The 72,089-nt window shown below is 44.9% G+C and overlaps 1 long non-coding RNA gene across 3 annotated transcripts; it reads left to right on the forward strand.

Moving 5' to 3' along the window:
- The first annotated feature begins 8,561 nt into the window (after positions 1 to 8,561).
- LOC141074219 (uncharacterized) lies at positions 8,562 to 39,925 on the forward strand. 3 transcript variants are annotated; one of them, XR_012227159.1, is made up of 3 exons: positions 8,562 to 8,874; positions 9,104 to 9,254; positions 39,508 to 39,925. It is a non-coding gene; the product is annotated as an uncharacterized lncRNA (long non-coding RNA). The 3 variants fall into 3 exon arrangements; XR_012227160.1 differs by lacking the exon at positions 39,508 to 39,925 and adding an exon at positions 36,676 to 36,821; XR_012227158.1 differs by lacking the exon at positions 39,508 to 39,925 and adding an exon at positions 9,897 to 10,146.
- Positions 39,926 to 72,089: the final 32,164 nt, after the last annotated feature.

Here is a 72,089-nt window from a genome sequence, read left to right on the forward strand (position 1 = left end):
ATGTATTTAGATAGAAAATCCAATATGCTTCGCGTGTTAGAAGACGTTTTTTCAGATCTCCACCTCTTATATGTGGTGTTATTCTCTCAATGCCCATGACATGAAAAAATTCAGTACTTCTTTGATGTTCATTAATGAAGTGTCTGGATGCAGATGAGATGGAGGGATTGATACTGGAAGGAGATAAGATGTCAGTTATATGTTCAGATATGCGAGTCTTGAGCATGCGAGATGTGCAGCCCACATATCTCAAGTTGCATTTGGAGCAAGCAATCACATATACTACATTTTTACTATTGCAATTGATATATTGTTTTATTTTATGTTCATTACACTTAGTACCATCAAAAAAGGAATGAGCATTATTAGAATGTGCACATGTTCTGCATCTGGATGTACCGCAGCGGTAAAAACCGCAGCAGTGTAGCCATGTCCGAGATCCAGTTTTAGAGCTAAAAAAGCTAGGAGACACCATGTCTGATAAGGTGTTGGCTTTTTTAGCAACCACTCTGCAGCCGTTAGATAAAATGCTAGACAAGACCTCATCTTCAAACAGAATAGGTAAATGTTTCAAGAGGAGTGCTTTAATGGTGTTAAACTGAGAACTATATTGGATAGAGAAAACCATCTTATCTGGATTTTTATCATTATTATATACCTTTGGCAATAACAAATCATGTCTTTTTTTCTTTTGTACAATTTTCTTTGCTCTATCAAGACACCAATTAGAGTAACCCCTCTTGCTCAGCTTGTTGCAGCATGACTCAATTTCTCCTTTCAGGGCATTGTCATCACTGCAATTTCTAGTGATTCTAGTAAGCTCCCCCACTGGTATAGATTTAATAGTGTGCCCGGGATGGCTACTAGATGCATGTAAGATGGTGTTACCAGAAAGTGGCTTGCAGAATGTAGCAGTGCTGATGACAGCACCTGCAATACCTTTTAGTTTAAGATCCAGAAACGAAATTACATGTGGATCCGTCATAAATGTAAATTTGAGATTGAAATCATTAAAGTTGAAATATTCTATTAATTCTGGTATGGCAGATACATCACCACTCCAAATAAGGAGTGTATCATCATTGAATCTGCCATACCAAAAAATACTAGACAAAAATGGATTATTATCAGAATACAAAATTACCTCCTCCGAGTGCGACATAACAAGATTAGCCACCGATGGCGAATGTTTGCCGCCCATTGATACTCCTTTGCATTGTAGAAAAAAATCTCCATCAAAAAAGAAATAATTGTGAAGCATTAGGAAATAAATAACCTGCATGATATAATCACACAATTCATTAGTATAGTTACTATATTTATGCAGGTGAAATTCCAATGCTCTGATTGCAACATCTTGAGGAATAGAGGTGTAAAGAGCAGTAACGTCACAGCTAATCCACTGAAAATCACTATTCCAAACTACATTAGAAAATTGATGCAATACGTCTTTTGAGTCCCTCAGGAACCCCGGCACTCGTGTATCCAGAGGCTGTAGCAAAGAATCTACCCACTGGCTGAGGTGTTCCGTGAGAGACCCAATGCCTGAAACAATTGGGCGCATAGGGGGTGGTGATATATTTTTGTGAACCTTAGGAAGCCCATAGATTGTAGGAATAGTTGGAGAATCAATTTTTAAAAAATCTACCTGAGCCTTTGTCAGAACACCCAATGCTGCCCCCTCTTCAATTAGTTTGAAAATTTTTCTTTGAAAATCCTTTGTAGGATCATGAGGCAATTTTCTATATGTAGAACTGTCACTCAGTAGAACATTCATTTGGTCTCTATATTGCGCAGTGTCCATGATCACAATCAAGCCGCCCTTGTCTGCACTTTTGACTGTTATTTCAGTAGTTTTCTTAATTTCATCAATAGCTTTTCGTTGTTTGTAGCTCAAGTTGTTATTTTGTTGTTGAATTTTGATTGAAGCATCCAATTTTCTAAGTTCACGCTCCATAACGCTCTGAAACTTGTCCATGCATTCTGCTCTGGATTGGATGGGATAAAAACTCAGATTTTTTTATGCATAAATTTTCTGCTTGAAAAACATCCTTAGACACAATATTAGTAGAGTCTAGTTCATTCAAATTTTTCAATGCCATTTGCTCAGAAAAATTAAGACCATTATATTCATTTTGTGCAGGGATTTTCATAGCAATAGAGTCAGATTCGTGTGCAAAAAAATGCTTTTTAACGGTTAGATTTCGTACAAATTTATTTATGTCCAAAAGTGTATTAAAAAGGTTGAAATGTTGATCTGGTGCAAAACTTAATCCCAATGTCAATACCTGAAGTTGTTCCGTTGTAAGATTGTAGCCAGAGATGTTTAAAATATTAGAAAAATCATTTTGAGAGGTTGAAGCTATTTTTTGTTGTTGCGGGTTGTCATCCGTGTATTTATTGCGGTGCTTCCGGCCCCCCCGCCTTTTGCGTTTTTTGAAAAATACCTTTTAGGTTTTCTATAGTAAGAAGAATTATTACTCATGCCATTCATGCTGGTGTCACTCTGAATATCATTTGAGCTAACATCAGTGGATTCCACATCTGAGGAGCTAAAAGAAACCCGTCGTTCAGGTGTGTTAGAAAAAACATAACTGCGTTTTAAAATTGACCTGGGAGTTTTTTGAGGTTTCTGCCATCTTCCCCATTCATAAACTTGATTCATCTGATAATCATCCAAGTCACTCTGGAACTTATTCCGCTTACGTTTTATAATAATTTCTTCCAACTTGGAGATAGATTTTTTTTTTTATGTTGGCAAGTTCTTCCTCAAACTTAGCATTATTATTCAACTCCAACTTTGACTTAATTTGGTCAATTTCAGTTTGAAAATCCTTTAGCTTGGTGGACTCATATTTCATGATTAATTGCATGAGCTGTATAGAGCAATTGCTGAGAATCAGATTCCATTCTTTGATAAAGTCTTGGGAGTACACAGTAGTTGGAACCTTTTTTATGCGTAAACCCCTTGGAATCATATTTTTATGGACATAGTTCTCAAGGGTTGTATAGTCCCACCATACTTTGGTTTCATTAATCATTGTTTTCTCTAACTTGCTAATATCTGTCACAAATGGATCAGATTCCAAGCAACCTGCAAATGTGGATCCATCTGAAGTAAATAATTGAGCCGCTTTGCGCACTCTTTCTGGACTTGTATTCATTATGATTTATTCAAAAAATAGGACTTTAACACATACACAATGCCTTATAGCTATTAATTATTATAGAACATTCCTTAAAAATATAGCTATTGGTGTGCACGGCCAAAAAACTGTAAACATTCAAAAAGAGAAAAAAAGCCAGCTCACCTGAAGGCATGTGTAGTGGATAGCCCGGACCACGTGCAGTCTTCACGCAGTAACCAAGGAAAAAGAAAAAAGGTCCAGCTTTTTTTTTTTTTTTTTTTTTTTTTTTTTTCTTTCTCCCTTCACACCATGTGTTTGTAATTTACTGGGTGTAAAGAGTATATATTGCAGTAACACCCAAGGGAAGTAGTTTTGAGAAATGACAAGCTATTGTTCGAAACGCGTAATCTACTACTTGTTACTCATGTGAACACACCATTTTTTGCTCTGTTTTGGACTTGTTTTTAACAATAAATTGGACTTGAATTTGCAAAGCTGGACCTTTTTTCTTTTTCCTTGGTTACTGCGTGAAGACTGCACGTGGTCCGGGCTATCCACTACACATGCCTTCAGGTGAGCTGGCTTTTTTTCTCTTTTTGAATGTTATAGCATGGTACCAGGAACTGATAGAAGCTGCAATCAATGCCTGTTTGTTGCTCAGTCGCTTACTAGAAACCAATCGCTTTAATGTTCACCACAGATTTTCGATAGGGTTCAACTCAGGACTGTTTCCTGGCCATGAAAGCACAGAAATTTGTTTGCTTTCAAACCATTTTAGACATTGCCTTGCAGTGTGACATGGTGCTCCATTCTGTTGAAAAATAATTTTGGTCACGAACTGATGGGATGAGCTTTGGTTCAAGGACATCATGAATATATTTTGAAGCATTTACAGTTCCCTGAAGGACCTGTATTCTCCCAATTCCATGCCAGGACATACAGCCCCATATCATAACACTCTCAGGATGTTCCATTATAGCTATCGTACACTCTGGAAGACAGTCTTCCTTTGGCCTTCTCCAAACATAACGCACTCCGTCACTACCAAAAATTGATATTCTCGTTTCATCGCTCCAGATTACTTTCTTCCAGTTTTCAGTTGTCCAGCTAAGATGTTCTTTGGCCCAGGAAATTCTCTTACTTCTCTCTTTAAGATTTAGAAATAGCTTTATCCTTGGTGTTTGTGCTTTCAGACCGGCATCAAGTAATCGGTGACGTACTGTTCTATCCTACAACGAAACTCCTCCATCTTGCAAGAACTGCTTGAGTTCCTTGGCTGATGCTCTTCTGTTTTCCAAGGCCAGTCTAACAATTCTTCTGCCTGTTCTTGGAATTGTTTCCTTTTTCATTCCCCCTCCAGTCTTAGTTTTGATGCTGCAACTATCATCAAAACGTGAATACAGCTTTTGCACTCCAGAAGCAGTGACTCCACCACCAATCTTCCTAGCAATTTCTCTGAAACTCTATCCCTCCTTCCTCAAAGCAATAGCTGTAGCTCTCTTTTTTGGAGACCAATCAGACCTCTTTGTGGCTGGCATGATTAAAATCTAAAAAAAAAAAAAAAATCATTCATGAGTTTGTGAGCTCAAAATAGACATTTATAATTATTCAGTTAAAAAATTAAATTCAAATATTAATAAAATACAAGAAATAAAAATTCTCAATAGTTTGTAAAGAAATTAAAGCCTGTAGGACCTATACTGAAAGGATCGAGTGACAACTGTAGCTTTAAGACACTATTTTTTAATTTAAGGCGGGCATAAAGAAAAGTTAATATAAAATTAAAAAAATAATAATTTTACTCACAGAGAACGAAGTCCAGTATTTCTTGTAAAAATTATAAAAACTACCAACAAAATATTAAAAAAAAGTCGGCCGATATCTTTAGTAACAGATTGCATGCCTGGGCTATAAATAAAATTAAGTAATCAAGCAATTAAGATCGCCGAAAGTTCCGGAAATCTCAAAATTTATTAAAAACTTCAAGCGTATCCACAATTTTGGCCACTAGTGTACAATGAGCATAGGCAGAAAGTTGCCAATCAATGGAGGGGCAGGGTTGGACTACCTGTCAGCAGACCAAGTAGTCCTCTCATGTTTTAAAAATCAGTGATTTTACAATAACTACTCTAAGAAGCCAAGTGACACATCACTGGAATTGGTGTTTCTGCACCTATGTTTTGCTGGTCTTAGATTAGGTAGCAGAAACTTAGTAACAGATTTCCTTTAAACACTTCTATGAAACCATCCACTCAATATCCAGCATCTCAACCACAATATCATAGTCTATACCATTAATCATGGCGATGATGACTCCCAGAAAAATTTGCACAGCTTACTTTTGATAGTAGGAACATGTGTGAATACAGCACACATTTTGAGATAGCTTACACAACTGTCTACCAGGCCCGGATTGGCCATTTACCCAACCGGGCATTTTCCCGCTGGGCCGCCATTTTCAAAAGGTGATGGGCCGCTGGCGGCGGCGGCGGATCGGCCTCTTTTTTTCCTGCCGCCGGCCCTTTAAATTTTCTGGCAAGGCGGCAGGCAGCGGGGGTTAAACACGTGACGCGACGTGGTGACGCTGACAAGGACCCGCCCCCGGACCGCAGCAGGAGCAGAGGAAACCTGGCGGCCATTTGTAATGAGGCAGCGGCACCGCTTGGCGTGGGTGGCGGGCGTCTGGACTGGGCGAGTCGGAGTCGCCCTGGGGCTGGGGCCGGGCTGCCTGGCGCTGGTGGCGGGCCCATGATGATGTGAGTGAGTGACTCTGTTGATAAAAAAAATACTGCCCTGGGCTGGCGCTGGGCCGCCTGACCCTGGCCCTGCTGTCTGTCACTGTGTCAGCTATAGACCCTGCCTGATTAAACAGTGTGTGCGGTCACACCTCACGGTCCCCTGCAGAGAAGCATAAGGCTGCTGAGTGCTGAGCCCAATCTGCCCCCTGGCAGGACACGGCAGCTTCCCCGACAGGACACGGTGACGGCAGCCCCCCCGACAGGAAACGGCGGCCCCCCAAAAGGACACGTCAGCGCAGCCCCCCTGATTGGACACAGCAGCCCCCCGACAGGACACGGCAGCTTCCCTGACTGGACACGGCAGCCCCTCCCGACAGGACACGGCAGCCCCCCCGACAGGAAACGGCGGCCCCCCAAAAGGACACGTCAGCGCAGCCCCCCTGATTGGACACAGCAGCCCCCCGACAGGACACGGCAGCCCACCTGTCTGGACACGGCAGCCCCTCCCGACAGGACACGGCAGCCCCCCGACAGGACACGGCAGCCCCCCCGACAGGACACGGCAGCCCCTCCCGACAGGACACTGCAGCCCCCCTGACAGGACACGGCGGCCCCCCAAAAGGACACGGCAGTGCAGCCCCCCCGACAGGACACGGCAGCCCCCCGACAGGACACGGCAGCTTCCCTGACTGGACACGGCAGTCCCCCCCTGTCTGGACACGGCAGCCCCTCCCGACAAGACACGGCAGCCCCCCAAAAGGTCACGGCAGCCCCACCCCAACAGGACACGGCAGGGGGCAGATGGGGCACAGCAGCCTCATGTGTCCCTACAGGGCAGGGGGTCTCTAGGACGCTGCTCATCAGGATTTATAGCTGAGGAATAGGTTCACCTCCCAGAGATGTCATGTACAGAAGCACACTAATAGATATATATATAACTGAGGCCGGCCTCCAGCATGAGATATATACGGCATATACAGGGCAGGACTGGGGGGCCGCCATCTGCCTGCGCTGATGTGTATGTATATACAAGGTCTGGGGGGATGTAGATGCTGGGTCTGGTGTGTATTCACAGGTGCTGGTGGATATACGTTGTTGGGGCTGATGTGTATACAGGTCCTGTATATACAACAGTCCCAGCACCTGTATATACCTAGCCCCAGCAATGTATCTCCACCAGCACTTGTGTATACACCAGCCCGCCCCTGTATATACACCAGACTCCAGCACCTGTATATATCAGCCCCAGCACCTCCATATACATATGAAATAAAAATCCTTTATTATAAATGAAACAAAACACTTTTTTTTATTTAAAAACTAGCTGAAGAGCTCGGCGTTGCCTGAGCATAGTAACCAACTCTGGTTAGTTATAACAAATTATAATGATTATATTGCTCATAAAAACATTTCACATCATATATTCAACACTACAGATTTGTAACACAAATTAACTAATTGATTACCCAAGTATTGATAGTATTTTATTTTCAACTCATTCAAGATTTTTGTTTTTTCCTTTCGGTGCAAAGATGAACAGATTTTTGGCAGTTCCGACTCTTGAACAGATCACGTAAAGTTGACCATGAGCAAAAAGCATGGAGATTGCAAGTCGATCCCTACTACTTTAAAGGACTGTCCCTGAGCCTTGTTAATAGACATTGCAAATAGCAGTTGAACTGGAAACTGGAGGTATTTAAAATCAAAAAAACTAATCAGATGGAATGAGTGGAATTCTTGGCATGAAAATGTCCTCTCTTTTGCCACATCCTGTTTCTGAGCTGTGTACCTAATCCTATCCTGTGTGATACTGACTGCTGAGCTGTGTAACTAACCCTATCCTGTGTGATAATGTCTGCTGAACTGTGTACCTAATCCTATCCTGTGTAATACTGACTGCTGAGCTGTATATCTAATCCTATCCTGTGTGATACTGACTGCTGGGCCGTGTATCTAATCCTATCCTGTGTGATACTGGGCTGTGGGCTCCCCCTGCAGTCTGTGTCAGAGGGTGGTCTGTGTTGGCACGGTAATAAATTATGTTATTTCCAGCTTTACAGAAGGACAATAACACCATAGAAATGACATGAATAGGCAAAATTGTTTGGTGAATTGGAACGCGCAAAGTTAAAATTTCGCCTTGCAACATAGGACACTCTCGGGCTCCAGACGTGTGACTGGAAAATTTTGTGGCTGTAGCTGCGACGGTGCAGATGCCAATCCCGGACATACACACATACACACACACATACATACAAACATACACACACATTGAGCTTTATATATTAGATAACAAGCACAGTTATACTCACCTAATGCCTAATTCCACCAAAGCCCTCGTTCTCCTGAAATAAAACAAAAAATAAAAAACAACAATATACTATACCTGTCCATTGTTCTGTCATACGCCTTAATCCATGTCTGGGGGCGAAAGGTCTAGCAGACATCTTAATTGGGGTTTCCCCTTACAAAACTAAAAAGTGTCAGTGGGGTCACAGCACATACTATAGGTACAGTCACAGAAGACTGAATCTCCCACATATTAAAGGCAGTGAGAGGGACTTGTATTGTAGCACTTACAAAGTAATTTTCCCCTATTGAACCCCCTTTGTGTTCTCACTCACTATGGTAACCCATTAATGGCCACCATAAAGCAACACATTTTTCCCACAAACACAGGATACTCTCTCACAGTGAATTCCTTTACAGTACCCTCCACATACACAGCATGATTCCCATTCAATGCCCACACACAGTGATGCCCACACACAGTCCCCACCCATACACACACACATTAAGATCTCCAGTGACCCCAACACTGTATGATGGTCCCTACACTGTTCCCCAACACAGAATAATGGCACCCAAAGTAATCCCTTCCACATACAGTGGTGGTGGAAGTGTGCGTCAATTAAAGTCATTTAATTTTTTTTCGTTTTAATTAGATGTGTACACCAAAATCCGAAGGGTCAAAAAGCAGGAAAGAGAGCACTATACTACATGTGAAGGTGAGTGAAAGGTCTCCTGCAGTATTATTTTGCATAAACGAATGAAAAAATTTGGATTGTGATACAATTTCAAAATGGATGCATCATCAAATGTTTTCAAAAGTGGACATGGATTCATGAGTATTTGAGTGGTGATGCACATTTTGTTATTGTATTTGTTTTGTATTGTTTTTATATTTTTATTTACTACTTTTTAGTAAAGTGCACCTGTCACCTCTTTTTGCCGCAGCAAGATAAGAAAAATAAGTTTGGGGGGGCGGTCCGATGCAGTCCGGTCCGATGGGTGTCGCAGCTCCAGGTCCGGCGCCTCCCGTCTTGCGATGTCGCCATCCTGCTTGGTTCGTGTCTACCCGGCATCGCGCTCCTGCACAGGTGTCTGAGTGAGTATAATAAAACTTATTTGTCTTATCTTGCAGGTCGGATGGGGGGGCTTATCTACAGCATTATAGTATACTGTATATCAGCCCTGAAAGGCGGTGGCCGCATCTTATAGCGGCCAGAACAGCTGACAGGTTCCCTTTAACAGTTAAAATTATACAAACAGCATTTATTTGTTAGTCGCTTAGCACCACTAATTTCACAGCACTTTACAGACATTATCTTTACTATCCCAATTGGGGCTCACAATACAATTTCCCTATCAGTATGTATTTGAAATGTGTTAGAACCCTGAAGAAACACAGACAAACCTAGGATGCACTGCAAAAGTAAAGCTTGTGAACAGGGCCAAAGTAAAGCTTGTGAACAGGGCCTAAGTGAGACATTTTACTTATACATCATATAGAATTCTCTCCAGATTTATGCATGGCATGCCTATAGGAGCTCAGAGATGTTCACTGTCAACATGACATAGGTATATTTTATGATCTTAGGTTAAGTAATAAATACATCAAATATTATACCATGAGTTATTACTATTAAGCAGCATCATTTCACAAATAACCTAACAAAAATATAGCTTAGACTTTTTGTAGAGTTACAACTTGGGTTACACTACACAAAGCAATTTCATTAATTCACAGATTGGTGTTATTGATGCAAAATGGATACAACCACAGCCAAAAAAAGGAAAGGTGGTGCAGAGAAGGTCAGGGAAAAAAAGAGGAGGAGTCTGGAAGCTGATGCAGCAAAATGTGCAAAGTTATCAGACTTGTTCTCCCGCACAACTGTTCTAGCCACAACACTTACAACAGCTAATATTCCTCAGACAGTGACGGAAGACGAAATAACATCTGAATCGGTACCTGCATTTGACCCTTCTTCAAGTGATACTGAAGCTGAGGTTGTTACATTAACTACTGTTGTACCAGGAGATGCCTGTTCATCGTGTACTGGATCGGAGCCAGAGCCAGTCACATCCGTATCCAGTATTGTACCTGTGGCTTCAATTTCTCAATCTGTTCCATCATGTTCTATTGAGTTTTCACCATCAGATAGTGCTTCTTTCAGTGTAGAAACCACCTCTGGAGAAAGCATCAACTACTTTGCACGCCCTTCATCAGGCCAACTGTCTTTATTTTTCAAAAATCACCCACAACAAGATACCGAAGAAGATCCTAACTTCCAAAAAGTCTTCTTACGCAAAGATGGATCAAACAGAAGATGGCTGACATACAATATTAAGAACAAATCATTATTTTGTACTGTCTGTCTCGCATTTTCAAAGCCTTCTACAACTGGTCCATTTATAGATGGGTTGAAAGATCGAAGGCACGTTTATCAAAGATTAGAGGAACATGAGAAAAGTAATAGTCACAGAGGTTGTGCTGAAGCATATTTTCTAAAGGCAACCAGTGCAGATATTGGAAGCCGCCTTCTTCATAATCAAATGTCAATTCGCCGAGAGCAAGTTCGAAAAAGAAGACAAGTACTTCATAGGGTAATAGACATAATAAAGGTGATTGGAAAATGTGGACTCAGCTACAGAGGGGACAAAGCTGAAGCAGCATATACAGTATGTTAAAGAATGTGACTTTAGGTCATGGGAATTTTTTGGAACTAGTTCTACTGTTAAGCAAGTATGATGTTTGTCTGCAAGAGCATGTAAGTTAATGCATTGAAAAAAGCCAACAGCAGCATTCCAAAGGTGCTAGAGGCAGAGGATCACTATTAACATTGCTGTCAAAAAACACTGTGAATGGAATCCTTGATGCCATCAAGCAACTTATTCAAACTACTATTGAAAAAGAAGTAAGGGACGCTGGAATTTTCTCCATCCAGATTGACACATCACAAGATATAACTTCACGAGAACAGATGAGCTTTATAATCCGTTATGTCACTAACCAAATCCATGAAAGGCTGCTTGCAATAGTAGACTGCAAGTTAACCACCGGTGAAGCAATACACCAGCTTCTAATGAACGTTCTCACTTTATGCCACATAGACGTTACAAAATGCATTGGCAATTCCACTGACGGTGCAGCTAATATGCAAGGGACTTACAAAGGCTTTTCAACTTGGTTAACAACTGTCTCTCCTGGCCAAATACATGTGTGGTGTTATTCGCATATCCTAAACCTAGTTTTGTCAGAGAGCACCAAGACAACTTTGCAAAGTGCATCATTATTTATGCTTCTCAACGATGTAGCAACGTTCATTAAAGATTCATATGTTCGAATGGATTTGTGGGAGAATGTAAGCCAGGACCCACTCCATCGTAGGCTTTCAACAGTAGCTGAAACACGTTGGTGGTCAAAAGATGTTGCTTTGAAAAAGGTTTTTGGATCCTTTGACAAGCCAGATTCTGCTTTATATGTCGGTCTCATTGTCATGCTTAGAATTTTCTATTCTTCAAGCAAGCATAACGCTGATGCTCGTGCAAAAGCTAAAGGATACTGTGACTGCCTGCTTAGATACGAAACAATCATTACAGCCCAAATTTTTTTACGCATATTTGAACTCACCTCTCCATTATCTAAGTATTTGCAAACATCTGGCATGGATATTTTAACAGGTTATTGGATGGTGATGGACGTGCAGGAGAGTCTAAAAAGTTATGTTCGATCATTTGATGAGGTCAAAGAAGCTGCAAATAATTTTGTAAAATGGGCAAATGACCAACTTCAAGAAAAATATGGAGAATTTAGCTTTGAAATTGAAAATTCTTTGCCTGAGAAAAGAATTAGAAGAAGAAAACTAATGGCAGGTGAAGTAGCCCAAGATGAGGTACATGCAAATGCAGAAATCGCATACAAGGTGAAAGTTCATAATGTCATCTTGGATGCTGTCACACAAAGCATGGAACAACGTTTCACCGCAAATGGGACAATATATGCAGACCTTGCCTGCCTTGATCCGCGAAACTTTAATTCCATAAGAGAAAATGGATTAAATAGCCCTACTTTGGATGAGACAAGCAAACGCTTGATTAAATTTGATGACAGAGCAACACCTGAGAATCTTCGCAGTGAGCTGCGCAGCCTGACTTTGCACTGGGAGAAATTGAAAAGATCGCCCTTAGAAGAATATAATATTAGAGTGGCAACAGACACAAGCCAAGACGAGACCATTGATGATACAGAACTAGTGACGAAAAGCTGTTCGTCATGCAAGAACTGTTCTTTGTGTGTCTATCAATTACTACAGCGCTATAATCTACTTACTGATGCTTACAATATAATTGGACAGGCATACAAATTTCTTCTAAGTCTCTCCATTACACAAGTTGCTTGTGAACGAAGCTTCTCTACATTAAAATTTATAAAAAACAGATTAAGAAACCGCATGAATCAAAGTCACCTAGAATCTTTCATGTTAATGGCTACTGAAAAGGACATACTGATGAAACTTGATGGAGATGATATTATTGACAAAGTGGCTGAAAAAAGCAACCTATTGTCAAGAAGCCTTAGATAATTAAAACGGCATCCCCATTCCTTTTTGGTTTGTTATATTAGAAAACAAACTGCAATAGCTGTAGGAGGTTTTCTTTTTTACATTAATATGTACTGTAAATTTAGAAATGAAGTTTACTGGAAAGGTACAGCATAGCCATAGGTTTATAATTGGGGAGCAAGGGTCCTTTAATACCGTTCTGAAGTGGTGACCTGCCGGCTGCTCCAGTGTGACATTCAGCGCCAGAGCCAGAGGTCACAAATCAATGCATATCCGAGTGCCTCATTCTGCCTGAGTAGCATTGGGAGCTTGTGACGTGACTTGTTCTGACTTCCAACCAGTCAGACGTTACAATCACAAGATCGCAACGCGGGACCGGAGCAGTGCTGAAAAACAAGCCGCAGGAGAGTGACTAGTCTAAGAACATGGACAGAGGACTTAAATTTAAAGCAGCAAACACAGTGCTGAAAAAAAAAGTTAAAGTTTTGTTAGCTGGGAATGGCAACTTTCTGGGCATTATGGTGTATTAAACTGTATTACAGTCAGAACACTGATGCAATAAGTGTCCAGAGATGTTTTAAGTTATGTGGTTTACAAGGAACGTGACTAAATAATTTTGAGTGTTTACGACTAAGCATTGCACTTTTGTTTTTAAAGGGGTTGACCACTAGTAGATAACCCCTTCTCAATTACTATATTCCACCATGTAATATAATAACAGCCTGAACTCATCTCTGGTGTTGGCAACATTCCAATCGGCAACATCGGCACTGGGTCTCCTGGGGCTTGCAACAAACTTTTGTCACATAAGCCCTGCAACCAGTCAGCAGCTGATAATGGGCAAATGAACTCTTACTTTCTAACGTAACTGATATTCAGAGAGGGCAGCAGCAGCAGTTCTCACTTCTTCTGGATGTCAGTTTACTCTAAAGTAGGTAAGTGTGAAGCAGCCTATTAACTGCAAGGCTCATGCGACATAATGTCATGCAAGCCCCAGGAGACTCAGTAGCGATGTTGCTGGAACAACAGCACCAGAGAGGAGTGTAGACTGTTATTATTTTACATGGTGAGATATAATAATTGAGAAAGGGTTGTCTGAGTATTGGATAACCCTTGAAAGTACAGTGCCTTGCGAAAGTATTCTGCCCTCTGGAACTTTTCAACCTTTTCCCACATATCATGCTTCAAACATAAAGATGCCAAATGTAAATTTGTGGTGAAGAATCAACAACAAGTGGGACACAATTGTGAAGTTGAACAAAATTTATTGGCTATTTTAAATTTTTGTGGAGATTCAAAAACTGAAAAGTGGCGCGTGCAATATTATTCGGCTCTTTTAACTTAATACTTTGTTGCTCCACCTTTTGCTGCGATTACAGCTGCAGGTCGCTTGGGGTATGTCTCTATCAGTTTTGTACATGGAGAGACTGAAATTCTTGCCCATTCTTCCTTGGCAACCAGCTGGAGCTCAGTGAGGTTTGATGGAGATCGTTTGTGAACAGCAGTTTTCAGCTCTTTCCACAGATTCTCGATTGGATTCAGGTCTGGACTGTGACTTGGCCATTCTAACACCTGGATACGTTTATTTGTGAACCATTCCATTGTAGATTTTGCTTTGTTTGGGATCATTGTCTTGTTGGAAGACAAATCTCCGTCCCAGTCTCAGGTCTTTTGCAGACTCCAACAGGTTTTCTTCAAGAATGGTCCTGTATTTGGCTCCATCCGGCATCTTCCCATCAATTTTAACCATTCTCCCTGTCCCTGCTGAAGAAAAGCAGGCCTAAATCATGATGCTGCCACCACCATGTTTGACAGTGGGGATGGTGTGTTCAGGGTGATGAGCTGTGTTGCTTTTATGCCAAACATATCGTTTGGCTTTGTTGTCAAATGTTCGATTTTGGTTTCATCTGACCAGAGCACCTTCTTCCACATATTTTGTGTGTCTCCCAGGTGGCTTGTTGCAAACTTTAAATTACATTTTTTATGGATATCTTTGAGAAATGGCTTTCTTCTTGCCACTCTTCCATAAAGGTCAGATTTGTGCAGTGTACGACTGATTGTTGTCCTGTGGACAGACTGTCCCACCTCAGCTGTAGATCTCTGCAGTTCATCCAGAGTGATCATGGGCCTCTTGGCTGCATCTCTGATCAGTCTTCTCCTAGTTTGAGATGAAAGTTTAGAGGGATTGCCAAGTCTTGGTAGATTTGCAGTGGTATGATAGTCCTTCCATTTCAATAGGATCACTTGCAGAGTGCTCCTTGGGATGTTTAAAGTTTTGAAAATCATTTTGTATCCAAATCCGGCTTTAAACTTCTCCACAACAGTATTACGGTTACGGACCTGCCTATTGTGTTCCTTGGTCTTCATCATGCTCTCTGTGCTTCAAACAGAACCCTGAGACTATCACAGAGCAGCTGCATTTATATGGAGACTTGATTACACACAGGTGGACTATATTTATCATCATTAGTCATTTAGGACAACATTGGATCATTCAGAGATCCACAATGAACTTCTGGAGTGAGTTTGCTGCACTGAAAGTAAAGGGGACGAATAATATTGCACGCCCCACTTTTCAGTTTTTGCATTTCCACAAAAATTTAAAATAAGCAATAAATTTCATTCAACTTCACAATTGTGTCCAACTTGTTGTTGATTTTTCACCAAAAATTTACATTTGGTATCTTTATGTTTGAAGCATGATATGTGGGAAAAGGTTGAAAAGTTCCAGGGGGCCGAATACTTTTGCAAGGCACTGTATATTGCAATTTTCTTATGTTATTTATCTTTTCTGACATGCTGCATTTTTATGAATTATGAATGTTTTATTCATCTTGTGAATTAATAACGTAAAATACCTCAATCAGCAGACCAAAGTTTGCTCAAAGATTGCACAGATTTTTTTGGTTAATGTTTTTCATTGTCTCAATGTTTTGAGATTGTATTTTCACTATATATTTAATTTTTGTAGTGGAAATACTATAACTTAATAAAAAAAAAATTTGTTCTTATCATGACTTCTTCCTGTTAAGTTTATTACACGTGTGTTATGATGGGAAGTTCCAGCTACAGTACTAAACTATTTGATGTACATGTATGTTTTCCACCACTTGTTTTTCCGCAATGCTAATATAATTACAAATGGTAGCTTTGTGGTTGATTCAAGTAAGAGCAATCCACCTTTATAGAAAGGCAATATGAAGCAGAATTACCACACGCAAACCTGCAACCAAAAAAAGCGTTGTGAATCTATCCTGTGGGACCATACTTTAAAGACGTCTGTTCTATGTAAAACATGTTTCTGTGGATCTGTAGAATTCCCAGATATTTCTGATTTAACAAACTGTAGAGAAAAGGTTGTATTGAAGATACCCTCCCATTTAAAAAAAAAAAAAAATGTATGTGTGTGTATGTGTATATATATATATATATATATATATATATATATATATATATATTATAATATTATTATAGCACGTGGGCTGCTTTGGTTGGTGTGCCAGGGCTGATTTTCAGTCCCAGTCCGGCCCTGCTGTCTACCATCATGGATCAGTTGCATAACAGTGTACCCTTCTCTCTACAGCTCCGAAAACTAAACCATGCCTGTATTGGTTTTAAGATGCCATGCATCTTAGATAGTTGCTGGATGACAGATATTTCTCCAAATTGTGAACTTTTGGATATATGCAAGACTTGGATATCCTGCTGTAAGATCCATTTTGAGAAAACCCTAGTTTTCTCACACTTTGGAGATCATTTTGTTCTAAAAAGGTCTAATAATACTCTGATTTCATTTTTTCTTTAACACATTCATGACCTCCAGTCCCAGAGGAAGCAAACTAGCCTCATCACATGATGGATTCTTCACCATATTTCACAGTAGTTAGGGTGTCCTGTGTATACTACAGGCTTCATTTCATCATCTATGAACATAACACTGGCATGCATTGCTAAAAAGCTCCAATGAATAGCAAGGACTTTTGAGTTGGCTTCTATAGATCTCTTGTCTTTTCCATAATGATCAAGTACCAGGGAATAAAACTGACCAGTATTTAAATGACTGACCACACCACAGTACACCGAGCATCCATACTTGAGTAAGGGGAGAGCAGTAACTCATGTAATAGGAATATACTGTGAAGAATTTGTGGATGGATACTGCGATATAGTGGCCAGAGACAGTCAATGTAGGAACCTGTAGGAGTACTTGAACAGGTTGTACAGGAGGAAAGCAGAGCCTGGATGCACATGGAATCTGATGGCACCTGAAGATAAACTGATCAAATTTGCAGAGCTAGGAGGGATAGCTAACACTAGGGAAGATAGCGAAAGGGGATTCAGAAGAAGCTAGATAAGCTTGAACAATGGGCAGCGACTAATATAATGTTATTTAACAGGGAGAAATGCAAAATTCTACATCTGGGCAAGAAAAACAAAAATTACATCTACAGAATGGAAGGAATAGAACTAAGCAACAGGACATGTGAAAAAAAACTTGGGTACACTAATAGATCACAGACTGCGCATGAGTCAACAGTGTGATGCAGCAGCAAAAATAGGCAAACACAGTTCTAGGATGTATTAAGAGAAGCATAGAGTCTAGATCACATGAAGTAATTATCCCCTTCTTCTCCTCCTTGGTCAGACCTCATCTGGAATACTGTGTCAAGTTTTGGTCACCACATATTAAAAAAGACATTGAAAAACTAGAGCAAGTTCAGAAAAGAGCTACCAGTATGGTGAGCCGACCTCAAAGTATGTCCTATGAGGAATGGTTAAAGGATCTGGGAATGTTTAGCTTGCAAAAAAGAAGGCTAGGAGGAGACTTAATAGTTGCCTACAAATATCTGAAGGGATGTCAAAGTGTAGAGGGATCATCATTATACTCATTTGCGCATGGAAGCATGAGAAATAATGGAATGAAACTGAAAGGGAGAAGATACATATTAGATATTAGAAAAAAACTTTGACAGTGAGGGTGATCAAGGAGTAGAACAGACTACCATGAAAGGTAGTGAGTTCTCCTTCAATGGAAGCCTTCAAACAGAGGCTGGACAGACATCTGTCTGAGATGGTTTAGTGAATCCTGCATTGAGCAGGTGGTCGGACACTATGAACCTTTAGGTCCCTTTTATCTCAAACATTCTATGATTCTATGGCCTGCTGTGATGCAGGAGGAAAATATAAAAAGCCACAAAGGCCAGGGCAGTTGGGGAGTCGTTGACTTGTAACAAGTCACCACCTGCGGGAGCGAGGCCAGTACTGGTTTATAACCAATCCTTATGAGGACATTTTGAGGAAGACAAGATCATCATTGTATGCAGATGAAGCAAGGGGTGAAGAGTTTTACTGAGCATAGGAAGTTTCGAATGTCGAAGTGAAGATAACAGAAAGCAGAAGCCCAATTGCATGAATGGAGATTCAATCATGTGAACAGAGGCACAATTGGATGAACGGCGACCCAACCATGTGAGCAGAGAGGAATAAGAGTTATTCCCCCGGGGACTGAAGCCCAAGAGAGAAGTTCCTTGACAAAAATAACTGTCTGCGGACAGTAGTGTGAAACCAGGCCAAGACTTGTTACCTAGCAGGAGTGAGTATTGGTGGACTCCTGTTGGGGCCTGAGGCAACGGCTGCCACTGGAAGCTACACAGGATTGGCGAAGGCCCATACGGACTTGAGATGGGCACTGTTAGCTGACAGGTCCTTGGATACTTTATGTATGTGTTGGTACACCAGGTGCCTCCTGTTGCTTACTAGATCTCTTTGTATTTGCATCTTTCTACCTTGACTGCCTTTACTCCACAGTCTCCAACACTGAGTATATTTACATTGGGAATTGACCAAATTGGAGACTCTGTCATCAGTGCTTAGACTTTGCTCCATTACTGGGACCTCTTGCCACTTTTCTGCCTTGTGAAGCTCTGTACCATTCTTGTTCCTGCTTTGCTCCATGTTTCACACACACGCTATAACCATCCTTGAGCACTGGTAACTTTTAGATCGATCTTGGAAACATCCCCTTTTTGACTGGTTTCAAATTAGTGTTTTTTAGCGCATCGTGCGCGTCCATGCGCATGCGCCATGCGCCCCTATGTTTAACATGGGGGTGCATGGTCTAGCGTTTGTATGCGTTTTCGTGCGCATGCGTTTTTTTGAAGTGTGCGCCTAGGCGCGCCGGACGCAACCTGTTGCATTTTTGGTCCGTCCAACCTGTGTCAAAAAAACTGATGCGCACGCTTCTGCACGGAATGCACCAAAAAAATCACATTACAGTCTATGGGAACGCAGGCGTGCGCATGTGTTTAAAATCGCATGCGTTTTAAGAGTTAACATACCTAGAAACTGGTTAAAACGCATGCGCCTAAAAAAGCAAACGCTTGCAAAACACATGATGTGTTTTTTGCATGCGTTTCTATTGCGCACGAAGCGCAGCGCTAAAAAACGCTAATGTGAAAGTAGTCTAACATCAATATTTGTAAGACAAAACCAGGAGTGGGTGATAAATACAGAAGTGGTGACGTGTTTCTATTATACTTTTCTGCTGATTTTTCCACTTCTCGGTTTGGCTTACAAATGCTGATACAAAATACTGACCAACTACTGAATGTGTGAACATGGCCTTAGTCTTACTCACAGATAGCAGATTGTTTGAATCAGGAGTTGCAGTATTTCGATTGATGCGTTTTTTAATAATTGATGTTTTTATGTTCAGTTAGTAATAATAAATCTGTAACTGCAACCACTGGAGATTTCTTGGAAAAAATGTTTTAAAGATAAAATCTGACTGCGCTGTACGCTTTTTTTTTTTTAGGTAGAAAACCAGGCTAGATATATTGTTTTTCTAAAACTAATAAGTGAAATAACTTATGAACTTCCAAATACTAGTAACAATAGCAACGCAGTGTGTTAGCCGCAGTGTACTTTGGATGTGAGCCCATAAGTATTCTCCAGGGTCATAAAACTTTTTAGATAAAATATGAAGCTAAGCTGAATCACTTTAAAAGAGGAGCTATCACTGGATCTTTTTTATTTAATGTGAGCGTCTCGTACAATTTCCGCTGCACCGTTTATTCTGGAACAGTTTTTCTTTTTCTTCTGTTCCAGAATCTGTGAGGCAGCGACAATTAGAAGAGTTACTCATTTTACTTGAAAAAAAAAAAACAAAAAAGAAAACAGAGACCGATCCTCTTTAAGAAGTTGGAGAGATCTTTTGGTGGTTATAATTTTTTTTTGTTAATTTTAATTTTACAAGTAAAGTCTGGCACTAAGTGATACTGACTAGAAGTGTAGATACGAAGTTGCTGAGTTATTAGTCTTAAAAGTCCCTTTGTCACTTAGGGCTTTTTTTTATACATACAAAGTTGCTCATAAAGGTATGTTTCCACGGTCAGTTTTTGCAGTGCTTTGGACGCAGCTCCGTCCAAAGTGCTGCCGGCTTTTGTACGCGCGGTAATTCCTCATGTGCTCATTGAACCATGTCTAATCACCACATCCTATCCACAGGACTGTGATATTTATCTTGCAGAGACTGAGCATCTCCGCAAGATAAATAGACATGCTGCAGTCTAGAAAGACGCACCGCATGTTCGGTTACGCAGGGAAGCCGCGGGTGTCCCTGCACGCCTAGTGGAGATGTGATTTCATAAAATCCCCTCCTTTATGCTGTAACATCTGACCGCTGTGGGTTGGACGCTGCGACTGTACGCAGCGTCCAATCCGCATCGTTTACTGACTGAGGAAAGATACCCTAAGGGCTCATACTCACTTGCAATAGACTCGCACAATTCTCGTGCGAGTCTCTCGCATGAAAACCCGGGCACTGCCACCAGCACTGGGACTGGAGGGTGCGGCTGCATAGAAATACATGCATCAGCACGCTCCAGTTCCAGTGCCGGCGGCTGTGCCAGGTTCTCATGCGAGAGACTCACGAGAATCGTGCGAGTCTATTGCAAGTGAGTATGAGCCCTTAGGCCGGGGTCACACTGGCGAGGAATACGGCCGAGTGAGAGGCGCTAAAAGCATGCATTACACACGGACAAATAATTCTCTATGGGGTCCCTCGCACCAGGCGTATATTTCTCATCCGTATTCTACGCTCCGTGCCAATCGCAGCATGCTGCGATTGTCAGCGTACTACGGCCGTAGTACGCCAATGCAAGTCTATGGGTCTTCAAAAAATACGGATTACACACGGACCAGACGTGTGACCTGCGAGCAATACGCAGGTCTTTTGGCTGGTGACAGGAAATGGTCCAATCCATCATCAGGAAGCCTAGACATGCAAATGAGCTCAAAAAGCGTTCCAGACATCCAGGAAGTACGCCTCCACGGAGTACAGCAGCAGCATGGCGTCCACTTACATAAATGTGGAGATGTTAATAGTCCTGGTGCAGGAGAGTCCCGAAATCTGGGACCAACGCCATGCCAATTATTCAAACCGGGCAAGAAAGGAGGCGTCATGGAGGCGCATCTGTCGCCAGATGTACCATGACTTTGGTAACTGACCACAAGAGGAGCAGCATAAAATTCGTAAGTACAAGCCAAAACATGAGTAACCTTAGCGCACAACAAAAAAGGAATATAGAATCAGCACCCACCTTCCTGTGCATGTACTTTTTGCCTCATGAGACCGTTAGATTTGGATGTGATACGTTGATTCACACAGCCATAATTTGGGTTTAGGCCACAAGCTCCTCATCCTCCTAGACAAACCAATAATTAAGTGTAGCTAAAGAGACCCTGTGTATCTTCCCAATTAGATATGCCACCATGGGTAGAAAGCACACCCCAGAAGGCCCCATGCCTAGACTACGGGTAGAAAATGTGACCTATCAAATATGTGAATTTGACAATATTTCCTGTCACATTGCAGTGGAAGATGTGATGAAACGCTGGCGAAGCATCCGGGACCAATACCACCGGGAAAGCCAGCAGCGGTCCAGGAGTTGGGATGCGGGACACGTAAAATGAAAATATATCTATTACGACCGGCTCTCCTTCCTCGCCCCAATTCTGGATCTGAGACCGTAAGTAGATTCCTCACACCACATTATACAGATACTTTACAGGGCCAAAAATATTGATGTATTTTTGCCTCTGTTCTATTTCATAACAGAACTCACTCCAACCTTACGGATCGAGGAACGGGCTCAGAGACAGAGCCCATAATTGATCCTGTAGGGGATAAGGTGGCTGGCCCATCTTCTCCCCCTACAAGAAGCATGGCAGAAGATGAGTCATCACAGGAGAACCCATTGGCTGCCCAACAAACAACACCACCAGGACGGTCTGCTGCTGCCCCATCACCCATCCTGGAAGAGCCGGGCAACTTGAGCAGCAGCCCAACTGGCCAGATCAGGGGATCCCCACAGGCTGCTGTTACATCCCGGCGAGGCCGAAGAAGGCGCCAGGTCACTGTTCAAGAGAGCTGGACCAATGTGGACACAGGGGTGCTAAATTATTTATCTCGAGTCACTACAGATGATGGGGAGGAGGCCTACTCACGTAGCCTGACCCTTTATCTCCGTGCCCTTACCCGTGAAGTCAGGCTCTGCATTAGGGGATGTTTTCAGATCCTGCTTGATGCAAGCACCCCCCCCAATACCCCATATGAGCTTTTCGAATATCTGGAGAGGTGGCAGCTTTCCCCCAGAAATCTAATGCGCATGAGACCATCCACACAGATGCTTGCTCAAGCACGGTCCGAACATCCTCTAATACGTGGGCCTACACCTCACCCCCTTCCTACCCCTACCCAACCTTCCCAACACCAGCAACAGATTTCTGGCTCTAGCCAACCCCACCAATATGGCCACTTAGTCCCACCCAGTGTTGGAGGCTGGTCCCAACCTGGTTGGGGACGACATGGCTATATTGGTGAGTATGAGACACGGGCCGACCCGCCCCAACAAGATGCCCCTCAGCAGTATTACTATGGCCACTACCCCCAACAATCACAGGAGGAAGGTCAGTACCAACAGCATGGGCAACAGTATGCACCCACACAGGGCGATGTTGCTCAAAGTAGTCAGCAGCAACCACAGGCTGCTCCTCCGCCATCTCCTTCCCCAACATTCCACAATTTATAAGTGGCTTAAAACATGGAATTAGTAAACCCATACTGTACATGACTGTTCTTAATTGGTCTGATGGGAGGAGATGTCCAGTGTGTTTGAACTGGTGGTTAAAATCCCAAGGCAAAGTCAAAAAGAGGTTTTATCCAGCAGCAACATGAGCTAAAACAGATAATACTAACATTTCTTATGACGGTTTTCAAATCATATGATTAAGACACCATGACAGGCAAGGCTACCGTATGCGTTTCTGAGATATATTACATGTCTGTAAAAAATACAATATTTCACGGGGCTATACTGGCAAAGTCAAAGGATCAAAATAGAGTACTCACTTGAAAATGCATAGAAAAGGCGTGCTGTCCATATTCTCTTAGTCCAATTTAGGACAGCTAACTATATTCAAAAATCAAGGCAAACATCCTCAAGACCATCACGCTCTCTCTATGTATTATCAAGTCAGTCTTCTAATTTGATCCTTTGACTTTCCCAGTATAGTGCGGTGAAATATTGTGTTTATTACAGACATGTAATATGTGTCAGAAACGCGTAAGGTAGCCTTGCCTGTCATGGTGGCTTATTAATATGATTTGAAAACATTCATAATAAATGTTAGTATTATCTTGTGTAGCTCATTTTGATGATGGATAACTTCTCTTTTTTACTTTGGATTCCAAATGTGTACAGTTGCAATGTTGCTATTGCACTATGTATGTTGTAGGATATGTTTGTAATTTTGTTTGAACAACAATGTTGAAATATGCCAAAAGTCCAATTTGGGCCATTGCCCAAGTTTTTCATAGGGCAAGAATATGTTTGCCTTACAAACTTAAAAAAAACCCACAAAAAATCCAAAAGTAAAGATTGGCCAACTACACTTTATGTCTCTGTCTTAATTGTCCAAACCCATATCAAAATACGCTTACCAAATCAAAGCAACAGTCAGAGATTCAGAAGGGGTAGAAATATATATATTTTGACACACATCAAACCAACATTGCCAACATACACTCACTGGCCACTTTATTAGGTACACCTGTCCAACTGTGTGTTAAGACTTAATTTCTAATCAGCCAATCACATGGCGGCAACTCAGTGCATTTAGGCATGTAGACATGGTCAAGACAATCTCCTGCAGTTCAAACCGAGCATCAGTATGGGGAAGAAAGGTGATTTGAGTGCCTTTGAACGTGGCATGATTGTTGGTGCCAGAAGGGCTGGTCTGAGTATTTCAGAAACTGCTGATCTACTGGGATTTTCACGCACAACCATCTCTAGGGTTTACAGAGAATGGTCCGAAAAAGAAAAAAAATCCAGTGAGCGGCAGTTCTGTGGCCGGAAATGCCTTGTTGATGCCAGAGGTCAGAGGAGAATGGGCAGACTGGTTCGAGCTGATAGAAAGGCAACAGTGACTCAAATTGCCACCCGTTACAACCAAGGTAGGCAGAAGAGCATCTCTGAACGCACAGTGCGTCGAACTTTGAGGCAGATGGGCTACAGCAGCAGAAGACCACACCGGGTACCACTCCTCTCAGCTAAGAACAGGAAACTGAGGCTACAATTTGCACAAGCTCATCGAAATTGGACAGTAGAAGATTGGAAAAACGTTGCCTGGTCTGATGAGTCTCGATTTCTGCTGCGACATTCGGATGGTAGGGTCAGAATTTGGCGTAAACAACAAGAAAGCATGGATCCATCCTGCCTTGTATCAACGGTTCAGGCTGGTGGTGGTGGTGTCATGGTGTGGGGAATTTTTTCTTGGCACTCTTTGGGCCCCTTGGTACCAATTGAGCATCGTTGCAACGCCACAGCCTACCTGAGTATTGTTGCTGACCATGTCCATCCCTTTATGACCACAATGTACCCAACATCTGATGGCTACTTTCAGCAGGATAATGCGCCATGTCATAAAGCTCGAATCATCTCAGATTGGTTTCTTGAACATGACAATGAGTTCACTGTACTCAAATGGCCTCCTCAGTCACCAGATCTCAATCCAATAGAGCATCTTTGGGATGTGGTGGAACGGGAGATTCGCATCAGGGATGTGCAGCCGACAAATCTGCGCCAACTGTGTGATGCCATCATGTCAATATGGTCCAAAATCTCTGAGGAATGCTTCCAGCACCTTGTTGAATCTCTGCCACGAAGAATTGAGGCAGTTCTGAAGGCAAAAGGGGGTCCAACCCGTTACTAGCATGGTGTACCTAATAAAGTGGCCAGTGAGTGTAGATCCAGCATGCTCTTGCCAAGAAGGTTCCCCCTTCCCATAAAGTAATTAGTGAAATGATCACGCACATGGAGGCCAGAGATCGGTCTACGTTGATGGTTGATAGGTGGTCTCACCCTACACACATTGTCCGGCCTACGCACAACACCAGCAGAGGAGGAACAATCATGTATCCTGGTGAAGTTATGAAGTACCACACAGGCTTTCACTACTTCATTAACATTTTGTTCACTCAGCTGAATGGCAGACTGGAGTACCCGCCATTTGGCACAAATAATGCCAAAGGAACACTCCACCAGTCGCCGAGCACGTGATAGGCGCAAGTTACATATCCTGCGCCTGTGGTGAAGGTTGCACCGGGGATATGGCCTCGTGACATTGCGCGTTAACTGAAAGGCCTCATCTGCCACAAGAACATAAGGGACAGATTCTTGAGTGGAGCCTGGTAGCTGGCGTGGTGGTGGTAGATCCAACTGGTTGGTGCGTAGCTGCCGAGCCATAATGGAAGTATTGAAGACTCTAGAGTCTCCCATCCTTCCATAGGCCCCAATGTCAATTATAAACTTGTATTGAGGGTCGGCCAGAGCCAACAATACAACAGAAAAGTATTGTTTATAATAGAAGAATTGGGAGCCAGAGTTCGGCGGATTACGCCCCGGATATGTTTGCCATCAAAGGCCCCAATACAATTTGGAAAATGGCATTATTCCTCAAAGTCCCTTGATATCCTCAACCAGTCTTCCATCCTGGCCTCGGGCATGACGACTTGATATAGTCTTGTCCATATTTCAATACATGTTGACCTGACTATGCCAGATATGGTTGATCTTCCAATCCCAAACTCATGGTGGAGGCCAGCATAAGACAGGCCAGTAGCCAGGAAGCTGAAGAACAACAGAAAAGGATGATTGTCGAATGCACATATTTACAAAACAAACAGGTCCATACATACCAAACTTGGCAAGATTTCAGAGCAAATAACACACACATCTTGCTTTGCACAATGAGTAAGTGATATTCAGTACATATTCCACGCAACATTCGTGTCTGTAAGTTGAAACATATGTGGACTAAGATGAGGGCCTAAAACTTACTCCAAGAAGGCAAAAATTCAAACTTTGCCCAACGCATCATGAACATAGAGAATGTGGTTGTGTAGTACATACCGTATTGTGAGTACAAGTCGCTCCTCTGCAGATATAGCTTTGCGCATCCTTGTATCCTTGTCTCCAAGAGTGTAGAAAATGTTGCAAGGCTCATGCGACAGTATTGGTAGAATTTGACAGGATGCTCCCACAGAGAATAATAGAGGCGGTGAAAATGACCTCTTGTGAGTCGTTGCCTCTAAAGTGAATGTACCCACATGCGTCTCCTCCTCCGCGGATCCACTATCACAGGGTTTGGTTGGCCAAAGCACCATGACAAAAGCCAGTTGAAGAGAACCTGCTCAGTTGTGTTGAAAGTCAGACTGTCTGCCATGTTGCACATACCACAGCAACACACCTAGTGAAGGCAGGGTGACAAATGGACAGAATGGAGGCTGCCACCTGTTCCTGAGCCAATAAATACAGTGCAGGCTAATGTTTTAAATAGTTATTAGGCCTCAAAACCGTTAAATGTCCATTTTGCAAGGCTGCGAGAAAATCTCGCCATACGGATTGCATACGGATGCCATACGGATGCTGACATGCGCAAAATACGCGACCGCACCTTGCTTACGGATGACCTACGGAGCACTATTTAGGGGTCATTCATCCGTATTACGCCTGTAAACTACGGACCGTATTTTGCGCAGGTTAGTGTGACTCCAGCCTTACAGTCAAATACAGGTGATTGCGACAAAATTAGAATATCATCAAAAAGTTAATTTATTTCAGTTTCTTATACAAAAGTGAAAATCATATTATATAGAGCAGACCTGGCAAAGTGCAGCCCACGGGCCACAAAACGGCCCTCTGGCTGTCTCAGTCCGGCCTGTGGACCAAATCAGCCGTGGGGCTGAAAACCTGAGGTCCACGGGCCGCAGCGTGCCCGCTCGCTCGTTCGCTGTCTCTTCCCAATCAGCATTGGTGGAGGAGTGGCCTCCGGCCACTTCCCTCACCAATCAGTGTGTGAAACAGCTGACGCGATGACGTCATCTCATTGCGTCAGCTGTGTACTGCCAGAGAATCAGCACATCGGAGACAGCAACAGTGTCATTGGCCCGACCTGGTCAGACAGGGATTAATTGTTTCTGCCTCTCTCTGGCAGAGGGTGGTTATTTAGTGGCCTCTCGACCTAGGTCCAGTGTCAGTTATACTCTTGCCCTCGGCTGAGTTAGTTGACCTCTTGCGTATGTGTGCCTTGTGCCTGATAACTTGTTGCTTGTTTGGTTTTGATCCGGTTCCATCCCTGTTACGAGTTCTGCCTGTCCCTCTTGTACTGCACTACCCTCTCTGTATATGAGTCTCTGCCTGTAACTTGACTATTCTCTGCTCGTCCCTCTGGTACCGCACCGCCCTCTCTGTGTATGACCTCTGCTTGTCTGACCTGCATTTCCCTCTCCTCTACTACAGTATCTCTGCAGTAAGTTTATTACATCTGCAGCAGTAGGACGCTAAGCCCCACCCCCTGCAGTCACATGATCGTAGGTCCTTGTACTCCTTACTACTTTCAGTGTCGCAGGTCCTGTCTGCTTGAACTTTCACTGTAGTATCGGACCCCGGGCCCACCCGTAGTGTGGATAAGTCACCCTGCTCAGCCGTGGCAGTTTGCCGACGCTGACAGGATCCTGACAAACAGTAGCAGAAGCAGGGCGCCTGGGAATGGGACTGAGGTGAGTATGTGGTGTGTTCTTTTTCAAGTGTATGAACATGGGGATTCTAAGGGGGTGAACATGGGGATTCTATAGGGGTGAACATGGGGATTCTATGGGGTGACATGCAGCACACGGGGAGGCTATGGCGGTGACATGCTGCATACGGGGAGGCTATGGGGGAGTCATGCTGCACACGTGGAAGCTATAGGGGTGTCATGCTACACAAGGGGAGCCTATGGGGCTGTCATGCTGCACACGGTAATGCTATGGGGGTAACATGCTGCACATGGTGAGGCTATGGGAAGGCTGTATACTGTCATGCAATATATAATGAGGCTGTGTGGGGCTCAATCAGTATATGGGGAGGTTGTGGGGGCCTCATTCAGTATGTGGAGAGACTGTGTGGCTCATGCTGTATATATAAGGCGGCTGTGTGGGGCTCATGCAGTTTATGGGGAGGCTGTGTGGGGCTCAATCAGTATATGGGGAGGTTGTGTGGGCCTCATTCAGTATGTGGAGAGACTGTGCGGCTCATGCTGTATATATAAGAAGGCTGTGTGGGGCTCATGCAGTTTATGGGGAGGCTGTGTGGGGCTCAATCAGTATATGGGGACGTTGTGGGGGCCTCATGCAGTATATAGGAATGCTGTGTGGGGCTCATGCTGTACATGGGGAGGCTGTGTGGAGCTTATGCCGTACATGGGGAGGCTGTGTGGGGCTCATGCCATACATGGTAAGGCTGTATGGGGCTCATGACGTACATGGGGAGGCTATGTGGGGCTTATGTCATACATGAGGAGTCTGCGTGGGGCTCATTCCATACATGGGGAGGCTGTGTGGGGCCCATGCAGTACATGGGGAAGCTGTGTAGGGCTCATGCCGTACATGGGCAGTCTGTGTGGGGCTCATGTCATACATGGGGAGGTTGTGTGGGGCTCATGCCGTACATGGGGAGGCTGTGTGGGGCTCATGCCACATATAAGAAGGCTGTGTGGGGCTCATGCCATATATAGGGAGGCTGTGTGGGGCTCATGCCGTATATAAGGGGCTGTGGGGGTTCAAAGATATATAGGGTGGTGTCAGCTTACCTAATTATGCTCAATATTAAGTGATAATATTAATTTATCAATATTAATTGTGAGTAGAATTAATTTCAAGCTATTAGTTCGGCCCTCCACAACAGTCATTGTCTCTCATGTGGCTCTTCGGGAAAATTAATTGCCCACCCCCGATATAAAGTCATTACAGGGTGATCTATTTCATGGGGTTTATTTCTGTTAATGTTAATGATTAATTATGGCTTACAGCCAATGAAACCCCAAAAGTCATGATCTCAGTAAATAAGAATACTTTATAACACTAGCTTGAAAAATGATTTTAAATTCCGAAATGTTAGCCTACTGAAATGTATGTTCAGTAAATGCACTCAATACTTAGTCGGGGCTCCTTTTGCATCAATTACTGCATCAATGCGGCGTTGCATGGAGGCGATTAACCTGTGGTACTGCTGAGGTGTTATGGAAGCCCAGGTTGCTTTGATAGCAGCCTTCAACTCGTGCGCATTGTTGGGTCTGGTGTATCTCATCTTCCCCTTGACAGTACCCCATAGATTCTCTATGGGGTTAAAAGGAACCGGTCACCTCGTTTTTCCGCAATAAGCTGTGGCCACTGCCTTTCGGGGCTTATCTACAGCATTCCAGAATGCTGTAAATAAGCCCCCGATCTAACCTGAAAGATAAGAAAAACAAGTTTTATTATACTCACCCGGGGGATGGTCCGGTCCGCTGGGTGTCGCAGGTCTAGGTCTGGCGCCTCCCATCTTCATGCGATGTTGTCATCTTCCTTGCTTCATGCCAGGCTCCTGCGCAGGTGTACTGATCTGCCCTGTTGAGGGCAGACCAAAGTACTGCAGTGCGCAGGCACTGGGCCTCTCTAACCTTTCCCGGCGCCTGCGCACTGCAGTACTTGGCTCTGCCCTCAACAGGGCAGATGAGTATGCCTGTGCAGGAGCGCGGTATGAAACAAGGAAGATGACAACATCATATGAAGATGAGAGGCGCCAGACCAGGACCTGCAACACCCATCGGACCGGACCACACCCCCAGGGGAGTATAATAAAACATGTTTTTCTTATATTTCAGGTTAGAACGGGGGCTTATCTACAGCATCCTAGAATGCTGTAGATAAGCCCCAAAAGGCAGTGGCCGCAGCTTATTGCAGAAAAATGAGGTGACAGGTTCCCTTTAAGGTAGGCGAGTTTGCTGGCCAATCAAGAATAGTGATACTGTTGTTTTTAAAACAGTTATTGGTAGTTTTGGTAGTGTAGACAGGTTATTATATGGGTCCACTGCATCCTGATAGTGCATTTGTTTTGAGGCCTGTATGGGTAAACCTTGTTGTTCTTTTGCTGTTCTCATTATTGGAGGATTTTCAAGTCCTCTTTTTGTACTGTGCTGTATTATTATTTAGTGTTAGGTACCCGTAAGCGTGGAGATCTTTGACGTAGGTTACGGGCTCACGTATTTTGGCCAAAATATCAGCTAATACTCCACATTTTTTTAAATGTGTTTTTTGCACTTTTTATTCAGGGTGCAGTTGGGCCCATTTGGTCTTGTAAACTGCGGTGTCTGTTGTTCACACGGCATGCATTTTTTTAGCGCTGGGCAGCCCGCCTGAACTAATAGAAGGGTGTTGGTACTAGGCTGGCCTGGATGCTGTGCGGGTCATAGTGTGAACAGCGCCGCATACAAGTTGTTTTGTGTATCAACATACCAGGCAATCGCCCCCTCCATGTATTGGTAGGCTGGAGCAGTTGCTTGATTGGTATTTTTGCACCTGTGTTGCCATCTTTATTATATGGGTCCACTGCATCCTGATAGTGCATTTGTTTTGAGGCCTGTATGGGTAAACCTTGTTGTTCTTTTGCTGTTCTCATTATTGGAGGATTTTCAAGTCCTCTTTTTGTACTGTGCTGTATTATTAGTGTAGACAGGTGCCAAGTTCTGCTGGAGAATGAAATTTCCATCTCCAAAAAGCTTGTTGGCAGAGGGAAGCATGAAGTGCTTTAAAGTTTCCTGGTAGACGGCTGCGCTGGTAAAACACAGTGGACCTACACCAGCAGATGACATGGCTTCCGAAACCATCACACTAGACCTCAGGCAGCATGGATTGTCTGTCTCTCCACGCTTCCTCCAGACTCTGGGACCTTGATTTTCAAATGAAATCCAAAATTTACTTTAATCTGAAAACAACACCTTGGACCACTGAGCAACAGTCCAGTTCTACTTGGCCCAGGTAAGACGCTTCTGGTGTTGTCTATTGGTTGTGAGTGGCTTGACACAAGGAATGCGACACTTGTAGCCCATGTCCTGGATACATCTGTGTGTGGTGGCTCTTGAAGCAATGACTCTAGCAGCAGTCCACTCCTTGTGAATCTCCCACAAATTTTTGAATGGCTTTTTCTTAACAATCCTTTCAAGGCTACGGTTATCCCGGTTGCTTGTGCCCCTTTTTCTACCACACTTTTTCCTTCCACTCAACTTTCCATTAATATGCTTGGATACAGCACTCTGTGAACAGACAGCTTCTTTAGCAATGACCTTTTGTGGCTTACCCTCCTTGTGGAGTGTGTCAATGACTGCCTTCTGGACATCTGTCAAGTCAGCAGTCTTCCCCATGATTGTGGAGCCTACTGAAGCAGACTAAGGGATCTTTTTAAACACTTAGGAAGCCTTGGCAGGTGTTTTTTGTTAATAATTCTGATTTACTGAGATAATGACTTTTGGGTTTTCATTGGCTGTAAGCCATAATCATCAACATTAACAGAAATAAACACTTAAAATAGATCACTGTGTTTGTAATAACTCAATATAATAGACCCATAGAAGCGCATACCAGAGCGAAACGGCAGTTGACCAGTGCGTCTCCACTTCACACGTTCCTGCCAGTGTTTTTATGTGATATCCAAATAAAGGACATTTATAGGACGGTGAGTGCCATTCGCCATTTCATTTCTGGATTTTGACATTTGCTCTATTTAATATGAGTTTCACTTTTTCTGTTGAAGAACAGAAATAAATGAACTTTTTGATGATATTCTAATTTTGTGAGAAGCACCTGTATATGAGCGATAATAATTAAAGACCTGTGACTTTCACATATAAAAGAGATCTCTTATTAAATACTAAGGCCACAGTCACACATTCAGTATGTGGACAGTATTTTACATGACAGTTTGCAAGCCAAAACCAGGAGTGGGTGATAAATACAGAAGTGGTGACGTGTTTCTATTATACTTTTCCTCTGATTGTTCCACTCCTGGTTTTGGATTACAAAATACTGAGGTAAAATACTGACCAAATACTGAACATGTGAACGTGGCCTTATAGACTTACCAACATGCCCACTTATTCTATCCCTTAGGCCACGTGCACACGTTCAGTATTTGGTTTGGTTTATTTACCTCAGTATTTTTATTCCAAAATTAGAAGTGGGGAATAATACAGAGGTGGTGACGTGTTTCTATTATACTTTCCTTCTCATTGTTTCACTCCTAGGATCTCAGACTCGTTTAGTACTACAGACATATACAGTATATTGTACATATATACATAAAATGGGCTTTAAAAACAATAAAAAGAGTGCCATGTGTACCTGTTCATGCCCCCAAGGCGTTCAAGTTTTCAGACTTTTCAATAAAGCTCATTTGACTTCACCACAAAAATGGATATTTTCAGCCGGATCTGAGCGCCACTGGTAAATATCATGGAATGGTGTGGAAGTGCTGGTGTTCCTTTCACCACTCTACTAGAAGGATGGCGCAGCGCTTCAGTGTCACCACCATACATTGCAATCTTTCTTGTCCTAGCTAGGACCAATGACTTTCCATGTAACTGTCCCCGGTAGGGTATTGCTTCTTCATCCATTTGCAGTAAAACTCACCCACTTATTACATTGATGTGTCACTTATTAGTCTGTGTGCTGTTGTTTCAGTATACAATGAGTGCTTTAACAGCAGTAGATTATCTGAGCTTGGACTGGTTTCCTCTTGCCAAGTGATCCAAACACGTCCCCACCACTGATTAGCAGCTTAGGCTGGTGTCACACTTAACGTATAAAAATAAGGACCGTATTGTACGGTCGTAATACGCAGAAATGTTCCCTGAACAGTGATCCGTATGTCATCTGTTGTCAAGGTGTGGCCGTGTATTTTACGTATGTAAGCGTCTGTATGTAATCCGTATGGCATTCGCATGCCGAGATTTTCTCGTAGGCTTGCAAAATGGACATATAATGGATCCCTATGACTGGTTAAAACCCAAACGAAAGAATATATATATATATATATATATATATATATATATATATATATATATTACATACATACACACACACACACACACACACACACACACACACACACACACACACACACACACACACACACATATATATATATATATATATATATATATATATATATATATATATATATATACACACATACACACAGCCTTGCGAAAGAATTCGGCCCCCTGGAACTTTTCAACCTTTTCCCACATATCATGCTTCAGACATAAAGATACCAAATGTAAATTTTGGGTGAAGAAACAACAAGTAGGACACAATTGTAAAGTTGAACGAAATTTATTGGTTATTTTAAATTTTTGTGGAAATACAAAAACTGAAAAGTGGGGCGTGCAATATTATTCGGCCCTTTTAACTTAATACCACCTTTTGCTGCGATTACAGCTGCAAGTCGCTTGGGGTATGTCTCTATCAGTTTTGTACATTGAGAGACTGAAATTCTTGCCCATTCTTCCTTGGCAAACAGCTCGAGCTCAATGAGGTTTGAAGGAGATTGTTTGTGAACAGCAGTTTTCAGCTCTTTCCACAGATTCTCGATTGGATTCAGGTCTGGACTTTGACTTGGCCATTCTAACACCTGGATACATTTTTATGTGAATCATTACATTGTAGATTTGGCTTTATGTTTGGGAACATTGTCTTGTTGGAAGACAAATCTCCGTCCCAGTCTCAGGTCTTTTGCAGACTTCAACAGGTTTTCTTCAAGAATGGTCCTGTATTTGACTCCATCCATCTTCCCATCAATTTTAACCATCTTCCCTGTCCCTGCTGAAGAAAAGCAGGCTCAAACCATGATACTGCCACCCCCATGTTTGACAGTGGGGATGGTGTGTTCAGAGTGATGAGCTGTGTTGCTTTTATGCCAAACATATTGTTTGGCATCGTTACCAAAAAGATAAAATTTTGGTTTTATCTGACCAGAGCACCTTCTTCCACATATTTGGTGTGTCTCCCACGTGGTTGTTGCAAACTTTAAATTACACGTTTTATGGATATCTTTGAGAAATGGCTTTCTTCTTGCCACTCTTCCATAAAGGCTAGATTTGTGCAGTGCACGACTGATTGTTGTCCTATGGACACACTGTCCCACCACAGCTGTAGATCTCTGCATTTCATCCAGAGTGATCATGGGCCTCTTGGCTGCATCTCTGATCAGTCTTCTCCTTGTTTGAGATGAAAGTTTTGAGGGACGGCCGGGTCTTGGTAGATTTGCAGTGGTATGATACTCCTTCCATTTCAATATGATCACTTGCACAGTGCTCCTTGGGATGTTTAACATTTTGGAAATCATTTTGTATCCAAATCCGGCTTTAAACTTCTCCACAACAGTATCACGGACCTGCCTGTTGTGTTCCTTGGTCTTCATGATGCTCTCTGTGCTTCAAACACAACCCTGAGACTATCACAGAGCTGGTGCATTTATACGGAGACTTGATTACACACAGGTGGATTATATTTATCATCATTAGTCATTTAGGACAACATTGGGTCATTCAGAGATCCACAATGAACTTCTGGAGTGCGTTTGTTGCACTGAAAGTAAAGGGGCCAAATAATATTGCACGCCCCACTCTTCAGTTTTTGCATTTCCAGAAAAATTTAAAATAACCAATAAATTTCGTTCAACTTCACAATTGTGATCCACTTGTTATTGATTCTTCACCAAAAATTTACATTTGGTATCTTTATGTTTGAAGCATGATATGTGGGAAAAGGTTGAAAAGTTCCAGGGGGTCGAATACTTTCACAAGGCACTGTGTATGTATGTATGTATGTGTGTATATATATATATATATATATATATATATATATATATATATATCAAGAAAAAAGGGCAGCACTACCAAAATAATATAGTAGGTGCAAAACCTATTCAGCAGTGTCCAAACAGCCAAATTAACAAAAGGAAAAAAAAAAAGGCAGCACTCAAATTAAATGTGAAAACAGTGGATACTTTACTGATCCTCAGGTGGCAACGTTTCAACGGTGACCCGTCTTTGTCAAGACAAAGACGGGTCACCGTTGAAACGTTGCCACCTGAGGATCAGTAAAGTATCCACTTTTTTCCATATATATTATATATACATACATACACACACACACACACACACACGTCATTGAGACACATATATATATATATTTACATTTCATAGAGTTCTACATAGCAGAATAGCCGCTAATTCAATTGCCGACTTTTGTAAAATTAATCCAAAACCCGACATGAAATGACACATGGTTTACATTCAGTAAATTATCCATTTCATTCATTTTTTTTATATGTCCCTGACTAATAATTAGATTAGGATTTGTGTGTAAAATTTGGGACGTCTAGGTGTTAAATTAAGGGGTTAATTCGTTGGAAAAAAAATGCATGGGCTCCCGTGGCAAAATCGCAACCAGAGATGGAAAGCAGATGAGTGAGGGCAGATTTTAATAGCCTTGAGAGAGACCATTGTTTTTGGACTTCCCCCTGACTACAAAAATCTGCCCCCAGACACCCCAGAAAAGGCGCATCTATAATTGGAAGGTGACATTAAGTCAATTAATAATGGAGAGGTGTTACTGTAATTAGACACTTATCCATTATTAACCCTAGATAGGGACGTAACATCCCTGGGCTTAAGCGCCTGTGGTCGGACGGCGACCGCATCTTTTGTATTGAAAATAAATAGCAAAAAATACGGAGAACGACGAGTTTACCATATACCATGAAAAGTAAGTATTTATTAGTACAAAAAATTACTCTATTGCATAAATAGTAAAATGTACAATAAAATATTTTATATATCTCAATTAATATGTATGGATATAAATGATCCACAAGGCTAGTGTCCACAGACTACAAGCAAAGCACAATAGCAGGTCAGAGCATAAATTAACCACTTCAAGGTAATGGTGTCAAAGGAGTTAATCCAAAGTAAACACCAAACAGCTGACCGTCTCAATGTAAATGGTTCATATAACCAACCCTATATTGAAAAGCTGAATGGATGTTCCTAAGTGATAGACACCATCATGACATCAATAGTAAGTATGCAAAGTCCGCTACATGAATAAATAAGAAAATAAAGAGGTTAATTACCCATAGATGTTTATAGTAGCTGCCGATGCTGTGACAAACGGAAACAAACAGAAAACAAACGGAGACTGATGTGTCACAATTAAAAACACTGCCCCGGCACTTTCATTTGTTCCATAAATGTAACCCCAAATTACTAACAGTCCATGGTATTGAACATGTACATTGTGGAATAAGGGTAGGTGACATGAGACGTCTCCTCACCCAAAAAGAGTGTAAATGGATCTTTACATTGGTCACTACGGTGCCCAATGGTTTTAAATTAAACTAACGGGTTCTCATCTTTTTTGTAATACGTACCTTCGGGAGTTGATCCTCTCTCCAGATATTACACCTCCTTTTTAGTTGGTCTCTGTTTTTATGTTTTATACTGTATATTATTTTTTTATTAATTTTTGTTTTGTTTGTTTTTTAGATGTTGTTCTATGCCATTTAACATGTATATAGGATGGTGAATGATGGCCGCTTCTGGGATTTGTATCTTGGAAAGCAAGAAAATGACTACGAAGATTTTCTCACATGAGCTATAATAAGAAAACAAGAATTATTATGTCATTGGACTTTTTGCATTTATGAGGACATATTTTTGCACATATATTATGCACATATGTACTTTATAATATCATATGCGTTTTAGTATATGAGTTATATATATGTTACTAAGCACTCTTGATAATGCACTATATTGTATGTATGTCTTGTTGTCTATGTGTATTTATATTGTATATTATGTATAATTAATTTTCACTGTTTTATTATTATTTCTTTTTTTCTTCTGTATACATATCTTTTCACATTCATCACCATTTATCCACTAGTCACTTCATTTATTTACATATTTAAATATTTTTTCTTTTATCTCAAGATTAGATCTTGCGATGTCTCTTCAGTGTCTCCGGTCCTCCTGCTATTTCTTAGTACTTCGAATCAAGGCTGTCAGCGGTGCGGTTTGGCACCACCCACCCCCCTGTGGCTATGTAAGTGGAAGGAAGAGAGATTGCATGTTGTAGGACCCTTCTGGTGCTCTAGGGCGCATGCGCAAAAACAAAACATGCCATTGGCCTTCATATGGTCATGTGACCTGGAAGGTCCTATACTTATACTTGACTTCTGCCACTCTGAGGCCACGCCCCTGAGGAAGCGACAATACAGCTTGCGAAACGCGTGCCGGGGATCGTTGTCACAGCACCGGCAGCTACTATAAACATCTATGGGTAATTAACCTCTTTATTTTCTTATTTATTTATGTAGCGGACTTTGCATGCTTACTATTGATGTCATGATGGTGTCTATCACTTAGGAACATCCATTCAGCTTATCATTATAGGGTTGGTTATATGAGCCATTAAAGCTGGAGTCACACATAGCGATTCACCAGCGATCCCGACAACGATATCAACGTGTCAGGATCGCTGGTGAGCTGTCACACAGACAGCTTCACCAGGGATCAGCACAGCGACGCCGAGCGCGCGGCGTCGCTGTGTTCGTTAGTTACCAGCGCGCTGATGCAGTGAGCTGGTAACTAAGGTACACATCGGGTATCCAAGGGACATGCGTCCCTTGGATACCTGATGTGTACGTTAGTTACCACCAGCTTCCTTCATCAGCGCGCTGGTAACTAACGTACACATCGGGTATCTAAGGGACGCACGTCCCTTGGATACCCGATGTGTACGTTAGTTACCAGCAGATCGCTGGTCTCCCGCCTGTCACACACAGCGATACATGCTGGCCAGCGGGAGACCAGCGACAAAAGAAATGTCCAGCGGTTTCCTACAGAAATCAGCGATACCGGCAGGGGGGACAGTCGCTGATCGCTGTCACACACAGCGATCTCGCTGGTGAGATCGCTGTTGTGTCACAAAATTTGTGACTCAGCAGCAATATCGCTAGCGAGATCGCTATGTGTGACGGGGCCCTTACATTGAGACGGTCAGTTGTTTGGTGTTTACTTTGGATTAACTCCTTTGACACCATTACCTTGAAGTGGTTAATTTATGCTCTGTCCTGCTTTTTGCTTTGCTTGTAGTCTGTGGCCACTAGTCTTGTGGATCATTTATATCCATGCATATTAATTGAGATATATATATATATAAAATATTTTTTTGCACATTTTATAATTTATACAATAGAGGAATTTTTTGTACTAATAAATACTTACTTTTCATGGTATATGGTAAACTCGTCTATGCATTTCTGAGTTTCTCTATGTGAATTTTGTTTTGATTTGGTGCTGGTACCTTTCATATTATACTCTCTTGTATTGAAGCTGCTCCTCCTGCCTCTAGCTGTGTCCTGGGCTATCCAGGTCACAGCTGTAGGAGGAGATTGTGGTCATCTTTGTGTAGTCTGCAGTATATGTGTAAGGGGATAGCGAGACCACGGGTACCTCTGTTCCGGGTCTAGAACTAGAAAGGCTGCAAACCCCTGTTCCCTGGGGGAAGCTTTAGTGAGGCAGACCTTCCCCTCTGGCCTGGAGGAAGCATGAGTGAGCGGGACCGTCCTCCTGACAGAGGGGGGCAGGGGAAGAAAAGGGAAAAGCGCACGCAGCAGAGGTGTTTGGCGCGAACAGAGTGCAGTACGCAGTCAGGTGAGCGGCTCGCTCCGCTTCCCCTCCCCACACAGAGCACCGCTGCCATGACAGGCCACACTGACAGGGTCCCACAACGTCTGAAGAGGGACCACTTCACTGGGGGACGCCATGTATCCAGCAGCAGCCAGGCAGTGGAGTGCTCCGTCCTGTGGGATCAGCAGTGTGCAAGCCATTGTCCACCATCTCCCGCCGCTAGCAGTGGAGATCAGAGAGGGAGAGGAACATGCAGTGTGTGCCCCTTGACTACAGAGAAAGGTGCAGTGTGCCTGGTGACTACAGAGAGATGGAGACGTACAGTGTGAACCGGTGACTACCAGAGAACAAGGTGCCATATGTTCCATGTCCGTGGGTACAGTACACACTAGGGTGATGACTATTTTAAAAATTTTGCAAAACGAAATTGAAACCCCTTACATTGGTGGAACAATTCCATACAAATGACATTAGTATCATCAAATTTGTAAAATATTCAAAAAAGTTCCCCCTCTTTTTCATTTCAAAATTTTCAAAAAAAAGATTTTTCGTGTTTTAATTTAAATCTATAAAGAAAATATCTTTCTAAGTTGTAACAAAAAGTGGTATTTTATTCACATCTAGAACATTCTGGAATATTTTAAAATATTTTGTAATTTACTATTATCTTTTCATTTTCAGTGCAAAGCTTCAAGTTTTACGATCAAGAAGTGCAGGACAGGTCACTCAGAAAATGTCTTCTAGAAATTCCAGCAACAGTGTAAAGGCAAACAGGTCTATCTGGACGAGGAATCTGCCCTCCTATTCTCAACATAAAAGGGATCCAAGTATTCCATATGTTGAAAAGCTCTCCAATCTCACGCGGATGCTAACGAAGTGCCAAATTCTTGGAAACTTCAGTTTTCTATTCAACAGCGAGAAACGGCGAAGGCAGAAGAAGAAGAAGGCAATTAAGTGTTTGAAGGCGCACTGGTTGGTCGAGGAGTCATTAATTGACATTCCCAGATCTAACCAAAATGCTGAACGTGCTGTAAAACTGATGGAGGAACTACATGCGAAATCGAAACAAATTGAATTTTTGAATCTAAAATTCATAGGAAAAAATCATTTTTAAACACTTCTTTTGTACATATTGTACTTATAATTAACTGTTTTATACCGTATTTGTTAAAAAACTAATAATAAAAGTTGCTTAGTTATTACTATTATCGTTTCAATAATGCAAAATTGCATGTCCTTTTTTGGGGGGAAAAAACAATTTTTGCCTTATTTCATTTGAATGAAAGGGGTAACTTTTTTAAAAAACAAAAAAAAGCAATACTTATTCTTAAATAACCCATAAAAGTTCCTCCATTACACATGGTTTCATAAAAATTTTTTTTTGTCATTACACTAGTACACACGCCACATTAGAGGGGCTGAGTACGGGACTGACACTGGTGCCCTGACTTCATCAGAGTAAATTTGCAGAGCCACGTTGGACTCATACAGGACTGTGGCCCGTACCCTTTTCAGCCACTGTAGTATATGGACTAGGCTCAGCCGAAGGTAACGGAGACCGATTGCTGCCGCCAGAAGACGAGGCATTGTTGCCCACAGGACCTTCCTGGAAAAGACACTGTGCCAGCTGTTGCTGGTGCTATTGACTTCCTAGTAGGAATTACAATTTGTGGAGCTTCTAACACAAGTGCTTCACAGGAACTGCCATTACTAGAACTGTTATTCTTTACCTGCCAATATCCTTTGCCATTTATACTGTTTAATCCACTGTTTGATCATTTACCTCTCGGCGTGGAGTATTCCCGTTATTAAACTTGTTAACCCTTGTTCTGCCTCCTGTCCATCACTGCATCCCGCAACCTGCTTACATATGTTCTCCCTGATTTCTGACAGTAGAGATTGTGACTCTTTATTTGAATCTTTCTGAGCTCCAGCCAGCTGATTTATGGCCTCAGACCACATCAAAGTTGAATGCATAGAGAAACAATTGGCCTGTAAAAAGCAAATGGAAAAATTGTAATGTAGCCTTATGACCTTGTATTGAATTGATTGCCTGTATATGTCACATGTCATTGTCTGTATATGTTCCACAGCACTTGATTGTAAAGTTGTAAACTGCTGTGTTGGAGCTTTATAAATAATTATCATTATGATTGAAAAACAAAATGTATGCAAAAGCGCACAACCCCAACTTTAAGTACGTTGGTTCAATCCAATGATTGCTTCTCTTTTCCTGCACTGGAATATCTAAGAATCATTTTTTTACATAAAAGTGAAGTATATTGGTTACTTTAAAAAAAAGCATTACAGTTGTAAAAAAATCATATAAATCCTAATTTTCATGCCACACCCATTATTATCAGGTTCTTCACACCCATTATCAGGTTCATCACACTCATTATCAGGTTGGTCATACCCATTTTCAGATTCATCACACCCATTATCTTGTACGTCACATTCATTATCAGGTTCATCACACCCATTATTAGGTTCATCACACCCATTATTATCAGATTCATCATGCCCATTATTATCAGGTTCATCATGCCCATTATTATCAGGTTCATCACACCCTTCATTATCAGGTTCATTACACCCATTATCAGGTTTGTCACACCCATTATCAGGTTCATCACACTCATTATCAGGTTGGTCATACCCATTTTCAGATTCATCACACCCATTATCATGTACGTCACATTCATTATCAGGTTCATCACACCCATTATTAGGTTCATCACACCCATTATTACCAGGTTCATCATGCCCATTATTATCAGGTTCATCACACCCATTATTACCAGGTTCATCATGCCCATTATTATCAGGTACATCACACCCATTATTATCAGGTTCATCATGCCCATTATTATCAGGTTCATCATGCCCATTATTATCAGGTTCATCACACCCTTTATAATCAGATTCATCACACCCATTATCAGGTACATCACACCCATTATTAGGTTCATCACATCCATTATTACCAGGTTCATCATGCCCATTATTATCAGGTTCATCATGCCCATTATTATCAGGTTCATCACACCCTTCATTATCAGGTTCATTACACCCATTATCAGGTTTGTCACACCCATTATCAGGTACATCACATTCATTATCAGGTACATCACATTCATTATCAGGTTCATCACACCCATTATTATCAGGTTCATCATGCCCATTATTATCAGGTTCATCATGCCCATTATTATCAGGTTCATTACACCCATTATCGGGTTTGTCACACCCATTATCAGGTACATCACACCCACTGCAGATCTATTACCGGGCATGAAATAACAACCTGGTACTACTCCATGTATTTTTATGTGGCTGGTGTACTCTGGGAGTTGTAGTACATACAAAGTAACCTTAAATATAGACTGTGTAGTGTATAATCATATCCCAATTTTTACAGTAAACCTAGCACAGTTTCTACCATACAATCTGCAGCCCTTCTCATATATTTTGACACTAAAATGACCCAGTATTATTCCATTAGATCAGAGGGAAGGTGGCTTATTACATCTCATGTGTCATTCACAGACCCATACTTCCAAATTACCCAGGACTGCTGAGAAATTGCATCCTGAGCTTATTTTGCACAATTGTGTCTCATCATCACTTTGCAGAATTTCTCGCCTTAACTCAGCCACTTCTATCTCGCCCTGTGTAAAAAGTATTTTTTGTCCTTCTGAAGGACAACTTGTTTTTAATTGCTTTGTTTTTTTTCACATTGCAATCATAAAAGCATATGATTAAAATCATAAGTTTTTTTTTAATTTTTTTTATCTGTGAGAAATTGACTGACATTATTCTCGGTGCCGCGATTCTATTGATGCAAAGTCTACGCTGAGCAGAATCAAAGAAAGCAAGTTGCGTGTAGTTGTAAGGGGTTGAAAGCCTTACCCCTTTAAACCTCCATTTTTCTGATGAAACATGTATGTACGGTATATATATATATATGTATTTGTATATATTTGATTCTGATGTATTATTTATATTTCTTATGCTGCTATGCTTCTGCACAATGTACATAATAGGAACAGTGCAGTGTACAGTATGTCCACTAGATGGAGGCGTAGAGTTCTTTAGCATAAGTCACCCTGTAAATATTTAACCACATTAGAGGGGTTAGCTGGGGAGTAAGACAGGAGAGTCTTCCTGGTTATAGTCAGTCGGGGGCCCTGACCCCTGTGTGCTCAAGTAGGCTATATGCCCAAGCTGCCTAGCTACCCCGCAATGTTTAAACAAATGCCCAGCCATCCAGGGAAAGCTCAGAGAAGAGCAAGGTACAGCAGAACTAGCAGAAGAGAGGAAGAGGAGTAAGTGGAGCAGTATTTAAGGTTACCGTAAAAGTGTACAGGCAGGTCACCCTAGTATGTGATGGATAGCCTCGTGGACTGAATCTCTGTTGTCCGAGGCGAAGCAAATTGGAGAATGCTCTACCGTGGTGACGTTTCACCGGTAGGACACTGAGGGGTCATCTGAGACATCCCGTCCCGTGGAAACACTTAGTGACGCAAGGAACAGAGAAGGGAAAGATGAGATATTGTGACGTCTTTATTGTAATGGAAATGCTTGAAACTACGTGGATGTGCTTTGTCCTGAAGTAAATAAATTTGCTCAGTTGAGAGTTTCCCTGGACTGTGTTTCTATTCATTGGGATGCAGAATCAGTTTCAAGCCAGCACTGCAAAGAAGATGCTGACAACACCATGAGTACTGATTGTACCATGCAAGAGAAGGGGTACCGTTTTCCTGTAGAGGGAGGCCAGGGTATGCAATGCCTGAGATACTCTGCCACGACTACTGCCCTGGCTGACCTTTACAAAGTTACTTACGATTAATCGGGACTGATGTTTTACCGCAAGAAGAGATGAAGGTTCAAGTGTGACCAGTGAGGAGATAAAAAGAGATGTTGATGATGATTTGTTTATGACATAAATGACCCGAGGAGTGCGAGTTGAAGATTCTGAAAATGTGAGTAACATACCGGACGAGACTAGAAACCTGGATTTGACAAAAGCTGTGAATTGGACTAATGTTATGAGAACTAAGATGGTGGAGCCAAGATGGTGCACAAACTGGAGGACAACAACCTTGAACCCTCCCTTCGTGGGCATGCCAGTGCAAAGTTGATGCCAAAACCCACTTGGCCACATCCCCCCGGTCCGCCAATGGTGGGTGCAGAAGAGGAGAAGAGGACCCTGTTCTCTGCCACCGAATGATGTGAAATGGGTGGAGCGGCTGAAGGCAACCCCACCTCGGAATGGGTGGGGCCCAGAAGAAAAAACCTGACCCAGATGTAAGGAGGACGACGCTGCAGAATGGTACCTGTCACTGGTGGAGAAGGTTCACTGGTGGCTGCCAGAGGCTGTACCACCACGTCATCTCACCGAGCCAGAACCAGCCACCGCCCCGATGGAACACCAGCCGGAGAAATATAACGCACGGGATGCCGAGCCACAGCTTCTGCAATGTCAGGAGCCGGAACCTAGACGGAAGACGGAACCTTTGTCTCCGGGGCCAGTTTCACGACAGTGGAGACCGAAGTGGTGACCACCTCCGAGAAGTCGAGACCGGATGAGTGGACCGTGCCAGATCTACGCCGGCGGGAATTTGAGTGTGCAGCCACACCCGCGGAGGAATCTGACATCCGCGTAGTGGAACCAGCCGAATCATCAAGTTCCTTGGCAACAAGTGTACAGTGGCTGCTGAAGGAAGGTCCAGCCTGAGTGAGACGGGAGCGGATGATGCCACACATTGCAGAGCACCTCCAGGACCAGTGAGTGCACCCCAGCTCTTAGTTCCAGCTCTTAGCTCCTGAGGGTCGGTCCTTGCCCAATGCGTCTACGCCACCAGGTCGGCCTGACGCACGTCTCCTCGTTCAGAGTGGGGTACCCCTTGATTTGTCCTGCAGCCTCCAAGAGCAAGAGGCTAGATCCCTGCCAAGCTCATTACGTAATACAGGACAGTCTGCCTGGATGGCAGTCATAATTGCCCAGAAAAAGGTCCAGGAAAAAGAAATCTGGGCCCAGTTGCACCAATGCAGGGAAGCCGCTATGGGTGAGCGACGTTCTTATGGGCAATAAGTGTATGCCAATGTCGAAAAGGGATATAGTTGTATATGAGAGGCAGGCACGGATGTCAAGGTTTATATCAATGCTGCCTCTGTCAAGCATGACAGTCCCCTAGTAGAGGGAGATTGGGTCTCCTATTTCAGAGAGGACTGCCCTAGAGGGTATTATGCAGTGGCAGTGACTTTGCAACCAGAGGAAGACGTTACTGTACTATAACTAGGTTCAAAATCAAGACAGACAGGCCCACTTGCTGCTACTGTCAGGCTATGTTCCCACGTCCGGAATTCCGGCGGAAATTTCAGCGGCAATTGCGCAACTCCCTGCCACGGGAAATACACGAGAAATCCCCATGTGTAATTCCTGCATATTTCCCACAAAAAACTAGCATTTTGCAAGCGTATTTAGCTTGCAGAATGCTAGCGTTTTCCAAGCGATCTGTAGCATCGCTTGGAAAACTGGTTGACAGGGTGGTCACACTTGTCAAACATAGTGTTTGACTAGTGTGACCAACTTTTTACTATTGAGGCTGCAAGACCACTACGTCATCAAAGGTCATTGTCGCAAGGCATCGCTGGGAGCGGGACTTGCCTGGAGCATCGCTGAGCCGGGGGGCGGGGCTTAGCGTCTTGCTTTCAAAGAAGGTAGAAAACGCAAAGTCGGGCAAAGCGGGGGTCATGCACAGTACAGGCAAGTGAGGTACAGGAGGGATAAACAGATGGGAGGTCAGACAAAGCCAAAGGTCATATACAAGATATCAGTAAAGTACCAGGGATGAGACAGAACGGATAGTCAGGGCCAAACAGAGATCAAAACCAAACAGACATAGAAGGTACCAAGCAGAATACAAAGCAATATCCAGAGAACAGACCGAGTCATACACAGAGAATCAAGCAACCAGAACACAGCACTAACACACTCAGGAGTCACCACACAATGCCAAGGGCGACAATATAACTGACGGGGGATGGGAGCTTCCTGAGGCTATAAGAAGCCTCCCCAGAACCAATGAGAGGCCACCATAATAGATCCCAGGTGTGCAGGTGAGAGTCTGCACTGAGGTCAGAACATTAACCCCAGCAGTGCCGGTCACCCAGCACTGGTATCATGACAGTACCCCCCTCTCAACGGGGGGCCTCTGGACCCCCAGGCTTTCCCGGGTATCTAGCATGGAAAGCCCGAACCAGACGATCCACAAGCATCAACCGGGCCGGCACCCAGGACCTGTCCTCCGGCCCATGCACCTTCCAATGAACTAGGTACTGTACTGACCGCCGTACCAACCTAGAATCTATGATGTGACCAATCTCATATTCCTCATGTCCCTCAACCAAAACCGGAGGAGCAACGGACTCGGATTATCCCCGGACTGCTTCAAACGGTTTCGGTAGAGATCTATGGAAGATGTTAGGGATCTTGAAAGAGGGTGGAAGGCACAGCCTGTACGCTACTGGGTTGATTTTTTCCACAATCTTGTACGGGCCAATGAATTTGGGGCCCAACTTGGCTGACGGAATCTTTAACTTAATGTTTCGCGTGGAGAGCCAAACTTTCTCTCCAACCTGAAACATGGGACCAGGTGTTCGTTTCCTGTCCGCGAAAAACTTATACCTGCCTTGAGACCTAGATATACGCCGCTGGACTTCTGTCCATGTAACTTTTAACCGCTGAACAGAGTCCTCAGCCCCGGGGCACCCCGTATCCAGATGAGAAAGCTCACCAAAATGAGGACTGAACCCATAGTTGATCAAGAAAGGGGACATACCAGTGGATTGACTCACCCGACTATTGAATGCAAATTCAGCAAACGGCAGTATATCACACCAGTCATTCTGTCTAGCAGAAGTCAGACATCTGAGGATCTGTTCTAGAGACTGATTAGTGCGTTCTGTCTGACCATTACTCTCAGGATGGTATGCAGATGAAAAGGACAGAGATATCCCTAATTTTTTGCAGAAAGCACGCCAAAACTTAGCCACAAACTGCACACCACATCAGACACCACATTCAGGGGTACCCCATGCAAGCGGACCACATGCTGCACAAACAATCTGGATAAGGTCTCAGCAGAAGGTAATGCGGACAGGGGTACAAAATGAGCCTGCTTTGAAAATCTGTCCACCACTACCCATACCACCATATTACCTGTGACGACTCCTGGAGTGGACCCTCTGGGTCGTGACACCAACCCTCCCAGGGCGAGCTGACCTAGTGAAGACCACCCCCTATACAGGGAGTGTCAGGGGCAAGCCCCAGGGGGTGAGGCACCACGACTGCTGGCACCAGGCGGCCGGCTCACAGGAGACACGAGTGGGTGAGAGTGTCTGCAGGAACGTGTAAAGTGTGGACACGGGAACACGTGGTATACAGAGACTTCGTTCGTCCGGGTGTGAGTGAAGCAGGAAGCATGCAAGGAGCACGTCAGAGCACTGAGTCAGGCAGCAGGTGTGCCAGGAGGTGTAACAGAGTAAGAGACTGAGTACAGGATCAGAGTGTGTGCCCGGAGGCACAACTGAGTATAAGGCAGAGCACGGAATCGGAGTGTGTGCCAGGAGGCACGACTGAGTATAAGACAGAGTACAGGGTAAGAGCGTGTGCCAGGAGGCACAACCGAGTATGAGACAGAGTACAGTGTCAGAGCATGTGCCAGGAGGCACAACCGAGTACGAGACAGAACACAGGGTCAGAGCGTGTGCCAGGAGGCACAACCAAGTACAAAGCAGAGTGCAGATTCAGAGCGTGTGCCAAGAGGCACAACAGAGTGCAAGGCAGAGGACCTGAATACAGCGCACAGCCAGGCAGGGACACGGCAGACCAAGCCAGGAAGCACAACAATAATCAGGCACCTCCCCTAGGGGGAGGTCGTCTGATATAGCACATGACTACTACTGGTTCCGGGTCAGGACCTAGCCAGAAAGCACATGACCACTACAGGTTCCGGGTCAGGTCCTCCATTACCATAGAGAGGACCGAGCCCTATACAGCACTGACAGGAGCGCGCAAGCGCAAACGTGACATGTAGGAGGAGGCCCGGGGACGAGAGCTGCGCGTGCGCACCCTACGGGACCCCCGGAGTGACCGCAGCTCCGGAAGAGATGACGTCGGGACCGAGGTCCCGCCCCCAGGTGAGCACGGCGTGACAGTACCCCCCCCTTTACGCCCCCTCTTTCTAAAACTGGAGAGGAACTTAGACAAAATCTGGGGTGCGTGGATATTCTCCCTGGGTTCCCATGACCTCTCCTCGGGGCCAAAACCCTTCCAATCGACCAGGAACATGGTTCTCCCTCTTACCTTCTTCATGGCCAAAATGTCATTCACCTCAAACTCATCCCCCAAGCCAACAGGCTGGGGTGTGTGGCCTGGAGAAGGATGAAATCGGTTAAGAACCACAGGTTTTAGGAGAGATACATGGAAGGAATTGGGAATACGGAGTGAAGGAGGCAGCTTAAATTTGTAAGCAACATCATTAATCCGCCTGAGGACCTCAAAAGGACCAATGTAACGGGGACCCAGTTTGTAAGATGGTACCTTAAGGCGGACGTATTTGGTGGAGAGCCACACCTTGTCACCAGGGAGAAATGGAGGAACGTCCAGGCGCCTCTTGTCAGTGTGTAATTTCATTCTGTCCCGTGCTTTCTCGAGAGCGGTTTTGGTCTCCTGCCATACCCTGGAGAACTCCACAGACTGAGAATCAGCAGCAGGTACCCCCGAGACAGGAAGTACCGGTAGAGGCACATTGAGATGCTGTCCAAAGACGATGAAGAAAGGAGACTTGGTAGACGATTCACTGGAGTGATTATTGTAGGCAAACTCAGCCCAAGGAAGTAGACCGACCCAGTCATTCTGATGAGCATTAGAAAAATGCCGGAGATAGGATGTAAGGATCTGGTTGGTACGTTCCACCTGCCCATTGGTTTGGGGGTGATAGGCGGAAGAGAAATCCAATGACACTTTCATGAGTCCGCATAGAGCTCTCCAGAACCGGGAGGTGAATTGGACCCCTCTATCCGACACGATGTGCTGGGGGAAGCCGTGAAACCTGAAGATATGGGAAATGAAGATCTTCGCCAAGTCAGGAGCAGAGGGTAGTCCGGGAAGAGGAATGAAGTGAGCCATCTTTGAAAATCGGTCTACAACCACCAAGACCACAGTACAACCGGAAGAACAAGGCAGATCAGTAATGAAATCCATGGCTATGTGCTGCCATGGAGCCGACAGAATGGGAAGCGGGAACAGAAGACCGGAGGGTGGTTGTCTGGGTATCTTGTTCTGGGCACAGGACGGGCAAGATGCTACAAAGTCTTTAACATCCTGGGAGAGTGAAGGCCACCAATAATGGCGAGAGATTAAGTCCAAAGTCTTTTTGACACCAACGTGGCCGGCAATCTTGGACGAATGTCCCCAATTTAGCACTCGTTTTCGGTTATTCTCAGCCACAAAGGTTCTTCCCGGAGGTAACGTGGTTAACTTGACAGGAGCCACAGTAATTACTTTGGATAAATCAATGATATGAGAGGGTTCTTCCTCTGCATCAGACGACAGGAATGATCTTGACAACGCATCCGCTCTAACGTTCTTATCGCCGGGCCGAAAATGTAGCTCAAAGTCAAAGCGGGCGAAGAATAGGGACCACCTGGCTTGCCGAGGATTGAGCCTCTGTGCGGACTGGATGTACGCCAGGTTCTTATGGTCTGTGAAGATCTTGAATGGATGTATGGCACCCTCCAGTAAGTACCTCCACTCCTCCAAGGCCAACTTAATGGCCAATAGCTCTTTGTCGCCAATGGAGTAGTTCTGCTCAGTGGAGGAAAATACTTTAGAAAAGAAGCCACAGGTGACAAAACATCCAGAAGAGGATTTCTGCAGAAGGACTGCGCCAGCCCCAGTAGAGGATGCGTCTACCTCGAGAGTGAAAGGTCTACTAACCTCAGGTCGGTGAAGCGCCGGAGCAGCGGCGAAGGCTTGTTTCAACGACTGGAAGGCCTCTTCAGCCTCAGAGGGCCAAGCCTTTGGGTTAGCTCCCTTGCAGATAAGGGACGAGATGGGGCGAACCAACGAGGAAAAATGAGGAACGAACTGTCGGTAGTAGTTCGCAAAACCAAGGAAGCGTTGGATTGCCTTCACCCCATGGGGCTGTGGCCAATCGAGGACGGCGGACACTTTTGCCGGATCCATGCATAGACCTGATTCTGAGATAATGTACCCCAAGAATGGCAGGGACGTTTGCTCGAAGGCACATTTCTCGAGCTTGGCATAAAGCTTGGCATTTCTCGAGCAGGCGCTGGAGGACTTGACGCACGTTCTTTCTGTGGGCGGAGAGGTCTGGAGAAAAAACGAGGATGTCATCCAGATAGACTACCACGCAGGAGTACAGCATATCCCGGAAGACGTCATTCACGAACTCCTGGAAAACCACTGGGGCATTGCAGAGGCCGAAGGGCATGACCAAGTACTCGTAGTGACCGTCTCTGGTGTTAAAGGCGGTCTTCCACTCATCCCCGGAACGAATGCGGATCAAGTTGTAGGCCCCACGAAGATCCAGTTTGGTGAAAATTCGAGCTCCTCTAAGTCGGTCAAAGAGCTCCGGGATCAATGGAAATGGGTACTTGTTCTTGACCGTGATATTGTTCAGGCCTCGGTAGTCTATGCAAGGACGGAGGGAGCCGTCCTTCTTTTTTACAAAGAAAAATCCCGCTCCCGCGGGCGAGGAGGACTTACAGATGAAACCTCTAGAAAGGTTCTCCTGGATATAGTCAGACATAGCTTGGGTCTCAGCAGGGGATAGCGGGTATATCCTACCCCTGGGTGGCGTAGAACCAGGAATGAGGTCAATCGGACAGTCATATGGCCGATGGGGGGGCAGAGTCTCGGCCTCCTTCTTGTCGAAAACATCTGCAAAGGACCAGTAAGCCGACGGCAGACCTGTAGGTGCCGGGGATGGACCGGCAGAGTTCATCAGACGGACGGGCAACAGGCACTTCTCCTGACAGAACGGTCCCCACCGGAGTATCTCGCCCGACCGCCAGTCCAGGGTTGGCTCATGAGTCCGTAGCCAAGGGAGGCCTAGAAGAAGTGCGTGAGACATGGTGGACAAGACGAGGAAGGAGATCTTCTCCAGGTGCAGGGCTCCGATCTGCAGCTCGATCTCTTCGATGGCCTGGGTAACAGACTCCAGCACGGACGTACCATTGACCGAAACAATCGACCGAGGAGTCTCCAGGTATCTGACAGGAATCCGGTATTTTTTAACCGCCTCGAGTGTGATAAAATTCCCCTCCACGCAAGAATCCAGGAAAGCCTCCTCAGAATAACGCTTGGCACCGAGATTCAATAACACGGACACGAGCAGGGGAGGAGAGGAATCACGTACACCTAGGGAGGCCTCTCCTATCAACCCTAGGCGGAGAAGTTTCCCAGCTTCTTGGAGCAGGAACGGAGGAGGTGAGAGGAGCTCCTCTCTCTGGCTAATTCACGGGCACGTTCCTGAAACCGCAGGTCGATGCGTGTCGCCAGTGAGATCAGATCCTCTAAAGAGGTGGGAGTATCCCGACCTGCCAGTACGTCTTTGATCCGACTGGACAGGCCAAGCCAAAAGATCCCTACGAGAGCCTCGTTGTTCCAACCGAGTTCGGAGGCCAAGGTACGAAAACGGATGGCATACTGTCCTACCGGTAGCGTACCCTGATGGAGGTTAAAGAGGGACTCGGTGATAGAGGCCAGCCGACCCGGCTCATCGAACACCTTGCGGAAGGTGTCCAAAAAGGTGGAAAGCCGAGAGACGAGTGGGTCATTGCGCTCCCAGAGGGGGTTCACCCATGCTAATGCCTCCCCCTCTAAGTGTGAAACAATAAAGGCAATTTGGGCGCGCTCAGTGGGATAGTGCTGCGGCAAAAGCTCAAAATGTAACCGGCATTGGTTCAGAAATCCTCGACAAAACTTAGGGTCCCCGCTATATCGGGGTGGCTTGCCGAGGCGCGGCATCGGGTGTGGGGCCGAGGACTGGGCAGAAACGGATTGTATGGCCGACAAACGAGACTCCATGGATTTCAAAAAGACCATAATCCTGGTCTGACTCTCCCGTAGGAACACCAGTTCCTTTTGGATAGAGGTGGTGGCACCAGCGGGGTCCATGGCCTGATTATACTGTGACGACTCCTGGAGTGGACCCTCTGGGTCGTGACACCAACCCTCCCAGGGCGAGCTGACCTAGTGAAGACCACCCCCTATACAGGGAGTGTCAGGGGCAAGCCCCAGGGGGTGAGGCACCACGACTGCTGGCACCAGGCGGCCGGCTCACAGGAGACACGAGTGGGTGAGAGTGTCTGCAGGAACGTGTAAAGTGTGGACACGGGAACACGTGGTATACAGAGACTTCGTTCGTCCGGGTGTGAGTGAAGCAGGAAGCGTGCAAGGAGCACGTCAGAGCACTGAGTCAGGCAGCAGGTGTGCCAGGAGGTGTAACAGAGTAAGAGACTGAGTACAGGATCAGAGTGTGTGCCCGGAGGCACAACTGAGTATAAGGCAGAGCACGGAATCGGAGTGTGTGCCAGGAGGCACGACTGAGTATAAGACAGAGTACAGGGTAAGAGCGTGTGCCAGGAGGCACAACCGAGTATGAGACAGAGTACAGTGTCAGAGCATGTGCCAGGAGGCACAACCGAGTACGAGACAGAACACAGGGTCAGAGCGTGTGCCAGGAGGCACAACCAAGTACAAAGCAGAGTGCAGATTCAGAGCGTGTGCCAAGAGGCACAACAGAGTGCAAGGCAGAGGACCTGAGTACAGCGCACAGCCAGGCAGGGACACGGCAGACCAAGCCAGAAAGCACAACAATAATCAGGCACCTCCCCTAGGGGGAGGTCGTCTGATATAGCACATGACTACTACTGGTTCCGGGTCAGGACCTAGCCAGAAAGCACATGACCACTACAGGTTCCGGGTCAGGTCCTCCATTACCATAGAGAGGACCGAGCCCTATACAGCACTGACAGGAGCGCGCAAGCGCAAACGTGACATGTAGGAGGAGGCCCGGGGACGAGAGCTGCGCATGCGCACCCTAACGGGACCCCCGGAGTGACCGCAGCTCCGGAAGAGATGACGTCGGGACCGAGGTCCCGCCCTCAGGTGAGCACGGCGTGACATTACCCCTGGAAGAGGGAAGATTGGTAATAAAATCCATGGACAGATGGGTCCACGGTCTTTCGGGAACTTCCAAGGGCCTCAGCTCCCTCGCCGGCCAGCTATGGGAGCTTTTAGAACGAGCGCAGACCCCACAACCAGAAATGAATTTCTTTATATCAGAACCAAGAGTAGGCCACCAGAAGATCCTAGCCACCGCCAATCGCGTGGCTGATATACCAGGTTGAGCACACAACTTGGATTTGTGGAACTCTTGCAAGATTTTAAGGCGAAGTTGCTCTGGGACAAACAACTTGCCCCCTGGCTTGGCCGCAGGAGCCAGCGACTGGGCCCCCTCAATTTCCTGTTCCAATTCAGACGAGATCCCTGCTAACACCACCCCAGGGTGCAGGATGGAGGACGGTGGCTCAGGGGCAGACACAGGGTGAAAACTACGAGATAAGGCGTCAGCCTTGACATTCTTTGACCCTGGACGGAATGTAATAGTAAACTGGAAACGAGAAAAAAAAAGTGACCAACGGGCCTGTCTGGGCGTTAATCTTTTAGCAGACTCAATGTATGACAAATTTTTGTGATCAGTGATCACAGTAACTGGGTGACTGGCCCCCTCCAAAAAGTGCCTCCATTCCTCAAACGCCAACTTGACCGCAAGAAGCTCTCTATTGCCTACATCATAATTTCTTTCAGTAGCAGAGAACTTCCTGGAAAAGAAAGCACTGTCATGTCGGACGCTGTTCACACCACAGCATCCGGCAGGCAGAGGTAGTTCCACCTCCAGCCACTATAGCCTCAGTGGCGCCGGCCTGATCTTCAGGCTCTCGGGGGTTAATCCTGCTGGAGACCAGGTTGGATGGTTAGTCACGCCCACGGTCTTTAAATAGTCATGCTGGCCTATGGGCGTCGCCGATTATAGCTTGTGTTTCATACCAAGTGGTTCCGGTCTGGAGTGGAGGTGTTCAAGAGAGAGAGAGATTCATATCTGGTGTCGTATGATCCGTCGTTATCCTTTCTCCTTCCCATATTTGTGTTTAGTTGTGCCCTGTTCACATTACTGTTTATTCCTGTGTGTGTGCGGCGCAGTGCAGTTTAAGTTCTCCCTGTCTGTCATTATTTGTGTGGGAGCTTTGGTGGTGACTTCTCACTGGGTGGAGGGTGGAGGGTTAAGTGCAGGGCTGAGCAGGAGATAAGGAAAGGTCGGAGGCTCAGGCATTTGCACCTTCAGCAAAAACCCTGGGTTGAGGGTCAGACAGGGTTTCCCCTAGTAAAGGGACACCACAGGGGCCCCGGGTATTTCAGCCTTAGTTGAACTAAGCCCCCGTGACATTATAATCGGCCCACATTTTTTCAGGAGTCCATGGATCCATTAGATTCCATAACCCGCCAGTTGGCGGCGCTGTCCATACAGGTCTCCGAGTTGAATGGGGCAGTTCAGCAGCAGGGCCTGGTAGTAGCAAAGGTGCAAATGGCATCTGCAGGTATCGGTGCGGAGCCGAAGTTTCCGCTGCCAGAACGATTTTCAGGCGATCGCAGCAAATTTGTCGTATTTCGGGAGGCCTGCAAATTATACTTCCGCATGCGGCCAATATCCTCAGGTAATGAGGCCCAGCGAGTAGGGCTGGTGTTGTCATTACTGAGTGGTGACCCCCAAGCATGGGCATTTTCCTTACCACCTGACTCTGCTACATTTCATTCGGTCGATAATGTTTTTTCTGCCCTCGGGCTCATTTACGATGACCCTGACCGACTGGCTCTAGCGGAATCTAAAATCCGCGCCCTCCGCCAGGGGGAGCGCTTGGCAGAGGACTATTGTTCGGAATTTCGCCGCTGGGCTGTAGACACACAGTGGAATGACCCAGCACTGCGGAGCCAGTTTATTCATGGGGTATCAGGGAGGGTGAAACAAGCCCTCCTGATGTATGAGACTCCGGCATCATTGGAGTCTGCCATGAGTTTGGTGATACGTATTGATCGCCGTTTTCGTCAGGGGGCACAGGAGACGCTACCTCTGGGGGAAAACAGAGGTGCAGGTGTGGTTGAAGTAGATGAGTCCCCTGAACCTATGCCGATTGCTGGCGTGGCACAGGTTCAGCCTCGTGCTCCGGGAGTCCGGAAGTCCGGAGCATGTTTCTACTGTGGTAAAGGAGGTCATTATGTTAACGTTTGCCCGGTACTACCTAAGAGGGTCACACCGGCGGAAAACTGTTAAGCTCAGAGGGTATGGAGGAGACCCAACTGAGCGTATGCATATCCTCCATGATGGTATCTCAATGTATGCTCCCTGCCAAGGTTATTGTCGCCGGCAGAGAGCTACCTATATCAGTGTTTGTGGATAGCGGTTCCGCCACCAATCTCATAGATGAGGAGTTTGCACACACCGCCGGGTTTAAGATCGAAAAACTTCCTCATCCCATACAGGTGGTGACCATTAATGCTGTTCCCCTCCCTCAAGGGGAGATTACTGAGTTTGTGGCAGAGGTGAAACTCCACATTGGGGTCCTACATTCTGAGTCGGTTACATGTAGGGTCCTCCGTAATCTCCCAGCTCAAATGGTCCTGGGTTTTCCATGGCTGTCCAGGCACAACCCGGTAATTGATTGGAAAACTCAGGACATAGTACAATGGAGTGGTTTCTGCCAAGACAATTGCTTGGCCACATGTGTGTCCGCCGTGACGCCCAGCCTGCCGGAGGCTTTGCAGGATTTCGCGGATGTTTTCTCTGAGAAGGGTTGCTCAGAACTGCCTCCACATAGAGCCTATGACTGTGCTATTAGGTTAAAACCCGGGGCCAAATTACCTAAGGCCAGGATGTTTAATATTTCTGGTCCTGAGAGACAAGCTCTGAAAGACTACATCGCGGAGAGTCTGAGCAAAGGTCACATCCGGCCTTCGTCCTCGCCTGTAGCCGCGGGGTTTTTCTTCATTAAGAAGAAAGATGGGAGGTTACGCCCGTGTCTGGATTTCCGAGAGTTAAACCAGATTACTATCCGTGATCCCTACCCAATGCCGTTGATCCCGGATTTGTTCAACCAGGTAGCGGGGGCAAAATGGTTTTCCAAGCTGGACCTCAGGGGGGCGTATAACCTCATAAGGGTCCGTCAGGGGGATGAGTGGAAGACGGCGTTTAACACTCCTGAGGGTCATTTTGAGAGTCTGGTTATGCCGTTTGGGTTGACCACCGCGCCTGCCGTTTTCCAACATTTTATTAATGATGTCTTTGCTCATGTCCTGGGGAGATTTGTGATTGTATACCTGGATGATATCCTCATTTATTCTAGCGATCGGGACACTCATTTGCAGCATGTTAGGCAGGTGTTACAGTTGCTCCGGGAGAACCAGCTCTATGCTAAGCTGGAAAAATGTTTATTTTTTGTCCAGGAGTTGCCCTTTTTGGGATATATTGTGTCCGCAGCTGGTTTTAAAATGGACACCGCTAAGGTGCAAGCGGTGTTGCAATGGGAGAGGCCGGAGAGTCTGAAAGCACTCCAGCGGTTCCTTGGGTTTGCGAATTATTATAGGAAATTTATAAAACACTTTTCGACTGTCGCCAAACCGCTCACGGACATGACAAAAAAGGGTGCCGATCTGGCGAACTGGCCTGAGGTGGCTATACGTGCATTTGAGCGTCTGAAGAATAGTTTTGCTTCAGCCCCCATTCTGGTGCAACCAGACGTGTCTAAACCTTTTGTGGTAGAGGTTGATGCGTCGGAGGTGGGAGTGGGGGCAGTACTGTCTCAAGGCTCGTCCTTGAGCGAGATGCATCCATGCGCCTACTTCTCCAAGAAGTTGTCGCCGGCCGAACGGAATTATGATATCGGCAACAGGGAGTTGTTGGCCATCAAACTGGCTTTTGAGGAATGGCGACACTTCTTGGAGGGGGCGGCTCACCAGGTCACAGTTATCACCGACCATAAGAATCTGCTCTACCTGGAGTCGGCCAAGCGTCTGTCTCCTAGGCAGGCTCGCTGGGCATTGTTTTTTACTCGTTTCAATTTTCTTGTGACGTACCGTCCCGGGGCTAAAAACACCAAGGCGGATGCTTTGTCTAGGTGTTTTCCGGGGGGAGAACCTCGGGAAGAGCCGGTACCCATCCTCCAGAAAGGGGTAGTGGTCTCGGCTCTCACGACTGAGGTAGAGGCGGAGATTGCCGAGGCCCAAGAGGAGGTACCACCAGGACTTCCCGCCAACAAATCATTTGTACCCCTGCATCTTCGGCCTAAGGTGTTGAAGGAACACCACGATTCGGTACTGGCTGGTCACCCAGGGGTGAAGGGCACCTTAGAGCTGGTATCGCGTCGTTTCTGGTGGCCCAAAATCCGGCAGGACGTGGTCTCGTACGTGGCAGCTTGCATCACGTGCGCTAGGGCTAAGTCACCCCGAACCCGTCCTGCTGGCACGCTACAGCCTCTGGGGGTACCCAATAGGCCATGGACAGAAATCTCCATGGATTTTATCACTGACTTGCCAGCCTCGGCAGGGAACACGGTCATCCTGGTGGTGGTTGACCGTTTTTCAAAGATGGCGCATTTTGTGGCGTTGTCCTCTTTGCCCAATGCTAAGACGTTGGCTCAGGTATTTGTGAAGGAGGTGGTCAGACTCCACGGAGTACCGTCTGACATTGTATCTGATAGGGGTACGCAATTTGTGGCGAGGTTTTGGAAAGCTTTTTGCTCAAGGTTGGGGATCAAGTTGTCACATTCATCGGCGTTTCATCCACAGTCTAATGGACAAACTGAGCGCATGAACCAAAATCTAGAACAGTATTTACGATGCTTTGTGTCCGACAACCAGGAGGAGTGGTCTACTTTCCTTCCTCTGGCCGAATTCGCATTAAATAATCACCGCCAAGAGTCATCAGGAGAGTCTCCATTCTTTTGTGTGTACGGTCAACATCCTCAGTTTTGTACCTTACGTCAGGGTGACTCCGGGGGTGTCCCGGAGGAGGATCAGCTAGGAGCCCAATTGTCATCAGTCTGGAGGCGGGTGAAACAGCGTTTGTTGAGCATGAGTGCCAGGTACAAACGGGTGGCTGACAGTAGACGCGTGCCAGGTCCGGACCTGTGTGTGGGTGAATGGGTGTGGTTAGCTACGAAGAACATAAAACTCAAAATCCCTTCTTTAAAACTGGGTCCAAGGTTTATTGGGCCTTTTAGGATTTCTGCCATCATTAACCCAGTAGCTTATCGGTTGGAACTTCCCGCGGTGTACAAGATACACAACGTGTTTCACAGGGCTTTATTGAAAAAGGTGGTAGGCTTGGTGGACACGACGCCGATGCCACCTCCAGTCATGGTGGATGGCGAGTTCGAGGTCGCCAAGGTAGTGGACTCTCGAGTAGTACGCCGTACTCTTCAGTATTTGGTGCACTGGCGGGGGTATGGTCCAGAGGAGAGGTCTTGGGTTCCAGCCTCAGACATACATGCGGATCGGCTGGTCAGTTCTTTTCACCGTCGTCATCCGGACAAGCCGGGTCCTATGAGTCTTGAGGGCCCTGGGGTCCCTCGTAGAAGACGGGGTACTGTCATGTCGGACGCTGTTCACACCACAGCATCCGGCAGGCAGAGGTAGTTCCACCTCCAGCCACTATAGCCTCAGTGGCGCCGGCCTGATCTTCAGGCTCTCGGGGGGTTAATCCTGCTGGAGACCAGGTTGGATGGTTAGTCACGCCCACGGTCTTTAAATAGTCATGCTGGCCTATGGGCGTCGCCGATTATAGCTTGTGTTTCATACCAAGTGGTTCCGGTCTGGAGTGGAGGTGTTCAAGAGAGAGAGATTCATATCTGGTGTCGTATGATCCGTCGTTATCCTTTCTCCTTCCCATATTTGTGTTTAGTTGTGCCCTGTTCACATTACTGTTTATTCCTGTGTGTGTGCGGCGCAGTGCAGTTTAAGTTCTCCCTGTCTGTCATTATTTGTGTGGGAGCTTTGGTGGTGACTTCTCACTGGGTGGAGGGTGGAGGGTTAAGTGCAGGGCTGAGCAGGAGATAAGGAAAGGTCGGAGGCTCAGGCATTTGCACCTTCAGCAAAAACCCTGGGTTGAGGGTCAGACAGGGTTTCCCCTAGTAAAGGGACACCACAGGGGCCCCGGGTATTTCAGCCTTAGTTGAACTAAGCCCCCGTGACAAGCACATGGCCTGAGGTTGGTTAGAGTGGCAGACCCTTGGGATAACACTGCCCCCACCCCCACCTCGGAGGCATCCACCTCCACCACAAATGGTTTGGAAGGATCTGGCTGTACTAAGACAGGAGCAGACATAAAACATTTTTTCAGCGTCGCAAAGCCCTCTTTTGCGAGTGAGGACCAATTTCTCACATCCGCACCTTTGCATGTTAGATCCGTGAGAGGTTTGACCACTTGCGAAAACCCCCGGACAAATTTGCGGTAATAATTGGCGAACCCCAAGAAGCGCTGAAGACCCTTAAGATCTCGGGTTGGCACCCAAAGAGTCCTCGGAGTGCGGCGTCGTTCCAAGAGACCTCTGCGGCCCAGCGGCGGAATTCAGTACAAAACCACTCAGCTGACTGTTTCCCCTGACAGACACTCATCACCATGTCCTCTGCCAATCGCACTCGGTCCGGCTCATCATATATATATGGCCGAGGGCCTCAAAGAATGCATTCACAGACACTCTCTCAGGGGCAGTGGGAGGAAGGGAGAAAGCCCAAGCTTGTGGGGACCCTCTTAACAGAGACATAATGACCCCAACCTTCTGACTTTCATCCCTAGAGGAACGTGGTCTCAAACTAAAAAAAAGTTTGCACCCCTCCATGAAGACCCTGAACTCCTTTTTGCTTCCAGAAAAAAAGTCAGGCAGTTTAACGGGTGGTTCTGGGGACACCAAAACAACATCACTCGCACCAGCCCACGGAGACCCAGCAGCTAAAGCCCCTCGCACTGTCTCAGAAACCTGCTGCTGAGAACGAGCCAGAGCTTGCTGCTCCAGAGATAAACCCTGAAACATCTGACTCAGATTTTTCATCTGGTCAGCCAGAGACTGTATGGGATCCATAACTCTCTGCATAAAAAACCCCCAAAAAACTTAATGGTGAGTTATAATGTCAGGGTCCTGACAGCGCCGGCGTACAGCCTCCGCTAAGCAGGGACTCACCCGCACCATAGGGAGCCCTGGGGACAAGAACAGCCGGAAAATAAAGATGCACAGGACCTGAATGTAGAAGTTTAGCAAGCCGGCACAGGACCTACAGTCATGTGAATGGTCATGTGACTGCAAGGGGGCGGGGCTTAGTGTCCTGCTTTCAAAGAAGGTAGAAAACGCAAAGTTGGGCAAAGCGGGGGTCATGCACAGTACAGGCAAGCGAGGTACAGGACGGATAAACAGACTGGAGGTCAGACAAAGCCAAAGGTCATACACAAGATATCAGTAAAGTACCAGGGATGAGACAGAATGGATAGTCAGGGCCAAGCAGAGATCAAAACCAAAAAGATGTAGAAGGTACCAAGCAGAATCCAAAGCAATATCCAGAGAACAGACCGAGTCATACACAGAGAATCAAGCAACCAGAACACAGCACTAACACACTCAGGGGTCACCACACAATGCCAAGGGCAAGAGTATAACTGACGGGGGATGGGAGCTTCCTAAGGCTATAAGAAGCCTCCCCAGAACCAATGAGCGGCCACCATAATAGGTCCCAGATGTGCAGGTGAGAGTCTGCACTGAGGTCAGAACATTAACCCCAGCAGTGCCGGTCACCCAGCACTGGTATCATGACAACTCCCCTCCCTCTGATATTACGAATGTGGTTAGGGTTTAGAGGTTAGAGTCAGCGCCAGTCAGTGGCTTGTGTATATACGCTACAGTGCGGTCCACTCCTCAACACACTAGCGTCCGATGGTGTCGCTCACTGTAGGGCACTATCGCACCGCTCCAGGTAGCACTACACGCCAGAGCGGCGCAGTTCCAGCGCTTTCCTCCCCTCTCTGGGTGGTTAGTGGCGTCCGCTGAAGCGGTCCTGTGTTCACTTGGCGCCATTACACTATATGTCCTTTTGCTAGCACCGCAGCCATGGTGCCGAGGGCTGATGGTCTAGAGGGACTCGAGTCCTGTGTCTCGGACTCAGAGTTCTGTGACCTGAATCAGTGCTCACTCAGCCGAGCCCTGTGAGTTTAACAGGCTCCGGGGTCTGTCTTTGCGGCTCTGTGAAGCAACAGAGTTCGTTTGCATTCACACTGGGTGAAGTTAACCCCCGTGTGAGCTAGCGTTCATTATCCATCTCGTTCCGCCATTGCTCAGCAGCAGGTTCCATCTTTGCACAGTGGACCCCGGGCTGCGAGCGCACCTCTTATCTCTTTATTATTTGGTGCACTCCGCAGGCCCTAACACTACTTATTCTGCTGTCCTTTTACCCCTGAAAATATAGTGTGACGTATATAGTGCCTAGTGGAAGCAGACTATGCTCTAATAGTGCCCCTCTTTATGCCCCACACAGAAATAGTGCTCAGCAGTGTCATAGCGCTCTTCCTTGTGTTGAATAACATAATATTGCCCCTTTGTATCCTATATAGTATTAAACTACCACGCTGTAACACTTCCAAGTACATTATGAGTCTCCTCACATAGTGATGGTGCCCCCTCAGTATTCCCCTTACACTAATGATGTACCTATAGTGCCCATTCACAAAGTAATAAAGCCCACGTGTGTCCACTCACTGTACTAACCTCCATTGTTGCCTCACACATGGTATTAATGTCCTTTAGTGTCACCACACTTGCTTAGACTTGGTATTTTTCAGGAGTCGAGATGAGCCTTGCTTTTGCTGAGACGTGAGATGCAAAATGACGAACTTGAAAACAAAACATAATTTTCCAATGGACTGTTGGGAGATTAATCTGCTATACCTGTGTATATGCGGCCACCTAGTGATTGTAATGTGAATTGCAGCCTGTCGAGGATTTTTCTAACAAGTCTCAATATTGTATTGAATTCGTATTGGTACAGAAAGAGGACTTAAAAATCCTCCAATAATAGAAAACAGCAAAAAAGCAGAAAGGTTTACCCGTCCAGGCCTCCAGACAAAGGCACTATCAGGATGCAGTGGACCCATGTAATTAAGATGGAAACACAGGTGCAAGAATACCGATAAAACAACCGCTCACAGCCTACCAATACATGGAGGGGGCGGTTGCCTGGCATGTTAATGCACAATAAAAAACTTGTATGCGGCGCTGTTCGCACTATGGCCATGCACAGCATCCAGGCCAGCCTAGTAGTGACACCCTTCGTATTGGGACAAATTAAAGTCATTAAAGGGAATCTGTCACCTATTTTTTGGTATATAAGATGCGGCCACCGCCATCAGGGGCTTATCTACAGCAGTACAGAATGCTGTAGATAAGCCCCCGATGTAACCTGAAAGAGAAGAAAAACGAGTTATATTATACTCACCCAGGGGCGGTCCGGGTCCGGTTTGGGTCCGGAGGGTGTCGAGGTCCAGTCTGGCACCTCCCATCTTCTAGCAATGACGTCCTCTTCTTTGCTTCCCATCGTGGCTCTGGCGCAGGCACACTGCTCTGCATTGCTCCGTCATCGCTAGAAGATGGGAGGTGCCGGACCGGACCGCTACACCCTCCAGACCTGAACAGGACCCGGATCGCCCCTGGGTGAGTATAATATACTCGTTTTTCTTCTCTTTCAGGTTACATCACGTTACATAGGGGGCCTATCTACAGCATTCTGTAATGCTGTAGATAAGACCCTGATGGCCATGGCCGGATCTTATCGACCAAAAATCGGTGACAGATTCCTTTTAATGAAATTTGCAGAAAGATAACATGGACAGAGAGATCAGCAGAACGGTGAGCCCATGGACCACTGCTTGTATATTCTTCATAGATGTCTATTGAGCTATTGGAATGTGTTCAGTAACATTACTACCTACTTCTGTCCGGAAGGAGAACCTAATGACCATTTAATAGTTAGTGGAAAAGGGCCATAACTCAGAGCAGCTCAGGAGGCTGGAGGAAATTTACAATAGGGTTTAATGCCAGTAAGAGGAATACAATCAACCTTCACAGGTGATTGACCTGTTCTATTGGCCCTTCTGTGTGCAGAATACATAATCTGCCTCCTGGAGAGGGGTCATTACTGGGAAGGAAGGGAAATGGTTTACATCTTATCCATAATTTGTCTTTATTTTATTGAGCAATCATATCATTCATTGTCTTCCTTCTTTTCTTTCTTTTTCTTCCTTCCTTCCTTCCTTTTTGTTCTTTCATTCCATCTTTCTCATTCTTGTTTTTTCATCTCTTTTTCTTTTTCTTTATTTCTTTCATTCTGTCACGATTCCTCCGCTCAGTGAATGATTGCTATGCTGTTCTATGGAAACTGTCTTGCTGAGCTGTCTGTGTCATGATTGACAACTTGGCTGTCCAATACTGTGATGGGCTTGTTGGGCTGTCAGGGCCTTGTTTGTCAGCTCTGCTTTCCAATCTGTGACTGGGACGTGCGGGACTTTTTCAGGTGTTCAGTGTTTTGGTGATTGACTTGCTACTTAACTGAGCTGTCTGCCCCTGATCCCTGCCAGATATAGTTTTTGCTTCTCTGTGAGTGTTACCCTGATTCTGTTGCTCTGAGTTCTGATGTTCTGCTGATCATATAGGTCGGGGATGAGTGGAAGTGGGTAAGTATTTTTAAGAGTAATTTTGTTTAGCTAACGGAAATCGAGGCAAGGGCGGAGACCCCATCCTTTTTTTTTCACAAAGAAGAATCCAGCAGCTACAGGTGTGGTGGGGGGTCCGGATTCGGGGGTGGTCCACTGCGTACCATGACCAGACGATGCAAAGACGAGACGGAGGCAGAATTCAGTTGTAACAGATCCGGGTTTATTGGCCGTCCTCCTGACGACCTTAGCCATGCACCACAGTTCCTTTACAGCTCTCCATTTCCAGGCCCGGGTACCTTTCACCTTTCCTTTAGTCGTGATGATGTCCCTCACCGATCTTTCGCTGCGGCTGTCCTAGACCAATCTACCGCCAGCGCTTCACCTGCCCGAGGTCGTCGTCCAGTCTGTACTCCCGGGGCCTCGTCTGTCCTGCGGTACGTCGTGTCAGGGCCACCCCCCTGACTGTCTACTCCTGTCAGTCCCCTGGTCGAGCTCTTTACCATTCTCAATCTTCTGTCCTGAGTCTTCCTCTGCTGAGCTCCTCCTGGGACTAACCTTGCCTCTGGAACCCCAACCAGTCCTATTTATCCCCTCTCTCACTGGGAATTTCCCTCCTGGGTTCCTATCTCCTCGCCCCCCATGACTAAGCAGTCTATAGTGTAAGCTGATGTTATGTTCTGAACTACACTCCCCCTGCCATCTTGTGGTCAAATTTTGGTACTGCACTCCCTTTTCTGTCTTTCCCTGCTGTTACCTTTCTGTCATTGCCAATCTTCATCTGTAGTGCACAAATCGTCCCCTCCTACTTCCAGTCAAGTCTGTCCATCAAGTCACCTTCCCCACACAGGCGAGGAGGAGGGACGGTTATGACCCTTCCATAAACTTTAATTTACAGTGTGGGAAATAAGTATTTGATCCCTTGTTGATTTTGTAAGTTTGCCCACTGACAAAGTCATGAACATTCTATAATTTTAAAGGTAGGTTAATTGTAACATTGAGAGATAGAATATCAAAAATAAAATCCAGAAAATCACATTGTGTAAATTATATACATTTATTTGCATTTTACAGTGAGAAATAAGTGAATAAATAATTAAATAATAAAATCTCACACTGGCGCTAATCCACTTGAACAGAGAGGGAAGGTATAACATCCCCAGATGCAGCTGGTGGTCAACAGACTCTGTGCTGGTGCCTGTTAGAAAAGCAAAAACTGATAGAAAAGAGAATGCACCATGCTATGCTGGGAAGTCAAAAGCAAAATAACAAGTTTACTCACTTGTAGGTAAATGGATGTGAAACCGTGTTCTGAGGTTATACGCATAGATATTCGTTGCCTTTTATTTGGATGAGAAACTGCTGAATAAAAATTGTATAGAAGATATTAATTGGAAGGTATGCCCGTTATGGGTTAAAAAAGCCATAGACTGTGCTGAACTTACTCGCACTGGTGCATCAGAGCCATGTGGGCAACGTACTAAGAATATAACCTTTGCTTAGATGTTAGAAATGGAATGATACATCCTGATTATGGATTTGAGTAGTAAGAGGCTGGTTGAAAAAATATAAAATAAGAGATAATGGAAAATACCAAAAAGACGGGAAATAGGTTGAAATAAGTCCTAGGTGCTAACCTTGCTTGATATTAAATGCCCTCAGTTGGATTAAAAAACTTAGTCCTTTGTAGGTACACATGGAGGCACAGATCCTTCAAAGTGGATAAACATCAGTGACAAATTGTGCCCGCTGACAAGGTGCTGGATTGTGAAGCACTTACTTGAAAGGCTAGTGATCATTGAAGCAGGCTCGAATGCTCAACGTGAGGGGTTACAGCTGCTACTGCTGATCCGTGGAGCAGTGGAAGCCACCGTTGCCTCGCGCGCTCCGGCCGTGAGCAACGCTAAGGAAATCGGCGTGTGGAGGGGGCGGGGTTAGCGTGATGTCACACTAGGGAAGGGACGGAGGCTCGCTAGTGGCACAAAACCGACGCGTTTCGAGAGATGGCTACTCTCTTCATCAGGGTTGTGCCTCCCAGTATACGGACCGTCCTTATATAGCATCCTGAGCCTGTGTGTAATGATCACCTGACCTAAAAGAGCCTGGTTGGAAAGCCTCATAAACTAAAAGAAGGACTGGTGTGACTGCACGAACCTATATAATTGCGGGATCCTATGGTTAACCCCTATTATACTTGAATGGCTCAAAATTGAAGTATAATGGGTCCAGAACTCTTTGTAAAAATGGACATAAAGATAAAATAAAAAATGAAATATAACCTTTATACACTAAATATGCAAGACATAAGAAAAAATATATAATTAATTAAAAATGTATGTGTGTTTAAAATTGTATGTTTCCGCGTATATCAAAAATCCCAATATTAGTAGACAGGATGCCTCATTAGATACTTTACTTGCTACTATTCAAAAAATTCATAGGTTAATATGGCAACCAAATGCGTGCAGGACACTAGAATTGTATTCAGCATAAAAATATAATTACAATTCGACCCAAAATAATTGTGCCGAATGGGTTAAAATAGATAACATAAAGAAAATAAATTTAAATACCAAAATAAGGGGGTTCTAAATACCATATTATGGGGTTTGTATATCATAGTATGAAAGTTAAAAAGTGAAAACATACAAAAACATGTAAAAAAATATCTAACTAAAAAATCCATAAAATTGCCTTACAAAGAAAAAAACTTATGTGATTTTAAGGGATAATATAGGAACATATTAGTACCCAAACCAAAAATATGTATAGGGAAAAAAGGGGGGGTAGGGAAAAAGACCCACAACTGAATCTCCATATACTGTATACCAAAAAATTAAATGATAAGTATATATATATATAGATATATAAAAGGGGAAAAAAGGAGAACTAAAATGCATACAACTCAATTTCGTGTTTCAGGCCTTTTGGGACCATACTATCCAGGGTGTAAATCCATCTCGATTCTACACGAGACATAGCTTTAAGATAGTCACCCCTTCTAGGGTTTGGCCGGACTATTTGTATGCCTAGAAAAGAGACACCCCTACATGATCGATTGTGAGCATCCGTGAAGTGGCGGGATAATGGATGTTCCTCATAGCCCTTTCTAATATTATCTAAATGCTCCTTGATCCTAACCTTCAGGGGTCTCTTGGTTCTCCCTACATAGATTTTATCACAGGGGCACTTTAAAATGTATATGACACCTGATGTTTGACACGAAATGTTGTCTTTAATATAAAAAATATTGTTATTGGATGAATCCGTAAAGTAATGATGTCATTTTTTAGACATTGCTGTTCTAATGCAGGAAACGCATTTTCAACAAGATTGGAAGCCTTGTGGATTTGAGCTTAACCGGACTGATTGGTTGGCATGGATAATAGAGCCATACATCTTAGTCGTGGGTGCCAACAATAGGCCTAAATTTTGTGCTTTGGTATACACAAATCGGGGTCTTTTGGGAAGCAGATCACCCACGTGTTTATCCCCCTGTAAATGTGACCAGTGTTTGCATAGGATTTTACTAAATGCCTTATGGCCTGCGTGGAACTGAGTAATAATAGGCAAATTATAAATTTGTTCTTGGATCATAGTTGGATCATTAGCTGGAGGAGGTTTATGGATTAATGAAGATCTTGGCATGGATTCCACCTCCTGCCTACTTCTACCAAGAAGCTCTGTATCATACCCTTTGGCTACAAATTGATTAGTTAAATATTGTGTTTCTTTTTGATAATCAGTCGTTTTTGTACAATTGCGTCTGATTCGCATAAACTGGCTTTTTGGGATATTAGTTAGCCGTATGGGTAGATGGCAACTAGTAGTATGGATATAGCTATTAGAGTCTACTTCTTTGTGGTAGCTTCTTGTGATTAATTTGCCTTGCTCAATGCAGATGGTTAGATCCAAAAAAATTGATTTGGGATTTACTGACCTTTGGTGTAAACTCCAATCCAAAATTATTGATGTTTAATCTGGAAATGAATAAATTGAGGTCAACCAATGGACCATCCCAGATGAATAGAATATCATTTCCTTTAGTCGTGATGATGTCCCTCGCGGATCTTTTGCTGGGGCTGTCCTAGACCAATCTACCGCCAGTGCTTCACCTGCCTGAGGTCATCGTCCAGTCGGTACTCCCGGGGCCTCATCTGTCCTGCGGTACGTCGTGTCAGGGCCACCCCCCTGACTGTCTTCTCCTGTCAGTCCCCTGGTCGAGCTCTTCATCGCTCTCCGTCTTCTGTCCTGTGTCTTCCTCTGCTGATCTCCCAGGACTAACCTAGCCTCTGGAACCCCAACCAGTCCTATTTATCCCCTCTCTCACTGGGAATTTCCCTCCTGGGTTCCTATCTCCCCGCCCCCCATGACTAAGCAGTTTCTATAGCCGTAAGTTGATGTTAAGTCCTGAACTACACTCCCCCTGCCATCTTGTGGTCAAATTTCGGTACTGCACTCCCTTTTCTGTCTTTCCATGCTGTTACCTTTCTGTCATTGCCAATCTTCGTCTGTAGTGCACAAATCGTCCCCTCCTACTTCCAGTCAAGTCTGTCCATGAAGTCACCTTCCCCACACAGGCGAGGAGGAGGGATGGATATGACCCTTCCGTAAACTTTAATTTACAGTGGGGGAAATAAGTATTTGATACCTTGTTGATTTTGTAAGTTCGCCCACTGACAAAGTCATGAACATTCTATAATTTTAAAGGTAGATTAATTTTAACATTGAGAGATAGAATATCAAAAATAAAATCCAGAAAATCACATTGTCTAAATTATATAAATTTATTTGCATTTTACAGTGAGAAATAAGTATTTAATCACTTTGGCAAACAAGACTTAATACTTGGTGGCAAAACCCTTGTTGGCAAGCACAGCAGTAAGACGTTTTTTCTAGTTGATGATGAGGTTTGCGCACATGTCAGGAGAAATTTTGGTCCTCTCCTCTTTGCAGATCATCTCTAAATCATTAAGATTTTGAGGCTGTCGCTTGGCAACTCGGAGCTTCAACTCCCGCCATAAGTTTTCTATGGTATTAAGGTCTGGAGACTGGCTAGGCCACTCCATGACATTAATGTGCTTCTTTTTGAGCCACTCCTTTGTTGCCTTGGCTGCATGTTTTGGGTCATTGTCTTGCTGGAAGACACAGCCACAACCCATTTTTAATGTCCTTGCTGAGGGAAGGAGGTTGTCACTCAGGATTTTAAGGTACATGGCTCCATCCATTCTCCCATTGATGCGGTGAAATAGTCCTGTGCCCTTAGCAGAGAAACAACTCCAAAACATAGTATTTCCATCTCCATGCTTGACAGTGGGGATGGTGTTTTTTGGGTCATATGCAGCATTTCTCTTCCTCCAAACACGGCAAGTTGAGTTAATGCCAAAGAGCTCAATTTTTGTCTCATCTGACCACAGAAACTTCTCCCAATCACTCACAGAATCATCCAGGTGTTCATTGGCAAACTTCAGATGAGCCTGCACATGTGCCTTCTTGAGCAGGGGGACCTTGCGGGCACTGCAGGATTGTAAACCTTTATGGTGCAATGTGTTCCAATGGTTTTCATGGTGACTGTGGTCCCAGCTGCCTTGAGATCATTAACAAGTTCCCCCCGTGTAGTTTTAGGCTGATCTCTCACTTTCCTCATGATCAAGGATACCCCATGAGGTGAGATTTTGCATGCTGCCCCAGATCGATGTTGATTGACAGTCATTTTGTATTTCTTCCATTTTCTTACTATTGCACAGTTGTCTCCTTATCACCCAGCATCTTACTTATAGTATTTTAGCCCATTCCATCTTTGTGCAGGTCTAAGATCTTGTCCATGACATCCTTATAAAGCTCTTTGGTCTTGCCCATGTTGCATAGGTTAGAATCTAACTGAGTAATTGAGGTTGTGGACAGGAGTCTTTTATAAAGGTGACTATGTAAAACAGTTGTCTCTATTGCAGGTAACAAGTTGATTAGGAGCGTCTAACTAGTCTGTAGGAGCCAGAACTCTTAATGGTTGGTAGGGGGTCAAATACTTATTTCTCACTGCAAAATGCAAATAAATTTATATAATTTAAACAATGTGATTTTCTGGATTTGATTTTTGATATTCTATCCCTCACTGTTAAAATTAACCAAGACATCAAATACTTATTTCCTCCACTGTACATATTCTTTCATAGCGTTCCGCTCCGGTCCTAAACAGTCCACTGCAGACCCACAGTCAATGAAAGCAAGTGCAGATAACAACCAGTTTTGAAAACATAGTTCCACATTCAACAATACTTTATCTGAGGAGTAAAAGGGTACCTGGAAACCTGGGAGACCTCCTCGCATATCACCCAGACTTAGGCGTTTCCCAATGGCTTGTTTGCTTGAGGGTGAATCAAGCAGTCCTTGAGATAATGTACAGCGCAAGCACAGTAGAAGCAGAGTCCCAGATCATGCCGCCATCTCCCCTCCATGGCTCAGAGCTGGCTATTCCAACATCCATTGGTACCGTCTCTGTTAAGGAAACCGACTCGGGAAGAATGACCGAAACCACTTTTTGCACATCACTCATTCATTCTTTTTTGCTTTCTTTCTTAGGTTGTTTCTTTTTATTTAACCCCTTATGACTGCTGAGACGCCTTTTATTGGTGGCAGTTAAGGGTACTTATTCTTCAGCGTGCTTTTTAACAGCACTGAGAAATAAGTGTATAGCGCCCCCTAATGTCGGAAAATCTTCAAGATCTCGGCCTTTCGGGGTATCTGAGACCCCAGACAACATAATTCAGTTTGGTTTTTACCATCCCCAGTCTTGTGATCACCGAATAACGGTGACCAAAAATTTAAAAAAGTCCAATTTCCCATTCATTTCTCTCTCCCCTGATATGATCTAGCATACCAGAGGAGAGAGAAAAGGGGTCCCGCTGAGCCCCCCCCCAGTATCTTCGCCATCAACAGACTCTCCAGCTGTGTCCCCTGGCCCTCCGCCTTCTTCCTGGAAGAAAATGGCGGGCGCAGTGACCCGGCAACCATAGGAGATTTGTCCTATTGGTTCATTTTGATCACTGTGATAGGGTCTATCACAGTGATCAAAATAAAAAAAATAGTAAATCAAAACCCCCTTTGTCACCCCTTAGTCAGGTAAAAATAATAAAATAAAAAAAAGTTTGTTTTTCCATTCTTCGCAGTTAGGGTTAGGGTTGGGACTAGGATTAGGGCTGGGGTTAGAGCTAGGGTTAGGGTTGGGCTAGGGCTAGGGTTGGGGCTAGGGTTAGGGTTGGGGCTAGGGTAAGGGTTGGGGCTAGTGTTGGGGTTAGGGTTGTGTTGGGGTTATGGTTGTGGTGTTGGGGTTGTGGTTGTGGAGTTGGGGTTAGAGTGGTGTTGGGGTTAGGGTGGTGCTGGAGTTAGGGTTAGGGTTGTATTGGGGTTATGGTTGTGGTTAGGGTTGGGATTAGGGTTAGGGGTGTGTTGGGGTTAGGGCTGAGTTAGGGTTGGGGTTAGGGCTGTGTTAGGGTTGGAGTTAAAATTGGCTGGGTTTCCACTGTTTAGGTAGATCAGGGGGACTCCAAACGTGACATGGCGCCCGCCATTGATTCCAGACAATTTTGCATTAACCCCTTTCTGACGTCCGACGTACTATCCTGTCCATGGGACCCGGGCCCCTATGCCCATGGATGGGATAGTACGACTCAGCGATAAGCGGCGCCCACGTGGTGAGCGCCGCTGATCACGGCCGGGTGTCAGCTGATTATCACAGCTGACACCCGGCACAATGTGTCAGGGGCGGTCACGGACCGCCCCCGACACGTTAACCCCTTGCACACCGCGATCAAACACGATCGCGGTGTACCGGGGGTTAAAGGGAAGCATCGGCAGGGAGGGGGCTCCCTCCGTGCTTCCCTGAGCCCCCCACGGCAGCGCAATGTGCAGCGCTGCTGCGGGGGGCTCCTTTCCTGCAGGCCCCCGAATCCAAGATGGCGACGGGGGCCTTCGGGGGCCTGCAGGAAGCTGGCTTCCTCAGTGCCTGCAAAGCGCAGGCAAGAGGAAGTCTTCTTCAATGCCTGTGACAGATTGCTGATATGTCACAGTGATCTGTGATGTGACAGATCAGCGATCTGTCACAGGACAGTGATGTCCCACCTGGGACTATTTAATAAAGTTAAAAAAAAATTAAAAAAAGTGTTAAAATAATTTAAAAAAATCGCCAAATAAATTAGAAAAAAAAAAAATATTCCCCCAAATAAATCCATTTTTTGGAAATAAAAAAAAAAAAAACAATAAAAGTACACATATTAGGTATTGCCGCGTCCGTAACGATCCGCCCTACAAAACTGTCCCATTAGTTAACCCCTTTAGGGAACCCCTTAAAAAATAAAAAAAAAAACGAAGCAAAAAATAATGATTTATTATCATACCGCCAAACAAAAAGTGTAATAACGTGCGATC

Source organism: Dendrobates tinctorius, unplaced genomic scaffold (assembly GCF_039654945.1).
Source record: "Dendrobates tinctorius isolate UK_male_01 unplaced genomic scaffold, ASM3965494v1 ptg000326l, whole genome shotgun sequence".
Lineage (NCBI taxonomy): Eukaryota > Metazoa > Chordata > Amphibia > Anura > Dendrobatidae > Dendrobates > Dendrobates tinctorius.